At 40.0% G+C, this 72,089-nt stretch overlaps 3 protein-coding genes and 1 non-coding gene across 4 annotated transcripts; 3 read left to right on the top strand and 1 right to left on the bottom strand.

Moving 5' to 3' along the window:
- Positions 1-17,512: 17,512 nt before the first annotated feature.
- Positions 17,513-30,190, top strand: LOC127628084 (DNA-directed RNA polymerase III subunit RPC9-like). The gene is made up of 6 exons (XM_052104764.1): positions 17,513-17,551; positions 18,102-18,138; positions 18,305-18,403; positions 21,785-21,879; positions 22,114-22,171; positions 29,252-30,190. The coding sequence occupies exons 1-6, from the start codon at positions 17,544-17,546 to the stop codon at positions 29,393-29,395; spliced, it is 441 nt and encodes a 146-aa protein (XP_051960724.1). The 5' UTR covers positions 17,513-17,543; the 3' UTR covers positions 29,396-30,190.
- Positions 30,191-30,787: 597 nt separating this feature from the next.
- Positions 30,788-47,450, top strand: LOC127628070 (protein-tyrosine sulfotransferase 1-like). Its single transcript, XM_052104747.1, has 3 exons — positions 30,788-30,997; positions 38,792-39,938; positions 45,307-47,450. The coding sequence occupies exons 2-3, from the start codon at positions 39,103-39,105 to the stop codon at positions 45,524-45,526; spliced, it is 1,056 nt and encodes a 351-aa protein (XP_051960707.1). The 5' UTR covers positions 30,788-30,997; positions 38,792-39,102; the 3' UTR covers positions 45,527-47,450.
- A 1,589-nt stretch (positions 47,451-49,039) lies between these two features.
- On the bottom strand, positions 49,040-49,111 carry trnaw-cca (transfer RNA tryptophan (anticodon CCA)). Its single transcript has one exon. It is a non-coding gene; the product is annotated as a tRNA-Trp (tRNA).
- Positions 49,112-49,730: 619 nt separating this feature from the next.
- On the top strand, positions 49,731-71,842 carry LOC127628059 (hydroperoxide isomerase ALOXE3-like). Its single transcript, XM_052104724.1, has 15 exons — positions 49,731-49,834; positions 58,075-58,261; positions 58,430-58,643; positions 58,748-58,829; positions 58,969-59,058; positions 59,178-59,290; positions 67,175-67,347; positions 67,435-67,578; positions 67,823-68,026; positions 68,788-68,874; positions 69,246-69,415; positions 70,191-70,312; positions 70,726-70,826; positions 71,041-71,211; positions 71,378-71,842. The coding sequence occupies exons 2-15, from the start codon at positions 58,088-58,090 to the stop codon at positions 71,555-71,557; spliced, it is 2,025 nt and encodes a 674-aa protein (XP_051960684.1). The 5' UTR covers positions 49,731-49,834; positions 58,075-58,087; the 3' UTR covers positions 71,558-71,842.
- The last annotated feature ends 247 nt before the right edge of the window (positions 71,843-72,089 follow it).

Below are 72,089 nucleotides of genomic sequence, written 5' to 3'. Positions count from 1 at the left end.
GGAAAACCATTTCCGCGGCTCCGCGGGATCAACAATTGTGTCACCTCCTCCTTTGTTTGAGCCGCCCTGCGCCACTCTATATAACCGATCTTTAATAGCTTAAAAATATGGATATGAAATGGCGACACCCGGCCGGAGTTGTTGACCATCGATTACTCTCACTTGGTCAAAGGCGTGCTTAAGGGTTTCATCCCACGACTGCTCCAAGGGGAAGTCCCCCTCAGGGAACTCCCTGAGAGGAGGGGTGACCCCTCGCCCCTTCCCTCGCCACTCGGAGCAGCCGAGGACGGCCCCTGCCCGCCTCCCTGCCAGAGCATCGCACATCACACACCTCCTCACTTTCATGCAGGACCCATCCGCGACAAACTCCCTCTAACACATTTCTAAAATTCAGCCAATCAGTACCCAAGATTAGCGGATGGGTGAGGCGGGAACTAACCGCTGCCTCCACACTATGTTTTTCTCCCTGGAATTTGATTGTTAACGTCACCATGGGGTACTTGTGAATATCCCCATGCACACACCTCACCCTCACCCGTTTAGCTGTGCCCAAAGCCCCGGGTTGAACCAAGCGTTGGTGGATGGTGGTCTGATTACAGCCGGTATCCATCAATGCTTGGTATGTACCCCCTGGATCCTTACCGGGACCCGGTACGCTCCAGCCCGACCGGGGCAGCCTGCGGGACATCGGAGACCCGCACCACCGCCCCCACCTCCATCAGCGGACACTGATCCCGGAAGTGGTCCGGGTCTCCGCGATCTCCAACAGACCGCCCAGGCGCCACGGCTGCACCCGTGCTGGCGGGCGCCACCACCTGAGGAGGAGAGCGGCTGAAGGACGGGAAGGGTTAGGCGGGTTCTCCCACAGCCGGGAAGTTGGTCTGATGTATCCTCCACGCCTCGCGGGGCAGGAACGGGCCCTGGGGAGAGAGCAGAGCGAGAGGGAACAGGGGGAAACAGGGGAAGACACAGGGAAGGGGAGAGAGAGAGAGGGGAGGGCTCATCTGCCCTCGGCATCGCCGCCAGGTGGTCCTCCGCTGAGCTGAACAGCTGCCTCCAGCGACGCCGGGCGGTGGCACTGGACCCATTCCGCCGCTCTCCTGGGCAGTCTTTGCGTAAATTGCTCCAGTACCACCTGATCGATAACTCCTCGACGTCGTGGTCCCTCACGAGCAGCCACCGCCGACAAGCGCCCCGGAGCCGTTGAACAAACGCAAACGGGCGGTCGGACTTCTCCAGCTTCATGCTTCGGAAGAGCTGGCGATTCTCTTCCGGGCTCCGACCAACCCGCTGCAGAATGGCCCTCTTCAGGTCGGAGTAAGCCAGGAGGTTCGTCGCTGGTAGTTGTTGTGCCGCGAGCTGTGCTTCCCGGACAGGAGAGGAATCAGACGGGCTGCCCACTGTTCGGGCGGCCAGCCCCAGATTTCAGCCGTCCTCTCAAACAGGTCGAGGAAGGCCTCAGGATCATCTGCCACCCCCATCTTCTGTAGCATGGGCGGGGCAGCGCAGCGCGGGTGTCCGGGGTCGCGGCTGGGGCTGACGCAGCCTCCTGGCTGAGGAGGCTCCGGATAGCGAGTCGGTCCTCTGCCTGAGCCCGCATGACCTCGAAGAACCGCCGATCTTGATCCTGCCGGAGCTCAAGCAGGGATTGTTGGTGGCCTTGATGGAGAGTAGCGAGGGACTGGAGGATTTCCGCCAGCTGGGAGGACTCTATGGGACGACCTTGCTCCATAACAACAAAAAAAAATGTCCCGGGTTTCTGCACCAATGTAACGTAGGCAAAGATTGAAGAGACGGAAACAGGTGTCAGCTTAAGGGGTAAGCTTTTGTTTATTTCTCTTTGTAACAACACTATTGTAGGTTTTCCTTTTTCTTGCTCGGGTTCTCTCTCTTCTGCTCTGTCACTGCTGCCCTTTTTATGCCGCTCTCCTCATGTTACTGAAATTAGACACAGGTGTTAGTCATCATTTAGCTCAGGTGTGAGCGCCCTTACCGCTTTTCTCTCCCGGACGGGCGCTTGACCACGCCCCCGCTGCCACAGCGTTGTTATTGTTGCCTCTCTGAGTTTGGATCTGTTCCTTACAAACTGTAACATAACAATCTGGCCAATGCAGGAACCAGCAGAGGCATTTTTCTCGACTCGGCTCACGCCCGGAAGGAATCAGTCTCTCAGGGTACCACCCAGTACAACAATGATGTGGTCAGCTCTCAGAATGGTCGGCCCTGTCACATTTATGCTTTGGAGCTTGCCAGTAAGCCCCACAGTTGGTGCTTTGATGAGACCTGTTTAAAACATTTATTCCTTTCAGGCTTGAACAAACCGTTCAGTGCTGAAGATCTGGGTGAGATTGTTTTTATTTATTTTGGCCATTTATTTTCGCTTTTCCACTGCACGGTACAGCTCAATTCGACTCTGCTCGCTTTTTGGGGGGTTTCCACTGTGGATAGTACCTGGTAATTTTTTTAGTACCACCTCGGTCGAGGTTCCAAGAGAGCCGAGCCGATACTATATGTGATGTCAAAACCCTGCAGATCACTGATTGGTCAGAGAGAATCATCACTACCAGCATCACTGGATTGCGACACGGGACATCAACCTACTAGTTTTAAAGTTAGCAAAAGCGATAGCAGTACCATTTGTTCATGCAACTTTTGAATTGTTAAAAGAAATGGCTTTGCGCAAAACCATGTCGTGGTCAATAAACAAGGTGCAGACGTTCCTCTTGTTAGCGACAAACGAAAGCTAACAGCTAGAGGTTGTGTTATTGTTTATGGTCAGTAATGTTTGTGTCGTGTTTAAGATGATGTCACGGCAGTAGAGGCGGCAAAACTATGACGATCAGCCTATAATCCCATCCATGTTGAGGCAGCACTAAACTGCAAGCACAGTCGAGTTGAGTTGAACCTTAACGTGCAGTGGAAAAGTGCCATTAGTGGGCCATATTAGCTGTCTCAACAAGATGGAGGTTCTACTCTGTGACAGGGCTTACTCACCTGAGCACTCCTCTCTGTCCATGCCCGGTCCATCCCTTGGCTCTTCTCGGGCTTCTCGCTGAAGTAGGAGGAAGCTCGGCGCGGACCACCAGGAGGCCGTGGAGCCCACAGCCAACCACCAGAAGGCAGAGGAGCAAGAGGAGAGAGGTCCTTGTGGAGAGGTCCAAGGCAGCGCCCCAAGAGGGCTCAGAGTCTGCTGCTATCCCCTGGGTGAGCACTAATGTCCTGTCACCTGTGGTCGTAGACAAGTGTGTCCAGTCATCAGCGGTCGTCGCCCACTCTGACCTCTTGCCAGCAGCAGCTGCTCAGTCTGACTGTGGATCTTGACACCCATGTTCTGTGTTTATGTTTTTGTGTTTAGAGCATGGTGTCTAGGTCCTGACTCTTCAGCCTAGTTCGGTTTCTATTCTGAGTCAGGATCCGGACACTCGTACTCCATGTTTCATCTTTGTGAGAGCACAGCTTTGGATTCAGTTACAAACAAAACTTACAAAACATTTCCTGAAACCACACATGCTTAATTACACTCATAGTTATCTGGAGGGAATTAAATTATTTCCTCCATGAATATGTGAAGCTTAATGAACAACTACCATTCATTTTTCCTGGAATGTATACACAGTATGAGCAAGGTTTACAGTGTGCTTAAAGGAATAGTTCACCTAGAAATGAAAATACTTCCATCATTTACTCACCCTTATGTTGTTCAAAACTCATATGACTTTCTTTCTTTCATGGAACACAAAATAGCTTTTTGACAACTATTAGAAACTATAGTTTTATTACTGGACTGAAATTAAATTGTGTAATTATGTTTTAACAGGAATATTATCCACCTGTATGTTGCCTCTAAAGCCGTAATGTTAGTCTAAACTTACAGTTTAAATCATATCTGATTTAGTCCAGTCTGGTTTGCATTGTTCGGTAGACCACTGCTGTCTACAGGCAGTATTATGAACCAGATTCATTTAGGTTGAGTTCAGGGAACATTTTACTGTGAACTGGTCTCTCTTGCTCTAGGTTGTACAATGAGAGTGAAACAACTCATCGTGTTACTCGTAGCCTTAATTTGCCGACTTTAGTTAGCCTACACCTGTCCTTTCAACTCTTACCTGTAAATCTCCCACTCCCCTTCTTTCTCTCTCTTTTTTCTGTCACTTTCTCCTCCCTAACTCCTACTGTATAAAATTGATTCATGTTGCACCAGAGTTTTAGTCACTGTAGCCATGAGGTCCATTCTCTCTCTCTTCTGTTTTGTCAGCTCTGAAACTCTGCTCAGGTTTGACTGTTCAAGAGAATTATATCTATCTATAATTCTATATAGACAGAACTATAAAGAATTAGTTGGTTTGTCCAAAAACCAAAGGTCCATACAATGCAAAATCTATCTACATGGATCTAGAAATGTAACACATTCTACTCTTTGGAAGTCGCTTTGGATAACAGTGTCTGCCAAATGAATAAATGTAAATGTAAATAAATGTAAATGTAAACATATACAGTATTAGATATCATATTTCACAGTTGGTTTTGGGTGAGAACAGACCAAAATGTATCTCCTTTGCACTGTACATCTTTCCATTTCAGTCTGTAGGCACGATCATGATTCCAAGCTTGATTACACATCCTAGTGCCTGACGTATGCTCAGAGCGCTAGATGGCCCTAGGAAATGTAATCAAGCTTGAAATCACGATCGCCAATAAAACTGCTGTCAAGATGTACAGTGAAAAAGCAGTTACATTTTGGTCTGTCCTCACCCAAAACCAACTGGATCGCTTCAGAAGACATGGATTGAACTACTGGAGTCTTATGGATTACTTTTATGCTGACTTTTTGCTTTTTGGAGACTCAAAAGGCCTGATCACCATTTACTTGCATTGTATGGACCTACAGAGCTGAGATATTCTTCTAAAAATGTTTGTTTAGACTGGCTGATATCATCCCTCAAGCCAGTAATCTAAGATACTATCGGTGTACTTGGGCTCCTTGACCACACCATGCTGTGATCAGGTCGTCGTGTGGTCAGTCTTCCAACAGACTCTGACCATTAACCAACAGCAGGTACAGAGGGATTTATTATGGGGCCTTATCTACAAGGCAACATGCAGAGTAATTAAACCAATTAAATGCTCTTAATCACATACATGCACTGAGCACTTTGTTAGGAACATATTAGGTTTGTGTTCAGCAGAAGAAAGATAGTCATGCACATCTGGGATGGCATGACGTTGAGTAAATGATCATTTTAATTTTTGGGTGAACAAAGGTATAGGTCTTTAGACATGAGGTTGCTATGCCATTTTGCATTTATTTGCCATGCTTGCATTTTTAAGTACTGGTAGCCATGCATGCATACATAATATTAAATTAAATTAAATTAAATTAAATTAAAAGAAAATCTTTGTTTATGAGGGATTTAAAGGTTAGTTCACAAATTTAAATTCTGTAATAATTTACTTACCCTCAAGTTGCTCCAGACAGTGTTACTAAAAAAAGTAAAGCAATATAAAGTACACAAAACTTCCCTAAAATTATCAGTTTACTTAACTGATTAATTCATCAAAAAAGTAATCAAATGACCAATTACAGTACATTATCAAAAGAATTAGTAAAGTTACTTTCTAAAACTCTTTTAAGAGAAATGATTTTTTTTCCACTCAAAGAATTCAAAATAATAATAATAATGTCTACAATGTCTTGTTCATTGTCACATTTCTCCCTTACAATGGGTCACATTTTACATTTCGTTTAGATTGTCTGAAGTTCACCATCTCCTTGCATTTAGTTTTATATGTATTGGAATCTAAGACAGCATCAAACGTCTACATACAATAATTGAGTTTTATTTGTAACATTGTTTACTGCAGTACACTAGGAAGACCAAACCAAAGAAAATCATAGTTATAAGGCTAAGCTGAATGTGATGAAGGGTCTTGAGAATGCACAAGTGGATGATGTGAAAATGGGAAACTTAAGGTGCCCTCTCATTCAAGCACATGTTCTGCACTCATTAAAACCTACCAAGCTTGTAGCATCATACTCAAAAATACTTGATGATGTAATTGGTACCAAAGGTGCTTCAACAAAGTATTGGGCAAAGGCTGTGAATATTATATACATGTGATTTGTTTTGTTTTTTTATTTTTAATAGATTTGCTAAGATTGTCATTATGGGGTAATCTTTTTTTTTTTTTTTTTCCAATGTTTCTCATTTGTCTCCATCAGACTTAAGAGAACAGTTTTTTTTTTATAATTAACATTTTTATTGATTCATAAGTTAACACAAAGAAAAAAAACACAACATATATATTGATTAATTATATATATGGATTAGGTTGCATGCAGACAAAGATGGATTCATTGATTATTTTTATTTTTTTCATTACTTTATTTTGTTTCAATTCTTTTTTCATTTTTCTAAGCAACACAAATGCCATGGACTCAATAAAAATGCATCCAAATCCTTGACAAGTCCATTGAGTTCGAACTCGAGTACCCCAATTATAAACATCACTGTCAAATAAAGGGCTGGAGAGAGAGAAAAAAAAATTAATGTTTTAACTCCCAGATCAGATGATTTAGATGCTCTCTTCTAATGTACCTGCTGACCTGGCAGTGTGAAGGTCCTCTACAGTGAGTTCATTCAGAAACCCTGCACACTGCAACACAATAGGACTTAACTTAGGTACAATAACAATGACATAATGTTTTTGTAGTAAAATAAAGCAATATGGGGTGTTCATATTGCTAATTACTGTTTATTATTATCTTGTTTCCTTGTTGGGTTCATTAGTAGTTGTTGTGTCTTACTCTGCCAAAATCTCGCCCTGGTTTACTGCGGATGAGCTCCAGGCTGTCTTTTTCTTCTTCTGAGGCATCAGGCTGCTTCCATATGCTGCTCACCCAAACACAAAAAAAGAGCTCTCACTAGCTACACACACTAGGCAAACATACAAAGCAGACAGAAGTGGATGGAATCCCTCAGTACACGAGACAGCTTGTGGACAGATATTTGTTCAGAGCACTGGGTATCCATGTCCCGAGGCCACCGTGTTGTGTATCATCAACCAATTAAGCTAAAACATTGCATCCATCATCTGTGGCAGGTAAGCTGCTTTTCTAAAACCATTATGGTATAATAGACCTTGTTGTTAAGGTATGTACATGGTAAACTAGTATTTTACATTTTACATTGTAGAAAATGTATTTGGCATCACAATGTTAGGGTATGGTGTTTGGTTAGGTTGCCAGGGTGTTGCTATGTGGTTGCTAGGGTGTTCTGGGTGAGTACTAGGTGGTCAACAGTTGTCAATCATATTTTTTTGTATCTGTTTTATTGTTACTCAAAGAGACATCTCAAGTCAAATAGCTAAAAAGAAATTGCTCCCCTCCCCTCTCTTTAATAACATATCCGTAGCACAAATGTGCATGACGCATACGTGCCCAGGATTAATCCTTAATGTTAGAGGTTTGTTCAAATCCCCAACCTAAGTATGAGCAATAGTTACAGTGATGCTTGCCTTAGCAAGCACCATTAATCAGAAACAAACAGTACATTTCACAGGTCATAAAGATTTAAGCTATGAGAAGAATATATAATTGTGCTGTAACAATGGAAAGTGTGTGATGGCATGAGCTATCACGTAGGACTTCTCTATTGATGTTGAAGGGATTCCCAGCAATGGCTCCACTGCAAGGACAAAACACACACACAAACACATTATGTGCACGTTAAACTCCTCTTCCTCAAACTGTTTTTTTCTTCTGTGGAACACAAAAAGAGATGCAAAGCATAATATTTGCATCAGTCACCATTCACTTAGATGAAAAGATTCACTGAAAGTAAATGGGGACTAACATAATGCTAATGCCTATGATCTACTTTGGAGTTCCAAAGGAGAACGTCATATGGTTTTGGAAAAACATGAGGGTAAGTAAATTATGACAGAAGTTTCCTTTTTAGTGGAACTATCCCTAAACTATCCCTTGGAAATCACTGACAAACAGTATGATGCACTATCTGGCCAAAGGTTTGTGCGCACCTGAACACCAACATTCATATGTGCTTGTTGAACATTTAATTTCAAAACCATAGTAAACAGGGGCCTGCAAGTAAAGACGCTGACTACCACCCCTGGAGTTGCGAGTTCAAATCCAGGTTGTGCTGAGTGACTATACCCAGGTCTCCTAAGCAACCAAATTGGACCGGTTGCTAGGGAGGGTGGAGTCACATAGGGTAACCTCCTCGTGGTTGCTATAATGTGGTTCTCGCTCTCAGTGGGGCGCATGGTGAGTTGTGCACGTATGTCACGCAGAATAGCATGAAGCCTCCACGTGCAGTCAAGATGTCTTAATCCAGACTCAGTACAACATTTCTTTATAGACCTCACCCTGTGCACAGGAGCATTGTCATGCTGAAACAGAAGAGGGACTTCCCCAAACTGTTACAATAAAGTTAGAATCACACAACTCGTTTAAATGCCACTGTATGCTGTAGCAAGACTACTATTTACTGGAAATAATGGAATAGCCAAACATGTTAATTAAAAGGGGGTGTCCACAAACTTTTGACCAGTGTTTATCTCAGAATAGCGTATATACATCTCATTGAATTCCATTCAAAGTGTGAAATGTGTTTACCTTCCAAGAGGCATTACATTAACCCATCTTCCGATTTCCTCTCGACATCCCTGCTTAGATCTGTAGCATGTCTACAAGAAATTACAACAAATCTGAAAATTAACACTAATTAATAGTGTTCAGAGCTACATAGCAACTGGATGGAAGTCAACATGTATCCATTCATGACACTTTACATAAGATCACTGAGTGACACTTTACTGTTGCCTCACATTAGTTCTAAACTTCTTCTAAAATATTCTAAATAGAAGTTAGCATCATTGTATTCAAAGACACCTGAGAATCCAGTGACCTGAGAATCCAGTGACTTCAGATTGGCAATAGCTTCCCGTAGCCAAAGCTGCATATCTGTTACAACCCGTTCAGAAAATTACAACAAACAGTTTAGTCAACAGCAAGGCTTTTGTAAGAAATATTGAATGATATTAAATTCAAGTCCCATTCAGTGCACGACAGACCCACCTGACCGTTTCTGCTCCTGCCTGTGTGAAGCTTTCCAGCTGGATCACCAATAATCTCCTTTAAAAGAGGATATGAACACAGTCATTTAAATTTTTGGTTTCCATTAAACAAAATTAAAAGATGACCAAATAACCTCATAATCCAAATATTTTATCCTGTTAACCTGACTAAAATGTGTAAATTTACATTCCGTTTGTGTTGATCAAATCACTTAAAACAAGTCTTACAATCACTAAGGAGACTGTTTACTTAACCTTCAGCCTGCGGTCATTGGCTGTGTGAATATCCTCGTCTCCACTTGACTTTGGACCATTCATGAAAAACCTGATAAATTACATTTTTAAATAGCTCAGTTATTCATATACAGTGAAAATAAAAGAAATTTGATAATGCACTTAATTTAATTAGTAAATGTCTAAACTCTTTTTATTTGAAGTTTGTGAAAAATACAAATATCATGGTCCAGCACAACTGTATATCTGTCTATCTGCATTTCCATCCACAGAACTGCCGCTCACTGGATGTTTTTTGTTTTTGGCACCATTCTGAATAAATTCTAGAGACTGTAGTGCATGAAATCCCAGGAGATCAGCAGTCAGACTGGTGCCAGACAGGCTGGTTTGAGTAATTCTGTAACTGCTGATCTCCTGGGATTTTAATGCAAAACAGTAATATAAAATAAAACATCTACAGTACATGATCTACCATAGGTTTACATAAGGTGGAAATGTTATGAAGTTCAATGCAGCTGATCAACAATATACTTACATGAATGTGTATAAGTTCAAAGAAGGCATTACTTAGTTAGTCTAATTAATTACTAAAAACAAAAAATGTCCAGCGAGGGGCAGTTCTGCACTTGGAAATGCCTTGTTGATGAGAGAGGTCAACGGAGAATAGCCAGACTGGTTTGAACTGACAAAGTCTACGGTAACTCAGATAACGACTCTGTACAATTGTGGAGAAAACAATATCATCTTAGAATGCTAATCTGAGATGTGGGTTGGTGCTGTTTTTGCACAATATTAGGCAGGTGGTTTTTATGTTGTGGCTGATCGGTGTATGTTGACTGGACAGTTTAATTGGGTCAACTCAAATCACCTTGATACAACTAAAATGTAAAAAAAATTAAAATGTTTAAAATAAAATCAGTGAAGGCATTTGCATCAGCACTCTCACATGGCTATTGTTGTGAATGGAGTCTGTACTCTGTGACTGGGCATACAGTGCATCCAGAAAGTTAATTAAAATTAATTACAAATAGCTAACAGAAATGTAAAGCACATATATGACTTTGAAAATTTAGGAAAATTATGCCCTATAGGCCTACATCCACTAGCTCATAAATCACGTCTTCTTCGTTTGTTTTGGGAACGCCAGAGCTCTGCCCATATTATGCATATTAAGTGCAAGTGAACCAATCAAATGCTTTAGCGACGGTCATTCATTTTAGGAAACGTATTGGTTACCTAACGTAACCTCGGTTCTCTCTAGATGAGGGAACGAGTATTGCGTAAGCTAGCTTACGCTACGGGAAAGATTCATCTTTTCTGAGATATTGAAGCCAAAAAATTATCCTTAATTTTTGTATCCATTGTCAACGCAGTGCGGCAGCTGCAGACCTTGAGCGGGCTAGCTAGCAAGCTCATAGGTTGCTCTGCGGCAACTGCTGCAGCCTATAGACGAGCTTGGGCTGAACTCGCGATCCAATGAGAGGCGTCCGCGGCTCACTGCATCAAAGCCCGCCAAAATGGGCGTGACTTGAGTGCATATAAGCGTAGTTCAGTAGGCTGGAACCCTGGTTTTCATTGACTGAAGCGAAAAGTCACTGCGTGGCACGAGCACGGCCGGCTACGCAATACTCGTTCCTCATCTAAAGAGAACCGAGGTTACGTTAGGTAACCGATACGTTCTCTTACGAGAGGTTCTCTCAGATATGCGTAAGCTAGCTTACGCTACGGGAACCCATTGTCAACGCCGTCGCGCCAAGCATCCACTGTATGAGCCCCAGGGACTTAAGGGGGACCCGGGAGCCCTTATGAATGGGGAAATAATATTTGGCCGGCAAGAATGCGGGTCATTGATTGTGTAATACATAAGCACATAGTGGGAAGGGAACGACAGAGCGGCGGTGCCGGTCTGTGTGGAATGTGTCCCATCAATGCAGCTCACCAGGGGAGCTGTAGCGTATTAAACCGCTAGTAGTTTTGCCTGCAGAGCGGGCACTTCCATATTGTAAAATCTGACAAAGGTGGAGGGGAAGTCCATCCCGCTGCCACACATATGTCGTGAATGGAAATCCCGCTGGACCATGCCCACGAGGATGCCATGCCTCTAGTGGAGTGAGCCCTAATGCCCAACGGGCATGGCAGGTCTTTTGACGCCGTATGCAGCAGCAATAGCGTCCACTATCCATCTAGATAGTGTCTGTTTCGAGGCGGCGAGACCTTTGGTGCGCCCTCGAACTAAACGAAAAGTTGCTCAGAGCGTCTGAAAGCAGCGGAGCGCGCAGTATACAATCTCAGTGCTCTGACCGGGCAAAGGAGATTGGCGTCGCGTCAGCTATCGGATGCTGGCAGCGCCGATAGGGAAATGACCTGTGCTCTGAAAGGAGTACCGATCACCTTGGGAACATAGCCGTGTCTAGGCTTTAAAATGACCTTGGAGTCACTTGGTCCAAACTCAAGACACGCAGCGCTGACAGACAGCGCGTGAAGGTCTCCCACACGCTTGACTGATGACAGGGCAGTCAGAAAACGGTTTTGAGTGAAAGGTATTTCAAATCCACGGATTGAAGTGGTTCGAAAGGGGGGGCTTTCATAGTTTCGAGAACTATAGAAAGATCCCAGATAGGAACCGATGGGGGGCGCGGGGGGTTCATCCTTCTAGCTCCCCTGAGGAAGTGGATGACCACCTCGTTTTTACCCCATGACTGGCCGTGCAGGGGTTCAGCGAAGGCCGCAACGGCCGCCACATACACTTTGAGCGCTTGTAGAAATACGAGCAGCGACGACACCCCACATGTCCGCGGGTCCAGGTCTCTGTCGGTGCACCATTTTGAGAACACAGACCATTTTGACGCATAGAGTCTTCTCGTGGAAGGGGCTCTAGCGTGTATGATGGTGTTTATTACTCCTTCTGGCAGAGCGACGGGTAGTCGCTGATCACCCACGCATGCAGCGCCCAGCTCTGGGTGGGGATGCCAGATTGTGCCGCGAGCTTGAGAGAGGAGATCTGCTCTCACTGGGATGGGCCACGGTGCTGTCAGTGACAGCTGCGTAAGCTCCGGGAACCATGTCTGATTCTCCCAACGTGGGGCTATGAGGAGCACCGAGTGACGCTGCTTCCTGATCCTCTGCATTACCTGTGGCAATAGCGAGACGGGAGGGAAGGCGTAAGCGGGCGCCTGGGCCAGTCCTGGGCCAGCTGCCCTCGCTTTTGAGAAAAATATTGGGCAGTGAGAGTTCTCTTTGGACGCAAAGAGGTCTATCTCTGCTCTGCCGAATAGGTGCCATAACGCCTGGACTGTTTGAGCGCAGGGACCATTCCCCTGGGGAATATTGTCTCTGGACAGTCTGTCCGGGCCGCCGCTCAGGTGGCCTGGCACGCGCGTCAGCCCTCAGCGAGCGCAGGTGGCACTGGGACCAACTCAGTATGCCTTCGCCAGATGGAAGAGGTTCCTGGATCTGACACCGCCCTGACGGTTTACGTAGGATACCACAGATCTGTTGTCCGAACGGACCAGGACGTGGTGACCCTGAATGACCGGGAGAAAGCGCACGAGCGCGCACTCGACAGCTATCATTTCCAGACAATTTATGTGAAGGAGCTTTTCCTGAACTGACCATAGGTCGAAAACCGACAGCCCTCGCGAGACCGCGCTCCAACCCGTGTTGGACGCTGCCTGTCGAGATGACTTTTCGCGAGATACAGCTCCCATTGTCACTCCCCGCTGATACCATTCGCCACTGTCCAGGGCTGCAGAGCTGAAATACAGGTCTGAGTCACCTTGATGGGCTGGCGCCTGTGGCCCAAGCCCGGCGAGACGCGCGGTGTTTAGCCAGTGCTGAAGCGGCGCATGTGCAGTAAACCCAGCTGAAGTACTGCTGCAGCTGAGGCCATTTAACCTAGCACTCTCTGGAATTTCTTCAGAGGCGTGAGGCTGTTCATCTGAAAAGATGCGGCTAGTCGCTGAACACGGCGCCGCTGTGTAGATAAGCGAGCCGCCATTGCCACAGAGTCTAGTTCTATTCCAAGGAAGGAAATTGTCTGACTGGGCTGTAGTGAGCTCTTGGTCCAATTGACTGCAAGACCCAAACTGTTCAGATGGCTGAGGAGAACTGCTCTGTGAGACAGAAGCTCCATATGTGACTGTGCCATAATCAGCCAGTCGTCCAAATAGTTCAAAATTCGCGAAACCCTGACTCCGCAGGGGTGCGAGCGCCGCATCCATGCACTTCGTGAAAGTACGGGTGCTAAGGACAGGCCGAACGGAAGGACGGTGTATTGATAAACCTGGCCGCCGGCTGAATCTCAAGAATGGCCTGTGATGGGATTTATCTGAATCTGAAAGTATGCATCTTTCAGATCGAGAGAAATAAACCAGTCCTCTGGCGCACTATGCGCGAGGAGTTTCCTGATTGTAAGCATTTTGAACGGTCTTTTGCAAGCACCTTGTTCAAAACCCTGAGATCTAATATGGGTCTGAGGCCGCCGTCTTTCTTGGGAACAAGAAAATAACGGCTGTAAAGCCCTGACTCGCTCAGAGAGGGTGGCACTTTCTCTATGGCCCTTTTGCACAGAAGGCTTGCTATTTCTGAACGAAGCATGCACGCTGCTTCCGTGTTCACAGTGGTTCCGAGCCGCGCTCTGAAGCGAGGAGGGCCACGATCGAACTGTAGCAAATAGCCCTGTTGTATTGTACTTAACACCCACTTGGATATCCCTGGAATAGCTTCCCACGCTTTGAAGCGTAACGCTAGAGGGTGAATGGCCAATTCGCTCTGATTGCCGCGACACAGAGCTGAACAAAATGTGTGAGCGCGCTTAGTGTGTTTATGCATGATTGCTGGCAGACAGCATGAACAGGCTGTTTTGTGAGTGACTTCCCAATTGGAATGAATGGGGAAAGAGTCACATCTGTTACGTGATGCGCAAGCATAGTCATGGGCACGGGACTTACACACAGAGGAATGTTTGCTGGCCGTGTAACAGAGCCGGCAGAGAATGGGCGCGCGACGTATTCGTGGGCGCATTTATTGACTCTACGCCGAGCTGTTCAGTAATCGCTTTATGTGAGCGTGCTCTGGTGGGGACACGAGACATGCAGTGCTTGTGTGTAGAGGTGAACACTGGATTGTGGGCACATTTTCTACACATAGGGCTGGTCGTAAGACAGAGCTGCCAGAGAATGGGCGCCACGACGCATTTGTGGGCGCTTTCATTGACTCTGACGCCGAGCGGTTCGTGAATCGCTTTATGAGAGCGTGCTCTGATAGGGGCACGGGATGTGTTATGCTTGTGTTTAGGGGTGAACACTGGGTTGTGGGCACATTTTCTACACATAAGACATGTTTGCTCTTTACAAGATTTATTTGGGTCGCCGTGAAAACGGCGCTTGAGTGCAGGCAAGCGGGCAGTGCCACCGGCTTGTTGGCTGCTAAATTCACCACTGCAGTAGCCTGAGAGAAGGGGACTGACAGGGGCGTAAGCTTTGACGGTGGTCCGCCGCGGCGGACTGAGCCGCCGCTTGTTCAACACAGTTAGGAAGACTTCGGCTGCTCGGGTTTCAGCGCTACCTTAGATCGAGGCCCGCGGGGCGGCGGTCTCGCGGCGGCTGTCTGAGCGCGATCGAGGGCGGCCACCCTGTCGACGCTGAGAAGTCTGAGTTTGTTGAACTGGGCGCTGTGAAGAGGCTCGTGCAGGAGGCTGATCACGTGAGCGGCCTGCAGAGGAGCTAGTGCGACGCGGCAGGAAGAGGTTCATGGCTTGGGTGGCTTTCTGGACTTCTGAGAAGCGGTCAACAATGCCACTCACCGCGGAGCCGAAGAGACCGGTCGGAGAGAGCGGTGCGTGCGGTGCGTTGAGGAACGTGGAGCGCTCTGCTTCTCCCATGTCGGCTAGTGTTAGCCACAAGTGTCTCTCGGTCACAGTCAGCGAGGCCATGCACTTCCCTAGAGCTTGGGCTGCAGCTTTGGTAGCCGAAGGGCGCAGGTCTGTCGCGCCAGAGATCAGTAACAGCCTCTGGGTGCCTGCCTTTCTCATCCCATTCCCGAAGAAGGTCTGCTTGTAGGATCTGTAAAACGGCCATTGAGTGCAGAGCAGATGCGGCTTGGCCGGCGGCGGAATAGGCGCGGCCAACATAGGCGGAAGTAGCTCTTCAGGTCTTAGACGGGAGCACAGGCTTGGAACGCTATCTTGCGGAAGGCGGACAAAGGTGTGCTGCTACCGAGTCCTCGACCGGGGGGATGGAGGAGTAGCCTCTCTCAGTGGCGCCGTCCACCGACGCGAGAGAGGTGGAGACGTGGGAACGGGACCTGGCTGAAAAGGAGCTGCCCACCGACTTTGCAAGCTCCGTGTGTAATTCCGGCAGGAAGGGAGCGGCCCGCGCCGCAGGTGTAGAGCGCCGATGGCTTTGAAGAAAGCAGCCGTCGAGTCTGTTGGGTGCCTGCTCAGGGGGCGGTGGCCACTCGAGCCCGAGGCAGTCGACGGCCTGTGTGAGGAGGCGTGTTAACTCCCTTCGACCCGGCGCTGGTCCTGCTGGATTCCTGGGCCGAGGAGGAGGCTTGGGAGCCTGACCACTCCTCGCTGTCCGAAGCCATGATGGAACAGCGGCCCTTATCCTCCGCCTCATCATCCGAGATGGCAGCAGTGCGGCCGCTCGGCTGAAGGTGGCTGAGACGGCCGGCTTCTTCTAGCGCTGTCCACGCTTGCTTGATGCCCCTCGAACGGCGACGCGGCTTCCAGGTCAGCGATGCGAAGAGCTTCGCTGAAGAGATGAAAATCAGGGTTCCAGCCTACGAACTATGCTTATATGCACTCAAGTCACGCCCATTTTGGCAGGCTTTGATGCAGTGAGCGCGCGGACGCCTCTCATTGGATGCGAGTTCGCCCAAGCTCGTCTATAGGCTGCAGCAGTTGCCGCAGAGCAACCTATGAGCTCGCTAGCTAGCCCGCTCAAGGTCTGCAGCTGCCGCACTGCGTTGACAATGGATACAAAAATTAAGGATAATATTTTGGCTTCAATATCTCAGAAAAGATGAATCTTTCCCATAGCGTAAGCTAGCTTACGCAATACGAAAGAACCTCTCGTAAGAGAACTAATCGCCCAACTGCTTATAAGGCTGAAGAACCGCCTCCAAAAAATAAACATACACTGTGACATTTGCAACTGTAGATGGCGCTATCCGCTGTGTCATAAAACCACCGAGACTATTACATATTTTGGCGAACTGTCCATGATTGGGCTTTCGTACACACTGCAAAAGCTGAAAGACTCTTAATAATATGTAACACAATTAAAATACATATATTGCAATGTATTTATTGTGTAACTAAATATTGTTCTGCAAAATATTCACAAAATTAGGGTTAGGGGTATAGAGTGTAACTACAGATGCAACACGTGTACATCATACGTAGGCCTACATTGTAGCCTACCATACGGTTGGCTTACTGTTCAGAGAAAGTTAAGCTCAATCAACAGCATTTGTGGCATAATGTTGATTACCACAAAAAATTATTTCGTCTTGTCCAGCCTTTTCTTTTAAAAAAGGAAAAAATGAAGATCTGGGTTAAATTGAGGCACTTCCAATGGAAGTGAGTGAGGCCAATTTTTGGAAGGTTTAAAGGCTGAAATGTGAAGTTTATCGTTTTAAAAAAGCACTTACATAAATGTTCCTATCAAAACTTGTGTATTATTTGAACTGTATAGGTGTTTAAAGAGTAATTTTTATGGCCTTTTTTAGATTTTAGTCATTAGGCTACGTCCTGGCAACAAAGATGTAAAATTGGCTTTTACACAGATAACGCTAGTAAGCGATTTTATCACACTAAAATCATGTTAACACGCATAGTGTTTATATCTTGTGGATATACTTTTGAAATAGTTTGTATTTTAACTTTACAGATTTAACGTTCATTTCCATTGTAAGATTTTTGAACTTTTTAAGAAAATATCAAAATTATTAAAAAACTGATCAAATATTGATTAAATAAGCGACCAAAATAGATGGAAAAGTCATAACATGTGGGAGAGAAAGTTTATAGCTTATATACTAAAATTGCGTTAATTCAGAAGTGATTTTTAAGATTATTTTAAGAACAGCAGTTACAGAAAGAAACTCAAATGTTAAATGTCAACGAACTTGAAACTAGGAACGTTTAACATCGAGATCAGTTTTCTCACCGGAGCACTGTAAGAGGTCGAACCATCCAGGCAAGCAGGATGGAAGTGTAAGCCTTCTCATTTATTTCCAAACTCTTACAGAACTTTTATTAACATAAATGACTATATTTTATAGTTAATCTCACTATTAAAAATAATCAATTTAGATAACTCTTGTTTTCGGAAAATGGTTCTTGTTTAGAACTAAACATTCGTGCAACTCCCGTTAATATGCAGGTTTCATAATGTGACTCAAACTGCATATGGATCTTTTTTTTTTGTTCATATTTGTCTAATGAGTTCCATCTGCTTAGGTAAAATCCTGAGGACGAGCTAATTTAATACAACGAAATACACTATTCACCAATATCAACCAACTGACTGGTGCGCAGTTTACATCTGAGCTGAGCTCCTTAAAATAGAAGGCTTAATATAAACTAAATATATTATATAGACAATTGACAATTTGTTCAAATATTTAATGTAGTAAAGATGTTGATTTTTATTGTTTGAACAACACACACTCACAATGATCAAATACGAGCTACTGTCAATATCCGATTTCTTTAGATGATTCAACTTGGAATAATTAAAACATTTTCAATACTCATCTTGTAGGAGAGATGCCAATGCTGCTATGCTAAGCAATTATGAGGTCAGTATTTTCTGTAACCCGTTTATATTTAATTTTGACTCATTTGTGTGTACTACATGGCAATGGCCAGATAACTCATTTCTGTTATTAGAAATGCATGTTGTACATTGATTGTCAAATATTTGTTGTGTCTGTGTGTTTTTATACATGTCCTTTACTGTACTAGGTCTATCAGCTACTGACAGACTTGAAAGAGAAGAGGAAGGAGATTGTTAAAAATAAGCACAGCACTGGGCAGCAGAATCTCAACAACATTATGTATGAGGTGTGTGTCATGAATGAAACCCCCAAAGAATGCATTCATGACGCGTTTGTGCTCAAAACAACAAGAGTATTGCTTCTTTCTTTCAGAGTTGTAACTTGACACCCGCATATTTTAAAAGCGGCAAGATACATGGCAGCAGTCAAAGAGTCTGTGTAGTTTGTTTATATACAAAATAATTCAAAATAGTCCAGATGTTCCCCTTTGCTGTTCATGAATATTTAGCCTAGCCACACAAGGCCTACTCTCTTTAACTGTGCACCAGTGGGTGGGGCCAAGGGTGAGATGATGCATGTTTTGGGATGTGTAAATACAAATATATATTTTAAAAGATATCTAAATATCAATGAAAATGTTATTATCCATTTCATGACCCCTTTAATGATTTTAATTTGGTTCACTTAATTAAAATAAAAAATTGTGAGATGGATTTTTCAACTACAGTGGTTCAGCTGTAGGAATGCTGGGGTGACTAAAACAATTTAACAGCGTGATGGTATAAAACTGTGCATTTACCACCTATTGTCTATTACCACCTTCTGCTACTTATCCCAGTGATGGAAATAAGTGCAATTAGAATAGCTAAATATGTGGGAGAGCATTGTTTAGAATCGTAATATAACCTTAGTAACTTCGTTTCCACTATTGGGCCAAATAGGGCATGCTATTGCGCCCTAGGCCCAGCTGCGTTTAAACTGTCACTTCCAGGGCTTCATCGTGCATCTTCAGGGCTTTCTCTTTGCAAGTGGCCTTTGGCCCAGTGATTAAACTTGGGCCAAACAAGACCAACCGTGGATTAAGGTGGGTTCAGTGTCAAAGGCAGAGTTTCACTGAACTTGTCAGGATATGTATCCAGCGCACAATGGTGCAGGTTCAGGGGAAAAAAATACAATAAAATGCAGGCACAGAACAAATCCTTTAAAATGCACAATGGACAAAGCGGTGCCCAAAGATATCACTTTCCATGGTTCAGTGAACTTTTATAGACTGTGTGCTGGGACATATTCCTGCTGTTAGTAGAGAGACCACTCGGGACACCATGGCAGTTACAGTCAAATAGTTGTTATCGCTAGTTTATCTTTCTAGCGAGCTTATGTTTACATTCAATATAAACTCGATATTCTAGAGATCTAGATTACATGATACCTCAGCTTGAACTTTCCTTTTGCTTGTGAAATGGACGAGGTGTGTGACGTTGGCATCAGGGCAACATATTTAAGGGCAGGTTTTAGAGCAATGATGCAGGCTATTGGCCAGATGGTGGGAACGCAGGTTGATTTTGATCTTGTGGCTCGAGGTCTGTGGCTATTGGGCTTGGCTGGCCAACTGATAGCCCTGGCTCACACTGGCCCTGATTGTGGAAAATGCAATATGTAGCACACATTTTTAATCTTAACATAGAAAAGAGCCCAGAGCATAGGTCACATTCAATTGTTGATAATAAGTATAGAAACATTATAGTTTATGTTTGAGATTTTCAGATTTACACACATACTGTATATAAGTGGTTTGAGAGTGCAGGGAGACCGACTCGTTTGTGTCATTCAGAGTGTGTCATGGGAGTGGGCGGTCGCTTCCGAGCTTAGTTTGTGGGCTTTGTTGGCCGCAGTTCTCTGATTAATGAAACTGTCTCTGTCTTTAAAGGTTTTTAAGCTTGCATTGAAAATGTATTAGTCTATGGAATACTTTCAGAACCAGACTGTTACAATCTATTGGGCCCAGTTTACCTGTTTGATAGCCCTGGCACATGAAAGTGAAAAGCAGCTACAGTAACCCCTGCTGTACTCTAGTTGTTACCATTTGCAGATCCTGTAATATACAAACACCTCAGCCTATTTGTTGATAGATCACTAGCAGCACTCTCTGTATGTCTTGGAATGCAAGAGGTCTGTTTTCACAAAGAAAGGGAGGTTGTAACAGAGAAATTAATACTTTTGCTAATTTTCAACCATACAACATTCTGTTTCTAAAGTATTTTTTACTTAAATATCCTATATATATATATATATATATATATATATATATATATATATATACACTCACCTAAAGGATTATTAGGAACACCATACTAATACTGTGTTTGACCCCTTTTGCCTTCAGAACTGCCTTAATTCTATGTGGCATTGATTCAACAAGGTGCTGAAAGCATTCTTTAGAAATGTTGGCCCATATTGATAGGATAGCATCTTGCAGTTGATGGAGATTTGTGGGATGCACATCCAGGGCACGAAGCTCCCGTTCCACCACATCCCAAAGATGCTCTATTGGGTTGAGATCTGGTGACTGTGGGGGCCATTTTAGTACAGTGAACTCATTGTCATGTTCAAGAAACCAATTTGAAATGATTCGAGCTTTGTGACATGGTGCACTATCCTGCTGGAAGTAGCCATCAGAGGATGGATACATGGTGGCCATAAAGGGATGGACATGGTCAGAAACAATGCTCAGGTAGGCCGTGGCATTTAAACGATGCCCAATTGGCACTAAGGGGCCTAAAGTGTGCCAAGAAAACATCCCCCACACCATTACACCACCACCACCAGCCTGCACAGTGGTAACAAGGCATGATGGATCCATGTTCTCATTCTGTTTACGCCAAATTCTGACTCTACCATCTGAATGTCTCAACAGAAATCAAGACTCATCAGACCAGGCAACATTTTTCCAGTCTTCAACTGTCCAATTTTGGTGAGCTCTTGCAAATTGTAGCCTCTTTTTCCTATTTGTAGTGGAGATGAGTGGTACCGGTGGGGTCTTCTGCTGTTGTAGCCCATCCGCCTCAAGGTTGTGCGTGTTGTGGCTTCACAAATGCTTTGCTGCATACCTCGGTTGTAACGAGTGGTTATTTCAGGCAAAGTTGCTCTTCTATCAGCTTGAGTCAGTCGGCCCATTCTCCTCTGACCTCTAGCATCAACAAGGCATTTTCGCCCACAGGACTGCCGCATACTGGATGTTTTTCCCTTTTCACACCATTCTTTGTAAACCCTAGAAATGGTTGTGCGTGAAAATCCCAGTAACTGAGCAGATGTTGAAATACTCAGACCGGCCCGTCTGGCACCAACAACCATACCACGCTCAAAATTGCTTAAATCACCTTTCTTTCCCATTCTGACATTCAGTTTGGAGTTCAGGAGATTGTCTTGACCAGGACCACACCCCTAAATGCATTGAAGCAACTGCCATGTGATTGGTTGATTAGATAATTGCATTAATGAGAAATTGAACAGGTGTTCCTAATAATCCTTTAGGTGAGTGTATATATATATATATATATCACAACAATATTTACAAGTTTTTGTAAAATTGCAGTTGCACAATTTTATTTGTAATCTTCAGCTTTTTAACTCATTCATGCTCATTAACATCTTATATCTGCCTCAATAGACCCTGAAGTATCTTTCCAAGACACCATGTGTTCATCAGAACCCAGAGACGGTGAAAGAGTTCCTTTCTGCGATGCTGCCTCACAAGCTCACCAAGCAAGTTCTAAAAAAATATACTTTGTGAATCTTTTGGTATTATTTGTCCTTTTATATCCCTTATTTTGCACCGAAAAGCCTCATTTTATTGTGGAAGACAGACACAAGAAAATTGTTTCCACCTGTCAGAAATGTTTGTGACAAGCACCCGCTTTGTAATACTAAGTTTTTTTAGCCATTGATGAAACTAAACAGATTGCTGTTTGTTTTTTTTTTTTCTGTTCCGCTTTATAGAGCCGAGAAGCTGCAGCTTCTAAACCACAGACCTCAGACGGCCGTTGAGATCCAGCTGGTGAGATTCTACTCTTTTGTGCTCTCAGTCCTTATCTACTTACCCACCATTTGCATAACATTATATCCTTTATCCTTTATCCATGTTTACATTTTTGGAGAATGCTACGAATGTGTGAGCAGTATCACATTCAAATAGTTATGGAAATAAGTCTAGTCTATTAAACAATGATTCAAGGTTCAATTCAAACAAATATATAATAAACAAAGCACAGTGAAATTAAAAAAATATTGAAAATATAAACATACCAAAAATACAAATATATTTGTAATTAGTATATATAATACAAATACTCGTGTATGTGTGTGTGTGTATATGTGTATATATATATATATATATATATATATATAAAAATAAAAAATCATCTATGCAATTATCTGATCAGCCAATTGTGTGGATGCAGTGCATAAAATCAGGCAGTTACGGGTCAGGAGCTTCAGTTAATGTTCACATCAGAATGGGGGAAAATATTTGATCTCGGTGATTTAGACAGGGTTCCCACGCGTCCTGGAAAACCTGGAATTTTGCAATGCAGTTTTCCAGTCAGAACCTAAATGTCCTGGAAAATATTAATATAACGATTTGACTGTGTTGCTAGCAAAGTTTCCATTACAAGCACAGAAACATGGTAACAATCTGACTTGGAATAGGAGTCAAATGCACAAATTTGTATAGTTTTTTTCACTGCTGGCGGCTGCGCATTGTGAAACAACATCAGCGTTTAAGGGTGCTTACACCCTCATGATTGCAGCATCAGCCTGAGTTTGGCAATCGTGGTGCAACTGAGGCAGATTTCTTGATTGGTTACAGCTACGACCAATCGCGTGCTTTGCTTCAACAGCGCATGTAAAGTAAGAAGCGTCATTCGTGAAACTTCTCATTCATAATCAAACTGAACAACCTGGTACTTGACCGACCGACTGAATGAGAGGGGCATGTTGTTTGTTTACTTCAGCATCGGCACGTGAGTCTACCTTGTTCATCATGGAGAGAAAACGGCAGAAAAGCTATTAATGTGTAAAAGTGGCTGATGTTTCTGCACGTTGAAGGGATGTCACATGACTTGTGTCAGTGCTGCTGAATACATTGAAGTCTATAAAGTGACACGTCAGCAAAACCTCGTCTCCAACTTCACACCAAAGTGTTTTGCACACATGTTTTGCCTGACAAAAGATGATGAAGGGACATCATTGAAACTCAATTATTGTTATTATGCTATTATTGTTTTCTTTCCTCATAAAAGTCAGGTTCAACAGTTTAAATACTGTAGGAAAATGATACAGTACATCTGTTTTGTTTTTATAATACTTAAACATTCTTCTGAAGTCAGTAGATTTGACATGCAAATTGTAATAATGTAGAAGGTAAGGACGTTATTGATACTCATTATTATTAGACCATTGTTGTCTTTTTGGATGAAAAGTCATGCTCGGCAGTTCACAAACTTGAGTGGAAATTATAGATCTGCTTTGTTCTTATAATGCTTAAACACTATAAAGTCTCTTGGCAGATTTCAATCCTGAACATTTCAAATGATTCAACGACTCACTCATAGCACATTAGACTTTTCATTTGTTGCCACCTAGTGACATCTCCAGAAGGGGTCAGCATACTAATCAATTACACTATGTAACACAATGTTTCTTCCTGGGTAAGGCAAGGCAAGTTTATTTATATAGCACATTTCATACACAATGGTAATTCAAAGTGCTTTACATAGAAGAGATTAAAATAAGAATAAAATTAAAAAAAAATAGGACTAATTGAAACAGTTTAGAATATAAAATAAAATGCAGTACAAACAGTCGGACACACAGTGCCACAGTGCTCATTCAGTAAATGCACAGCTAAACAGATGTGTTTTGAGTCTGGATTTGAATGTGACTACAGTAGGAGCACATCTGATCTCTTCTGGAAGCTGGTTCCAGCTGCGGCTGGCATAATAGCTAAAAGCAGACTCTCCTTGCTTAGAGTGAACCCTTGGTATTTCTAGCTGATGTGATCCTAATGATCTGAGTTATCTGTTGGGTTTATATTCAGTGAGCATATCTGCAATATATTGAGGTCCTAGCCCATTGAGTGATTTATATACCAGTAATAATACTTTAAAATCAATCCTAAATGTAACTGGGAGCCAGTGTAAAGACCTGAGGACTTGTGTGATATGTTCATATTTTCTGGTTCTGCTCAGAATCCTGGCAGCAGCGTTCTGTATGAGCTGCAACTGTCTTATGGTCTTTTTGGGAAAGCCAGTGAGGAGTCCATTACAATAATCCACCCTGCTGGTGATGAAAGCATGCACAAGTTTCTCTAGGCCACATGCGCTCTGCTTTTCTGCATTGTCTTTTCATATTTTGCACTGCTGTTGAGTTTCTCCAAGGTGCTTTTTGTCTGCCACTCTTCTTCCTGACTTTCACAGGAGCAATATCATCAATTACACTTAACTTTTGAGTTAAAAGAATCAAGGAGAAAATCAACAGAGTCAGCAGATATTCTTGGTGTTAAAGATATAGTCTTCATAAATAGTACACTAGTGTTCTCATTTAAGCATCTCTTCTTGACAGACATAGATCTAGCTTCAATGGCAGGAGAGATCAATATATCAAAGATCAGACAGAAATGATCAGACAGTGCTACATCCTTAATAACAATCGATGAAATGTTTAGACCCTTACTGATAAGTAAATCTAGAGTGTGTCCATGATTGTGTGTAGGTCCATGAACATGCTGAGTCAGATCAAAAGTTTTTAAAACAGTTTTGATTTCTTTTGTCATATTGTTTTCTGCATTATCTATGTGAATGTTAAAGTCTCCAGCAATGGCAAAACAGTCAAACTCTGAGGTAATTGTTGATAACAGTTCTGTAAAGTCCTCAGCAAAGGCTGGAGAGTATTTTGGGGGCCTGTAAATAATGATAAGTAAAATGCGTGGAGCACCTTTTAACACACTACCCAGATATTCGAAAGACGGGTAATTCCCAAATGATATTTGCTTACATTGATAGACATCTTTAAAAAGAGCAGCTAAACCCCCACCTCTCCTACCTTCTCTGCAGACACTCAAAAAAGTAAAGTAAGGAGGGGATGTTTCATTAAGGATTGTTGCACTACAGCTTTCTTCTAGCCAAGTTTAATTTAGAAACATAAAATCCAAGTTGTATGTGCTTATGAAGTCGTTGACTAGAAGTGATTTATTTTTAAGTGAGCGGATGTTTAAAAGTGCTAACTTAACAGTTTTTGTCCCCACAGCAATCTTAGTTTGGTGTGTAATAGGCACCAGATTAGATGGGTTTGCTGAACGGCTTTTGAAGGCCTTAGACTTTCTATCATGTAATCGAACAGCAATAGAGAAAGATACAGGCACACTGGGTTCCCACTTGTTTTGTAAACATTTGAGAAAGTTACTGTTATCATAGCGGGGACCCGACACATATCACTGAGAGCTGGTATCAGTTGTTTTTGTTCACCTCGAGCAGATGGAGGAGGGTGTGAGCCCTGGCATTGTGGCAGAGGTCGAAGAGCTCTTACAGGAGGAGGGGAAGGGCGAGCTGGGCCCGCAGGTGGTTGAGGGACCTGCCGTTTTTTGCTTGAGTGGGATAGTTTGGTTCCAGCGTACACCAGTTCTTCCATTTTCTCTGACAAACACAGATGTGGAGATGCTGGAGAGAGGAATAACGTGTCTGGTGAGAGGGGCTGTTGCTCTGGTGTTATAGGAGGCTGTAATATGCTGTCCTGGTTTCCCTGGGTGTTTTCCAGAAAGTCGTCCTTGGGTGCTGAATCTTGGAGCAGTTCTAATATGTCACAGTCTGTCTGTGGTGAACTTTGTGGGCAGGGCTCAGATGAGATTGTGTCTGTGAGCAGAAATTGTTGTGGCTGAGTGGTGTTATCATTGTCCTTGTGTGATTTGTCAACCGCATATTCATTCAGGTGCTGAAGTGAAGTCCTGTGGTCATTCATACTGTGTCCAGGTGTGTGTGTGCCATTCAGATTGAGTGGATTGGCACACACTGCAGAAGGATGATTGAGGGAGAAGTAGATATTGTCCTTTAGCACTCTTGAACCAAGTTTGTTTGGGTGGTGGCCAACCTGTCGAAACAGTTGCCTCTGACTCCAGAAAAGTGAAGTTGTCAATGAAGTTAACTCCTTTTATATTGCAGGTTTTTTGCAGCCATGTATTAAGCCCAAGCAACCATGAAAACCTGTTTGTTCCTCTTGCTAGAAGTGGTCCACTGATGAATGTTTGAACTTTCAGTCTTTTAAGTGTTTCAAAAAGTTCATTGAAATCCTTCTTAAGGAGTTCTGACTGCTCTTTATGAATATCATTCTTCCCCACATGAATGATGAGTCGATTTGCAGTCTTATGTTTCATCAGAATGTTCTGAAGTTCCCTGTTTACATCCAAAGTTGTTGTTTGTGGAAGGCAGCATGTAGTTGTATCCCTGCTGCTAATGTTTCTGATTATGGAGTCACCCACTATCAGAGTCCTGGGCCCGGCTGCGCTCTGAGCTGAATGCCGCTGTCTGCTCGACCTTGAGCGCCTGTTGGCATCAGTGTTAGCTACTGGCTGATTCAGTCTGTGTTCGATCACATTCATCACGTTTGGGGATTTCTCATTCATTAATACTTCAAATCTGTTCTCAAGATGTATAGGCGGTGGTAGGAAACCAGTGTTTGCAATCCTTGTCAGAGCCATATTTGGGGTAGAGGATGCTACTGCGGCAATATGTGATGCTCGTGACAATCTGATGTCTCGAGTGCCTTTTGGTCTCGCTCCGTGTTTTTGCCATCGATTTGTTAGTCGATCGGCTTGTTTCTCTACACTCAGTATGGCCTGTCGAGGAGCACTAGATTCATGGGACTCACCGGCTGTATGCTGAGGGCGTCTATGACGAAGCTCTGTTGTGTGTTCCGTCTGGTTTGGTGGTCCTGTAAGTAACTTTGTTTCAAGAACTGCAATCCTTTTTAAAAGTCTGTGGCAGTTAGTGCAGCAAGTAGATTCCAGAAGAGGCATTTTCTCTTATCCTTTTGAATGTAGGCAGTTGTGTTTTCCCTTCCCTGGAATGAAAACTTTCAGTGGGAGGCTGGTCTGATAAAAGAATTCTGCTTTTTTTTTTTAGTAGTAGTAGTAGTCCAAGCTTTTGAGCACTGTGCTGATTTGCTTAAGTTAAAATTAGTTGATAAAAGCGATAGAGCAAAGCGCGGAGCAGTAAGCAAGAGTGTCCGAACAGTATCTGAGCAGGAAGAGCAGGTAGTAAGTGTTATTTCCTAATTGCTTATGCCTCAATAGTATAGAAAAGGGCTATTATTCTCCACAAACTTTGCTTTTGTAACCAGGACAGTGATATTTTAAAATGTACTTATTTTCCAATGAGAAAACAGGTGAATTTGTGTCTTTTTGTTCACATAAAGTCAGAAAAAAGAACATGTGAATCCAAATTAACATGTATTTATACTAAAGTAATACAAAAATTACTACAAAAAATTTAGAAGCGAGTAGTTTTTCAAGATTTACGATTATACTGTAAATCACTTTCACGAATCAGGCCCCAAATGTAGTCTCCCATGTTCTCTTTATACTGTCCTTGGTAGTGGCTTTCAAAGTCCAGTATATCCTAATGGAAGTGCTCACCTCCGAGTGTGCTCCCAAGTTCTCCTTGAATTTATCAAGATGCAAGGATAAGCCCAGGAATCCCCGAACCACTGCACCAAAGCTGTTCCAAGCCATTTTCTCCTTACTAGTGAGCTTCTTGGGGAATTCATTGCCCTCCAGGATCTTCTATCTGTGGCCGACGAAGACACCGGCTTTGACCTTTTCCTCAGACAGCTTAGGGAAGAAGACTTGAAGGCTGCCATCTCCTTATCAAGAGCACTGACAAATTGTTTCATAAGGCCCAATTTGATGTGCAGTGGTGGCATGGGCACCTTCCGGGGATCCAACAGTGGCTGTTGGACCCAATAGCCATTTTCTATACTTTTGAGGCTTAAGTAATTAGGAAATAACACTTACTACCCTGGAAAAATAAAATGTTACACAGTGTTATTGAATCTAAACATATTTGTGAAACAGAAGCAAGCCACACCAAAATACCCTTTATTTTTTAAGTCAGATTATTCTGCGGTTACAGCGTTGTATGCAGAAAACATGGAATATAGTCATAAAAATGGCATTAGCAATAAACCGCAGAATGTCATGGAATATGCCATACTGTATTTGGATGAAAATTAATGTTTGAATGTGCATTTTAAAATTATGATATGTCCTAGTGTGATAATTATGCTAAAAAAAAAAAAAATGTCTGATTTAATTAAATAAATAAATAATCTGCAAGTGATGCGTGCTTCAAAATGAATGTATAGATCCGGCGACTCATACATAGAAAACACCTCATCATGAGGTTAATTTAAAAAAATAAATAAATAAATAAATTACTGCTTTACGGGGATTAATAACAGAATTGGGTATTAAATGGACGCGTGTTTTTTCTTAAATATTACACTTGTTGGGTGCATAAAATGTCCTGGAGAACTGCCTTGAAAAGAGTAGGAACCCTGTTAGACTGTGGCATGATTGTTGGTGCCAGATGGGCTGGTTTGAGTATTTCTTTAACTGCTGATCTCCTGATCACAACAGTCTATAGAATTTATTCAGAATGGTGCCAAAAACAAAACATCCAGTGAGCGGCAGTTCTGTGAATGGAAATGCCTTGTTGATGAGAGAGGTTAACAGAGAATGGCTAGACTGATTTGAACTGACAACGTCTACGGTAACTCAGATAGCCACTCTGTACAATTGTAGTGAGAAGAATAGCATCTTAGAATACTATTCTGAGATGTGGGTTGGTGCTGTTTTGGCGGCACAAGGGGGACCTACACAATATTAGGCAGGTGGTTTTAATGTTGTGGCTGATCTGTGTATATTTGGAGGCCTTGTGGCTGAGGAGAGATATTGAATTCTGTATGGGGACCAAGTTAATTTAAATGGGGGGGTTCTTTTTTACAAATTTAGCTTTTGTGGCTCTGCCTCATCTCATACATTTCTTTAGAGCAGGATGTTGGATATAATCCTTTCTTCTGCTTACAGATGGTAGAAGAGAGTGAGGAAAGACTGACAGAGGAACAGATAGATGAACTTATACAAAAAGTCACAGACATCCTCCCTGGTGACCCCCAGAAAGAAGGCGATTCATCTGCTGACCCAGAGATGGAGACAGAGGAAAACCAATAGCATCTTTTCTGGAAACTCATCTTTTGGGGTGTTTTCATTCTCGACCACAGAAGAAATGGACTTCAAATTTGTGGACGGTGCTAATACTAAAAAAAAAAAAAAAAAACTACTGTTGATTTTCATTATATTAATGAGAATGCATGTCAGCCACAGGTACATTTATGAACAAACAAGTTAGATCTAAAAAGGTTTAGTGTCACTGTCACATCTAAACACCTGTATTTATTTTCGTGAATGTATACATTTAAAAACGCAAAAAAAAAAAAAGAACAAATGTGATTAATGATTATTGAAACTGACCAGTTTGAATATTTTTCTCTTTTCAAACGTGTGTGTGTGTGTGTGTGTGGGTGTGTGTGGGTGGGTGTGGGTGTGGGTGTGGGTGTGGGTGTGGTGTGGTGTCAGAAAAGATATGCTCACATCCTCTGACATCCTGTTTAGCTTGTGTTTTTAATTTGGCATATAATTATGTTAACTTATCAGTGGTCATTGTAAGTTTTGATTTGATATTTGAGAGTGATTCAGTGAAACAAAAAACATGTTTGTTTTTGAATATAGTGTGTTATGCCTGTTTGCAATTTTCAAAGCTGACTTTACTGTGAATGAGATATGTGTAACAGCAGGATTGTACTGGGCTTTTGTTACAAGTTTACCATGGCTTGCATCCACAGATACTTTATATGGTATTTTATCATTTGAATCATCTTTTCAAGACACCTCATGTACTTAACATTTCAGTGCATCAGGCATCAACAAAATTGACCATTACTATGAAAATAAACGATCACTCAGTAATTTTTTGTTGCATTATTCAATATAGAAGTCAACTTGTACTTAAGCTGATATTTAGCAGCGTGGATGTGGCCTCATTCTAAAGCACAATGTCATTATAGAAATTTAATCCGTTAATTAAAGTGCTCAATAACAGAGATTAAGTGAGTAATATTTGGCTGGTCATGTGATCATAACATGGCAGCCCCTATAAGGGGACCCTCTCTATGTCGTAAACAGCTGTGATACCTTAACTGATATGACTGGAGTCTTCGCCTCATGTTTCAAAAATACCTTTTATTTCTTTGAGTAAAACTTTTTAATGTGTAATAAAAATACTGAGTGCACTTTTAGTTTGTCAATCATTAATTGCTAGTGGTTTTCAAAACGTACTGGTGGTTTTTATTAATTTGATGCTGAATATATTTTACATAATATTTATTGATACATGTTAGCACCCCAACGCATATTCTCATTAACTCTTAAAATAAAAAGTCTTGTTAGATTAAAACTAGAATATTGATTTATGGCGTAAAAATGAGCCAATGGAAGACCAGAAAGACAACAGACGTTTGTTGTAACCAATGAAATTTGAGATGTACTCTTTAGCGCTAACTGGTATGAATCTCGTAATTACGGCGTTTTCTAAGCTTCAGTCATGTTTGACTGTGATTTAAGCATAAACTGTGTTGATAGAAATGTTTTCGGGGTGTGGGGTTTTAAAAGTCATAGCCTCATGGCTCTCCGTTTAGATAATCTACACGTTTGCATTTCATCCGCCAGTCGTGATTCTGGAGAATGTTTCATTGGAGAAGTTGCACTCTCTATACGGTAAGGAACGGCATGCTTGTGTACCAGTTTGCTTGCTGAACTGTTCAAACTAACTGAATTAGGATTTTGTCATTTTTCGTGCTGAACAACGCGTTTCACAAGTCAAGCAGTTTCCTTATTAAAGGCCGCCAGTCGTGTTTGCGAATTACTTTGATCTCAGGTAGAGTCCTCGGGTTCCCTCACGACTATTTTAAACGTGTGTTGTTTATTTATCTTAAGAGAAACCGAGAGGTACCCGGCGTATTACTATTAGGAATGATTCTCAAACATTCGCATATCACAAATGATTAATTTACCTAATGTATCCAGCTTTGTTCCCGTTACGGTTATGGTCGACGGAGAGACAACGTATTTTAGGTTTCAGTATAGGTCTGCCAACTTGTTGCATCATCGCAGTACGTGCACGTCAACACAAATCACACTGTAGCCACCAGATGTTTCAACGAACATTCAATTTGCACGCGTTTCATTTAAGCGTTGCAAATGTGTCTGTTGGGCCACGTGTGTAATTTTAAGGTGTCACAGATCTGTTCTGTTTTATAATCCTAGTGAGCTGCATACCTGGAAAGCTTTCTGGATACGTAAAATGCGTTCGAACGCCTACGATCCCCAAAAATGGTGTCTTTGTAGAAATCTCATTAGATTTAAATTGTGCCGACTTCGGTCTTTAGTGGTCGCTCTGTCCCACGAAAAAATGTAAGAGCGAAGACCACCAGTGAGCAACAAGTATAGAGACCAAGAAAACATAGCGTGTTCTGAACACCTTTTCCCCACTGGACAGCCATTTCTGTTTTACCAAATTTTTCTAAAATGTTTTGCTTATGTTTGAATAACAGTGAGTCAGTTAAATTTCATGTGCATCTGACTACCCTTCTATATTGAACACCTTTTATTTTGACTATTTTCATCTTGCATGATTTTATATTCATTTTTATTTACAGTCTAATTTCAATAGCTCCTTGGTCATGTGACCTACTGGCGTCAATCAAGATTCAAAATGTCCACTGGCTATCCTTCTATATTGCACACCCTTTTGTTTGTCCATTTTCATTTCGCACGATTTTGTATGATTTGCAATGTTTTTTTATTGAATGTGAACTGTAACCCTCAAACTGCTGTCAGAATATCCACTGACAACTATTCTATGTTGCACACCCTTTAGCTTTTCCATTTTCATCTCACTTAATTTCACATAATTTTTTTTTAAATTTAGGATTTCAATAGCTCCTTGGACTTACTGACCTCAAACAAGTGTCAGAATATCCACGTTTAGTCTTTGGACCACTTCCAGTTTCTTTGTCAGAGGCACACATGGAGCAGTTGTTGGCTTTGTTGAACTCTGAACTGAACATATAGGTGTCTCACACAACTAAATAAAAATATATAATTGTAACACTAAAGGGTGTGCAATATAGAAGGGTAGTCAGTGGACACTCTGACCCTTGTTTGAGGTTAGTAAGTCACATGACCAAGGAGCTATTGAATTTAAAAAAAATAATGTGTCATCCATTGGGTCAGCTATAACCAGTGTTGAAAGTTTTTGGAGTTATTGGTTTGAGCTATTCAAATTTGAGGAATTTAGATTTTTATTTATCAATGTTGACTGTCCCTAACTGCTGTTGGTGGACGCAAAGAAAACTACAGACGAATATCTATCCAACCTGATACTGTCTTTAGCTCGGTTACAGGGTCAAGAAACAGTAAGTGAACACTTTGGATTTATATGTACAAATTTGTCTTAAAATCTGGTTTAATTTTCATCTGAGTTTCAATGAACAAACAGTCTGTTTTAACTGTAACACACATTATAGTACTGTCCTTGTACATAATGAATACATCATTCAAACATTCACAGTGTAGATTAGAAAAAGTACATTAAACCCTAAGCTAATAACATCAACATAAGCTAATGAGAGTTAGGAATTGGTGAACCTGACATCCAATTAATGACATGAGATTGTAGGTGTGAGTTAGAGCTACTTTGTCATATAAAAAGCATTCAAAGATTTTGAGTGCACCATTCACAAGAAGCATCTGCTGACATGGACCATGCCCCACAAAAGATATCTCAGAAGACCTATGATCAAGAATTGTTGCTTTGCATAAAGCTGGAAAGCAGTATATGAAATTAACTCTTGCCCACCAGCCACAATGATGGATGATTGCCCAATTTTACCAGCCACTTTGATATATTTTGTAAAATAACTTTAAAATTGTAATGCTATTTTTGAATATAACATAACACCATAGGCTATAATATTATCAATAATAATCATTTTTATTATTTTGAATGTACAGTAGATATATAAAGTCTACACCCTTGTTGTAAAAAATTAAACCAAGATAAATCATATCAGACTTTTTGCACCTTTTAATGTAAAAATTACAACCTATGCAATGCCACTGAAAACCAAATTGACATTTCAGAGAATTTTTTAAAAATAAAATAACTGCATAAATGTGCACACCCTTTTATAACTGGGTATGTGACTGTGTTCAGAATCAACCAATCATCAAACTCATGTGAAATAGTACACACCTTTTTTTCACCTGAAGTGACTCTGTTTAACTCCAAATAAATCTCAGCTGTTCTTGTAGTATTTTTCTGTCATCATATTGGTTGCATGCATAAGAGCCACAGAGCTTACAAAGCATCAACAAGATCTCATTGTTGAAAGATATCCCTCAGGCAAGGGGCTACAAAAAAAATTCTAAGGCATTAGAAATACATTGGAACTCAGTGAAGACGGTTCATCAACAGTTGGAGAAAGTATGGCACAACAGTGACAGGATTTCCCTCAAAATTGATGAGAAGACAATGTGAAAACTGGTCCGGGAGGCTTTCAAGAGGCCTACATCAACATTAAAGGAGCTGCAGCTCTTGCTGGTAAGTACTGGTTGCTCCCTACATGTGACAACTATCTCCTGTGTTCTTCATCTGTTTGGGCTATGGAGGAGGGTGGCAAGACCAAGACCTTCTGATGGAAAAAAACATACATGCCAGCAAAAACCTATATACACTCCCAAAACCATGTGGGAAAATGTGTTCTGGTCTGATGAGACCAAGATTGAACCGTTTTACTCAAAATTGTAAAAGGTATGTTTTGCGCAGAAACAACACAGCACATCAGCAAAAGAACACCATAACCACGGTGAAGCATGGTAGGGGCAGCATTATGCTTTGGGGCTGCTTTTCTTCAGTTGGAACTGGGGTTCTAGTGAAGATGTGGGGAATCCTGAATAGCAGTCAATTTTGGCACAGAACCTTCTGGCATCTGGTACAAAGCTGAAAATGAAGAGCTCTTTCACCTTTCAGCATGACAATGATCCACAGCACCCATCCAAATCAACAGAAGAATGACTTAAGCAAAAAAAGATGAAAGTTTTGGAATGGCCTAGACTGATCCCATACCTGAATCCTATCGAAAATCTTTGGGGGGACCTGAAGAGGGCCGTACACAGGAGATGCCCTTGCAATTTGACAGATCTGGAATGTTTTTGCAAAGAAGAGTGGGAAAATATTCTCTAGTCAAGATGTGCCAAGCTAATAGACTCCTATCCAAACAGACTCAGTGCTGTAATAAAATCAAAGGGTGCTTCAATGAAGTATTAGTTCGGGGATGTGCACACTTATGCAGTTAGGTTATTCTAAGTTTATTTTAAAATTTTCTCTGAAATGTGTCACTTTGGTTTTCAGTGGCATTGCATAGGTTGAAATCTTTACATTTAAAGGTGCAAAAATTCTCAAATGATTTAACTTGTTTAATGTTTTACATCACAAAAACCTGCTGTTTTAACAGGGGTGTGTAGTCTTTTTTTTTTTTTTTTTTCTCCCTCCACTGTACAAATGGAGGCTAAAGAGTAGACAAACATTGAAGAGAAACTTGTTCAAGAACCATTTCTGAGGCTGTACTGAATGAAGATGACAATGACAATTAATCTGTTGTCCCGATTTTGTTGCATGTCATTTGCATATATATCCTGTGATGGTCTTCGATTGTATAAAGTGTTCATAGATGACAATATTCTTGCAAACTGTTCCCAGATGACTAACTGTGAAGAAATGGTGAACTTCTCATATGGGTAGTTGACAAATGGCCAAGAAAAAGTACTTTTTTTGGAAAACATAACTTTTTAAGAAAAAATACATATATTTATGGAGTATGAAAACTGTAGTTTCAGAAAATAGTAGTGGTCACTCATTTTGTCAATGACTTCACATATTTTTTTCACGTTTTCACTCAACAGTACTGTAAATGTGTCCTATGGTGTGACATTTAAAAAGTACTAAGAAATTATATTCAATAACATAAAAAAAAAATACTTGAGAGAATTGTTCACATTATTCAAACATTTTTTTATTAAAGTGCTATTTATTTTACATGAAAGTACTAATTAGAATAATTTTCACCATGAATAGATGAACTTGATAAACTTTTCCCTACAAATGTCAATAAAACTTTTTCGCCAACCTTACAAAACTGTTTGAAATTGTACCCATCTAAGAGGAGATATTATTGTAACTCCCCTAATGCCAAACTTGACTCTTTTTTTAAAAGATATTTTAAAATAAGTATATTTTTCTGTTGTTTTATGTTTGTCACACCATAGGACAAAGATAGTCATTGCATATTGAGTCAGCATATATAGTGTTTATTGTAACAATTATAAAGGAGGACATTTGTTTTTATTTTTCAGCAATATAAACTGTGCAAAACATATCACACCAAAAGTAACTTTGATACTTATAGATCCATCAATAAGAAAGCATTGATGCTTATAATATCTTATTATAGGTAGTGATTTAACATATATCTAATTTATTTCTCCTCTCAGTCTCCGTGCACGAGTGTGTTCGGCTGTTTTGAGTAGTGATTTAACATACACTCACCTAAAGGATTATTAGGAACACCATACTAATACTGTGTTTGACCCCCTTTCGCCTTCAGAACTGCCTTAATTCTACGTGGCATTGATTCAACAAGGTGCTGAAAGCATTCTTTAGAAATGTTGGCCCATATTGATAGGATAGCATCTTGCAGTTGATGGAGATTTGTGGGGTGCGCATCCAGGGCACGAAGCTCCCGTTCCACCACATCCCAAAGATGCTCTATTGGGTTGAGATCTGGTGACTGTGGGGGCCATTTTAGTACAGTGAACTCATTGTCATGTTCAATAAACCAATTTGAAATGATTCGAGCTTTGTGACATGGTGCATTATCCTGCTGGAAGTAGCCATCAGAGGATGGTTACCCGGTGGGGTCTTCTGCTGTTGTAGCCCATACGCCTCAAGGTTGTGCGTGTTGTGGCTTCACAAATGCTTTGCTGCATACCTCGGTTGTAACGAGTGGTTATTTCAGTCAAAGTTGCTCTTCTATCAGCTTGAATCAGTTGGCCCATTCTCCTCTGACCTCTAGCATCAACAAGGCATTTTCGCCCACAGGACTGCCGCATACTGGATGTTTTTTCCTTTTCACACCATTCTTTGTAAACCCTAGAAATGGTTGTGCGTGAAAATCCCAGTAACTGAGCAGATTGTGAAATACTCAGACCAGCCCGTCTGGCACCAACAACCATGCCACACTCAAAATTGCTTAAATCACCTTTCTTTCCCATTCTGACATTCAGTTTGGAGTTCAGGAGATTGTCTTGACCAGGACCACACCCCTAAATGCATTGAAGCAACTGCCATGTGATTGGATGATTAGATAATTGCAGTAATGAGAAATTGAACAGGTGTTCCTAATAATCCTTTAGGTGAGTGCATGTTATCTGTTTGAAATAATGATAGAATATAGATTAATGGATCAACAGAGAAATTAATGTAATGTATACTTAATTATGAACTCATGACCTACAGTGTTTTCCCTACAAATGTAACCACTTATTAATTTCTTATAAAACACAATATAGTTTATTATTCTGTAATAACAAGCTTATTATGTAATATTGTTGAACCTGAACCTCACACAGGTCTATTCTGATACTGAATAATAAGCAGTCATTCAGTCACTCAGCAAGATCCCTGAATTATTTTAAGATGTATATGGCAACATTTCAGTTTGATTTACTTTCTCCATTGTTCTCTTAGGATCGCATCCTTTCTCTGTGGATCCTTTTAATTCAGCTCCCTATACTGTCTGGTCCTCTCTTTTGCACTCATCTCTCCCTCAGTTCTTTCTGTTCTAAAAAAGTTAAGTAGCATTATAAGTAGTAGCACTGTATTTATGTACTTTATATTTGTTTATAGTTGTTACATTATACGTTATAGTTGTTTAGTAACACTTCAGAAAATTTTATGTAGTCTCCAAAAAATGGCAATAAACATTCAAATGTAAGTCATTATTGAATTTAAAATCATCAAAACTGGTCAAAAAAGAATTAAAAGTATGTTAACAAACTTTATCTATTTGTTTTAATAGCTTCTTAAGGAGGTCTTGTCCTATTGTGTGACATCTGTGTCCTATGGTGTGACAGGCCAAAGTGTCACACCAAAGGACATTTCCTGTCACACCAAAGGACATTTCCTGTCACACCAAAGGACATTTGAGCTTTTGTGGCATGTTAATAACCATGCTAATGCTAGCTGAACTGTCATTAGCAATTGGCATGATACATTTGCATAATATTATATAGTCCTGCTTTTAAAAATACAAATTTGAATTAAAAAAATTTATTTAGGGGTGTCACACCAAAGGACAACAAAACGTAACAACTTCAGTGGTCTGAAAACATAGTTAAATATTTGAACAATTCTGAGAGAAATACTTACCATGTGCACTGCTCATGGGCTTCATAGGGGTATTCAGTCACATGACCTTGAATGGTTTCTTTCAAATAAATGTAGTTGTCCATGATATTGCCCAACTTAATATCAGGTTATTGCATAACACCAAAGGACATTTTTTCTGTGACAAACTTTATGAAATTCCTACACTTTAAAAAATTTATGTATAGGAAAAGTGATGACCACTTAGTGAAATAGACACTTGCACAATTATGCCAGGAGTGTCCATTAAGATTTTTAAACATTATTTTCTTTATTTATAAAAGTTAATATTTATGAAATAATTTTGTCTACCGTCACACCATAGGACGATTTTGAGATTTGGCTCAAAGTTATAAAAAAATTTAAAATAATTCTGATATTAAAACAACAAATTCATGTAAAACAAGAAAATGTTTAACCATTTACAGTATTCTAAATGATGAAAATGTGAAATCATTTATTTTTTTTCTTCTGTGACGGTGAAAAAGCCACGTCACGTCAACTACCCATATGTGAGTGTTCTGCAAGACAAGTCTAACCGTCTTTTGTCTGTTCCGCAAAATATCACCAAGTGTGTTTCTTCAAACATGCGTCTTTGTGTCTAACAGCATTTCTTGCTGTCACTCCTAGACATCTTACAGGTCGCCTGTAAGAACAGGCAAAGATATGAAGTGGGATTTAGCTCCTGTGTTTGTAAGTGTCATGTGTCAACATTCAAACGAAGCCTGTGAGACACATCCTTTACACAGCATTGCTGTTTTAGGAAGTTGTCTGTTTCGACATAAGGCTGTATCTTTTCTTGTCACACTGTACAGAAAATATTGCGTTTTAAATTGTTCAGCTTGCCATTAAAGCACTTGGCTCTTAAATTACAGCACTCAAATTGCAGACCTCTAATTTTCTTATAACATTACAGTAATGATGGACAAATGATGTAATATAATATGCACACTAATAGTCAATGTTCAAACTGGCATGACAAAATCGTATGTTTTTGAAAGTGTTTTTCCTTCCTCTTTTTACAGGCACAATGGTGCTGACAAGGAACATAAGGCTTGACTCACCAAGCCCGAATTTATTCCAACCTCAAGCAAGGGACTAGGGGGCTGCTGCCTGGAAACATTTTCATTCATCCCTTCCCCCCAAAATTATTTGTTACATTTTATTCTTTACCTAAGCTGCCTTTTCTGCATTCTTTAACCCTGACCCTCTCTGAGATCAATTCCCCCCCCCCCCCTCCCCAAGCATTTTTTTTTTTTTTTTTTTTAAGCATTCCAGGTGTAACCACAAAAACACATTTTCTTTGTCTACCCTACTCCCATTAACTCTATTAATCATGAGAAAACAAACTTGCAACATTCTCTTGGTCTGTGTGGTCATCAGCTCCATAACAGTGTTCTATTTTGGTCTCAGCACAATAGAATGCCCGAAATCCCCTTCTCGTGTGGCACAGCGTGGGTGGGCAGTTAACTTGCATGCTGGTAGGAACCTCAGTGATCCGTTACAAATCCCAGAGGAGTACAATGAGGAAACCCCTCTTATTTTCATTGGTGGAGTTCCTCGTAGTGGCACCACTCTAATGCGGGCTATGTTGGATGCCCACCCTCTTGTGCGGTGTGGAGAGGAGACTCGTGTCATTCCCCGACTTTTAGCTATGCAAGCCACCTGGAGTCACTCAGCACGCGAGAGAATCCGTCTCGATGAGGCTGGCGTCACAGATGAGGTTTTAGATTCTGCTATACGTGCCTTCCTGTTGGAGATCATAGTTGGGCATGGTGAGCCTGCCCCGAGGCTCTGTAACAAAGACCCATTTGCTCTGAAGTCCCTCTCCTACCTCTCCAAGCTCTTCCCAAGGGCCAAGTTCATCCTTATGCTCCGTGACGGCAGGGCCACTGTACACTCTATGGTCTCGCGCAAGGTGACGATCACTGGATTTGACTTGACAAGTTATCGGGACTGTATTGTGAAGTGGAACCGAGCCGTGGAGGTGATGTATGACCAGTGTCTAGCTGCGGTAAATGGGAACTGTCTGCCTGTGCACTATGAGCAGCTGGTGCTTTACCCCGAGTGGGTGATGCGCAGGCTCCTTCAGTTCTTGGATCTGTCGTGGGACACCGCCGTGCTACACCATGAACAGTTTATAGGGAAAGCTGGTGGAGTTTCACTGTCAAAGTGAGTGAATTTCGTGTGGGCCCATTTATGTTATTTTTTAACATTGAAAAGTATTATAAGTATTATAGTATTTTATATATATATATTATTATTATTATTATTATTATTATTATTTTTTTATTATTTTATTTTTTTTTCTTAAAATTAAGAATTGTTAATGAAACCGGAAAGAGGAACCAAAACTCCTTAGGATTCTAATCCCTGCCAGTATGACTTTATTCTTTGGTGAAGCACAAGAATGTTAGCTGCAGTCACCATTCACTTTCATTAAAGGAAAGAAGAAAAAAAAAAAGATTCAGTGAAAGCAAATTGTAACTGAGGCTTGAAGATGGAGATATTTTGTGTTCCATGGAAATGCGAAAATCCTATAGGTTTGAAAAAAACATAAGGGCAAGTAAATAATGACAAGTTTCTTTTTTTTTTTTTTTTTTGTGTGTGTGAAATATCCATTTAAGAAAAACCTTTTATAATTTTAAGGGAATTATCTCAAAGGGTTTTATTAATTTGGGGGTTAGGTGCAAGCAGCAGCTGGAATATTAGTTATTACAGTTTTAAGATGTTCTTTTTCAAATGCTTGGGAAAAATATAAAACAATATATATAAAATGCTTTTAAACATGTTGACAAAATGTAATAGTTATAGTTCCATCTGACCTTTTATGCAAACAAGGCATACATTTATAGTACACCTAAACATAGGCTCTTTATGAAAGCATGGCTTGGCAGGATTGGGAGTGCTTCATGTATCATATTTACTTCCTTAATTATGTTGATATGAAGAGCAACTGATCTAATATTTCTGTGGTATAAAACTTGTGTAGCACACTCATAAGAGCTGTAATGGAGTCAAGTCCACATTGTCCAACACGGTTTCCTTTTACACCTTTTTCCAGCCTGCTTCTAACAATGGACAGACAAGCAGTTTTAGTTTTCTGGTCAGTTTGATTGGCTTTCTCTGTCTAAACATTAGACATCACAGAAATATGAGCTGTAAAACAAATTAATTAGAGGCTGTTTTAATGCCACAAATATGGTATTTGTTTGATCGTCAAACATCACTTTTCAAAAACGTCTGAGCACTAATTTGGTCATAGTCCTATGATAATTAAACAGGTGGTAGACATATGGGGGGCAATATGCCATGAGAATAAGTTGGTTTTTAATTGTGATGTTGTCAGTTTGCACTGTGGTTTGTGAAGTAATTATTTTTCCAGGTGTCTGTATGGTCAGGTACATTTACCCTTCCGAAAATCAAGAGTTCATGGCTAATTTGCTGTAAATTCGCCACTGATAATTTTCGTTGTTGAAAAATTGGGCAAATTGTACATTGTTGCCCAAGGTTTGCTGGAGGTTCACCACTACCGGCGAAGAGCTGCAAACATTTGCAGTGAGTTAAAAGCTAATTTGCATATGAAAATAACTAGGTCAGGTAGGATCACTATTTTAAGAATGTGAAATGTCAAAATAATAGTAGAGAGAATTATATTTCAGCTTTTATTTCTTCACATTCCTAGTGGGTCAGAAGTTTGCATACGATTTGTAAGTATTTGGTAGCATTGCCTTTTAAATTGTTTAACTCGGGACTAGTGTTGTCAAAAGTACCGACTTCGGTACCAAGTCGGTACTGACGCTTTGAGCGCTGTTGAGTGGAATCGTAAACACCTCTGATTGGCCATTGTGTTCACGCGCTCATCGGATATGTCTGTGATTGGCTACAATGATCAGCGCTTCAAAAACATGTTGTAAATATACATCAATGATGCTCTTCACCGAGCTCTTGCACAGATACACACGGGAGCGTTTGAAAGCAGGACCGGTCCGCTGATAGACGGCTGCTTGTGCTTTCAAAAGCTCCCACTCCCGTTTTAAAAAAAAACTTTCAAACACTTCCGTGTACTCTCAAACGCTCCTGTGCGTTGATCATTGTAGTCAATCACAGACATATCCGATGAGCGCGAGAACACAATGGCCAATCAGAGGTGTTTACGATTCCGCTCAACAGCGCTCAAAGCGTCACATTTTTAAAATTTCAGTACCGACTTGGTACCGAAGTGGGTACTTTTGACAACACTACTCGGGACAAACCTTTTGGGTATCCTTCCACAAGCTTCTCACAATAAGTTGCTGGAATTTTGGCCCATTCTTCCAGACAGAACTGGTGTAACTTGAGTCAGGTTTGTGGGCCTACTTTCCCGCACACGATTTTTCAGTTCTGCCCACAAATTTTCGGATTAAGGTCAGGGCTTTGTGATGTCCACTCCAATAACTTGACTTCATTGTCCTTAAGCCATTTTGCCACAATTTTGGAGGTATGCTTGGGGTCATTGTCCTTTTGGAAGACTAATTTGCGACAGAGCTTTAACTTCATGGCTGATGTCTTTAGAAGTTGCTTCACTATATCCACATAATTTTCCTTCCTCATGATGCCATCTATTTTGTGAATTGCACCAGTCCCTCCTGCAGCAAAGCACCCCCACAACATGATGCTGCCACCCCCATGCTTCACAGTTAGGATTGTGTTCTTCAGTTTGCAAGTTTCACCCTTTTTCGTCCAAACATAACAATGCTCATTATGGCCAAACAGTTCAATTTTTGTTTTATCAGACCAGAGGACATTTCTCCAAAAAGTAAGATCTTTGTCCCCATGTGCACTTGCAAACTGTAGTCTTGTTTTTTTTTGGGGGGGGGGTGGGTTATACTGGTTTTGGAGCAGTGGCTTCTTCCTTGCTGAGCAGCCTTTCAGGTTATGTCGATATGGGACTCGTTTTATTGTGGATATAGATACTTGTCTATCTGTTTCCTCCAGCAAGGTCCTTTGCTGTTGTTCTGGGAGTGATTTGCACTTTTTGCACAAAACTATGTCCATCACTAGGAGACCGAATGAGTCTCCTTAATGAGCGGTATGATGGCTGCGTAGTCCCATGGTGTTTATACTTGCATATTATTGTTTGCACAGATGAACGTGGTACCTTCAGGCGTTTGGAAATTGCTGCCAAGGATGAACCAGACTTGTGGACACATTTTTTTTTAATTCTTTTGAGGTCCTTGCTGATTTCTTTTGATTTTTCCCATGATGTCAAGCAAAGAGGCACTGAGCTTGAAGTTAGGACTTAAAATACATCCACAGATACACCTCCAGTTGACTCCAATTAGCCTATTAGAAGCTAATTGTCTAAAGGCATGACACAATTTTTTTGAAATTGCCAAGCTGCTTAAAGGCACCGTTAACTTTGTATGTAAACTTCTGACCCACTGGAATTGTGATTCAATTATAAGTGAAACGTCTGTAAACAAGTGTTGGAACAATTACTTGTGTCGTGCACAAAGTAGATGTCCTTAACGACGTTTCAAAACTAGAGTTTGCTAATATGAAACCTGTGTAGTGTTTAAATTAGTTTTAATGACTTCAGCTTAAGTGTATGTAAACGTCTGACTTGAACTGTATGTCTAAGTTTCACTTTTGCCATGTTCTTAAAGGGATAGTTCACTTAAAAATGAAAATTCTGTAATTTACTCAAGTCATTCCGAACCCCTATAAGATGATAGGCAAAATTTAAAACCAATACGTAATGACAGTGAATGGTGACTGAGAATGTACAGGTGAAACTCGAAAAATTAGAATATCGTGCAAAAGTTCATTAATTTCAGTAATTCAACTTAAAAGGTGAAACTAATATATTATATAGACTCATTACAAGCAAAGTAAGATATTTCAAGCCTTTATTTGATATAATTTTGATGATTATGGCTTACAACTTATGAAAACCCCAAATTCAGAATCTCAGAAAATTAGAATATTGTGAAAAGGTTCAGTATTGTAGGCTCAAAGTGTCACACTCTAATCAGCTAATTAATCCAAAACACCTGCAAAGGGTTCCTGAGCCTTTAAATGGTCTCTCAGTCTGGTTCAGTTGAATTCACAATCATGGGGAAGACTGCTGACCTGACAGTTGTGCAGAAAACCATCATTGACACCCTCCACAAGGAGGGAAAGCCTCAAAAGGTAATTGCAAAAGAAGTTGGATGTTCTCAAAGTGCTGTATCAAAGCACATTAATAGAAAGTTAAGTGGAAGGGAAAAGTGTGGAAGAAAACGGTGCACAAGCAGCAGGGATGACCGTAGCCTGGAGAGGATTGTCAGGAAAAGGCCATTCAAATGTGTGGGGAGCTTCACAAGGAGTGGACTGAGGCTGGAGTTACTGCATCAAGAGCCACCACACACAGACGGGTCCTGGACATGGGCTTCAAATGTCAAACGTCTTACCTGGGCTAAAGAAAAAAGAACTGGTCTGTTGCTCAGTGGTCCAAAGTCCTCTTTTCTGATGAGAGCAAATTTTGCATCTCATTTGGAAACCAAGGTCCCAGAGTCTGGAGGAAGAATGGAGAGGCACACAATCCAAGATGCTTGAAGTCCAGTGTGAAGTTTCCACAGTCTGTGTTGGTTTGGGGAGCCATGTCATCAGCTGGTGTTGGTCCACTGTGCTTTATTAAGTCCAGAGTCAACGCAGCCGTCTACCGGGACATTTTAGAGCACTTCATGCTTCCTTCAGCAGACAAGCTTTATGGAGATGCTGACTTCATTTTCCAGCAGGACTTGGCACCTGCCCACACTGCCAAAAGTACCAAAACCTGGTTCAATGACCATGGTATTACTGTGCTTGATTGGCCAGCAAACTCGCCTGACCTGAACCCCATAGAGAATCTATGGGGCATTGCCAAGAGAAAGATGAGAGACATGAGACCAAACAATGCAGAAGAGCTGAAGGCCGCTATTGAAGCATCTTGGTCTTCCATAACACCTCAGCAGTGCCACAGGCTGATAGCATCCATGCCACGCCGCATTGAGGCAGTAATTAATGCAAAAGGGGCCCAAACCAAGTACTGAGTACATATGCATGATTATACTTTTCAGAGGGCCGACATTTCTGTATTTTAAAATCCCTTTTTTTTTTATTGATTTCATGTAATATTCTAATTTTCTGAGATTCTGAATTTGGGGTTTTCATAAGCTGTAAGCCATAATCATCAAAATTATATCAAATAAAGGCTTGAAATATCTTACTTTGCTTGTAATGAGTCTATATAATATATTAATTTAACCTTTTAAGCTGAATTACTGAAATTAATGAACTTTTGCACGATATTCTAATTTTTCGAGTTTCACCTGTAGATCTGTATATTATCTCTTTTTGTGTTCCACAGAAGAAAGTAAGTCATATGGGTTTGGAGTGACATGAGGGTGAGAAAATTCACAGAATTTTCGTTTTGGTGGAACTATCCCTTTAACTGCAGTGTTTCTGCTGAAATAAATATTTTTTCCCCCCCGTGTCTATCCTGTTACTTATATATATATCCCTGTATGTCCTTTAGGGTGGAACTGTCAACTGACCAAGTACTGAAGCCAGTAAATACAGATGCTCTGTCTAAATGGGTGGGCAAGATCCCTGCCGATGTAGTGAAGGATATGGCCAACATTGCCCCGATGCTAAGCCGCTTGGGTTATGACCCTCTGGCCAACCCCCCAAACTACAACAAGCCTGATCTTTTATTCTTGAACAACACGAAAATGGTGAGAGTAGACCAAAATTGAAGGCAACAGAAGAAATGAAGTTCCTCTCTGTGGATAACTGTACCTTGAAGCAATAAAAAAAATTAATTTTTAATGAACATGCAAAACCTTTACTTGAAATATAAAATCAATGTAGAACTGAGAAGAAAAAACAGCCACTTTAACCATAGAAATGTGTTTAGCACCAATGGTATGTGTTGAGGGAAAAAAAGAAAATACAGTTTTTATAGTATCATTGGTGCTGGTGTTTGTCAATGTACCACTGCTTATGATGAGCTAGTGCCAACACTTTCAAGCAACACAGGATATAAAATGTTAATCTTTGAAAATGATTTTTTTTTTTTTTTTTGTTCTATTGTAACTTTTCAATGTAATTTTTTGTTACTGAAAAAACAATGCTACGATACTGAGAAGTATCATTTATGACTGCAGTTGTTTTATATTTTTGTACGTGCTAGTGTATGCGTGTCATGGTAAATGTATTCTAATGAGTGTATTTGGTTATCACACAGGAAGAGGAAGTTTTTTTCTTTGTTGAAAGAGGAAGTTAACAGTTGCACAGGAGTATACTTTTTGTTTTTATACTAATGTTAAGAAGTCTGATTTCTCTGTAAGTTTGTTATCTTATGAAGTGCATACTTCATAAATGTTGTCTAAATATGACAGGCTTTAGACAAACTCTCCTCCAGTCCTCCCCCCTCTCATATGTAAAGCCATCCATTTGTTGCCACAAATTTCATTACCTCATTGCCCATTATTAGGGCCCAAGCACTGAAAGTGAGGAGGCCCTATTATTTTTCTAATGAATATTGTTATTATTGGTTCCCAAGCATTGAAAGTGTGGAGGCCCTATTGTTCTTTTAAGGATTCTTCTTTTCAAGGTTTTCGGTACTTTTGGGGTACTAAACATGCGTGAAAACTCTTGAAAATTTGCACAAACATCAGAATCGTCGACTATTAGGGCTGGGGAAAGTTGTGGGGGGGCTCTGTAACACCACCTAGAAGATGGGCATGTTCGGTGGGCTCTGTAGCACATCACTTTTGATTTACAGTCACCAAACTTTGGTGACGCGATCGTAGCGTCAGAAAATGGGAAGAGGGAAGTGTATTATATCTTTTGCTTGCATCGTGTGATTTACATCCAAAATGAGCCAAATGTTTGGCCTTGCAGGCTGATCACATTGATGTGGCTATTGTGGGTAACGGTCGTAGTGCCATGAACTGGCAGAAGGAAGTGTGGCACTTTTAACAGACTTTGAAATATCCATCTTATGAATTACCTGAATTGCTTAAAAAAAATAATAATAATAATGTCAAGACAGTGCAGAATTTAAATTCTGAAGGCATTCTTGATATAATAAATACTGTTACCATGGCAATGCATTAAATGTCATTATTCCTTTTATGTATATTCACATATTTTTGAGTTACTTAGTGTGCTTGAATTTTCACAATATTTTGCACACTCATCAGGGTTGTTGGCTAATAGGCCTAGGCAAAAAGGTAACACATGGTCATGGCTAGAGAGCTCTGTAGCGCCACCTTTTCGTCTATGATCACTTGCTACATATATTGTTCTCATCAAACCGGATAGCTTTCAAAATTAAAGTCATTAGCTCCACCCAACAGGAGGGATTAAATGTACTTTTTTTTTTTATTGAACTTTTGAAAACTCCTTCTAGGGGATTCATTTGACTAGCGGTCTGTAGCGCCTCCTTTAAAATGGGCATGTAACGGGGTTTCTGTTGCAACCCCATTTCATCTAGAGCAGAGGTGGGCAACTATTTTGGTAAAGGGGCCACATCAGGATTTAAGTAGTGCATGGGGGGCCACATTGTATTTCTTTTGAGATACAATGTTCTGCATTGATTTGGTTTTTGTATTTTTTAAGCCCATAAATAGTTGTGTACTCAATTGCTGAAGTGTATCTGTGACTAATGGGACAATTGCAGCAATTGCCCATTAAAGTATTGTATTGCTCTACAAAGGTAGATTTGTTTCTATCAGGCATTAAAAAAACTGAATAAAGGCTGAGCTTATACATTTATTTTACCATCTCTACTTCCCTGTTAATTTATTATTCAATCTCTACATCAGGGGTCTGTTCAATTTTATAAGTTGAAATTTATAGAACTATTAATGTTTGGGCAAAGCGGGCGAGTTTATTTATTTTTTTATTAACCATTACCTGTTTACTTTCATCACACAACTGAATAACACCGGCTGTATGACTATGATAAATGAATACTGCAAGAGTTAGAATAACATACAGGCGCGAAGAGACTTCAACTTTTCTAAATTGCACAAATAAAGAATACATATACATATTTGTCTCTGGCTTGCTTTTGCTCGCATGTCAATGATGCCGAGATGTACTTTTATATTTAATTTAATCACTGAGAAGGTTTACCTGCAAAGTAGCAGCAAACATCACAAGCAGCCTCAAGAATGGACACAGAGTAGCCGTATAACACTTCCTTGAGCACTACAGATCGCTAATTTTGTTTAAAGGGGAAAGCGAGATGGAAAAAGCACACTCGCATACATGGTTGCCAGATTGCACAAAATAAGTATAACATTAGGCAGAATATTTCCAATGTGCACAAGTATAAATCTCAAACTGAGGTGTTTTGTCTCTTATCTGGCAACCCTGAGCATGTTAAACGCTTGTGGAGACGCATTAGGTCCCAATGCAAGTTAACTGAAATATCCAATGACAAATAAAAACGCTTTTAAGATAAATGAGCCGTGAGCCACATTAAACCATGTGGAGGGCCTGATCCGGCCCGTGGGCCGTATGTTGCCCATATCTGATCTAGAGTCACTAAAATTGGTACATATATAGTTCTCATCAAGCTGGACAACGTTCATAATTATAGTTTTATTAGCTCTGCCCAACAGGAAGTCTGCCATTTTTGATCTCTCTGAAATTGTCTCTGATATTTAAAATACTCCTTGGGGATTCATGAGACTTGTCACCACATTTAGATAACATTATTCCAAGATATGGAAGATGCTAAATTGTGAACAGATTCTGATATATCGAACAGTGTTGCCATGATGAGGCAATAAATGAATGGCAGAAAATAGGAAACAAAAAGTGTGTCATATCTTCTGTGTGCAATGTGTGATTTAGATCAAAATTGAGATGTATGTTTAGTCTTAGGGACTTATGACATAGATGCATTTATTTGGGTCATGTAAAATTATTTAGAATAATGCCAAATGCATGTCCACCTTGCATTGTTTTTCGAAGGCCACAGAGTGGAAATGGACCTGTTTTCTTGGGCCTGTCATCTCTGCCTGCAGCTATATTTAACACTTTTGTTACAGAGACTTTTTTAAATACCATATATTTATTAAACTGATGGTTATTTCCAAGACAACCTTTTTCTGTATAATATTATTACCCAGATTATTATAAGCAAAGACAAAAATATTAATTATAGTCTACTTTATAATAAGTAGTTTTCATCTGTAACAGTAAGCTGTCAAATTACCATTTAAAATTTGGGGAGGCAAGAGAACATAGATTGACCCCGACGTGATTTGAACACGCAACCTTCTGATCTGGAGTCAGACGCGCTACCGTTGCGCCACGAGGTCTTCTGACTAAAGGCGACATAATGTGTACAAATGTTTTTATGTTCCTTAAATACTCAATAATTTTATCTACTGTAGTTTTTTTAAGCATACTTACTGAAGCTCAACTAATCATAAATAAATCTGGTCTTTCTACCATCTCAACAGCATTGTAATGAATTTCATACGTTTGTCCGTTTCCAATATTGACCAGTTTATCTTGTGATCACGACCGATTTTTCTCGCCCTCAGTAATTAACCTGTTTATCATCATGTATTTAGCCTTCATCTAGTTTTAATATCCCGAATATTGGGTCAAAAGACAAAAAAATTGTCTATATCAACACAGTAGAGGTCGTACCACGTTTGCAGGGTAACAATTTACTTGTGGTAGTGGTTAAGATTCGGCGTTCACATGCTGTCGTGGTCCCATTCCTGGTCAGAGAACTCATAATTTTTCATGTATAATTAGTGTCATATTTTTTAATAATTGCATGAGGAACATTGCAGTGCAACAACAATCAGGCATACACAGTATATATCTTTAAAAAATGATTATTTGTTGGTTTCCTTAACGGTGTAACGCCGCTCTAAATCTGCAACGTCAAACACCACAAACATGAGAAAAGCAATCAGGAAGAGCGCGCAATAAGCCTGCTCTCACACGCGCAAGTGGAAGTGCATGTCAGAATAAACTGAGAGCTGTCAGTGCGCTTGATTCACATCTTCAAGTGAAATACAGGGAAGGTAAGTCAATGGAACTGCAGGCTACCTGCAATCTGTTTTCTTTGTTACGTTGCTGCTCGTGTCGTGTGCACGAATGGGTTTGACTGCTGCCAGATGATAGTTTTAAAAGACAATAATATACTAATAAGTAACAAAAAGCCCTGGGTTCTTCAACACTATGTAATTGAATAACATCATAGTTTCTGGCGTTTACGTTGTGCGTAGGCCTACATACGATTTAACTTGCGTGGTTGAGGACTTTGATTATTGTTTAAACTTTTGAAAAGACTGGGGAAATGTGATTGAAACTGTTACTGTTTTTTATTTATTTTTTAGATGGAAGGCGGATATTTATTTATTTCATTTTTTGCAAATGCTGTATAGTATTTACAATTCAAATACTGAATGCTGTTTTTGTCAGCTTCATATGCAAACATTTGCAAATAACGGCCACGAGAATTCTAAAGATCACGATGACTCGTAAAAAATAAACAAAGGATGAACTGAATACTAAAACAAATATTTTGTAATTTAATGATAAAAAAAATCTATTAAAAGATGCGAACTTTGTCGTAATGTATTTTATATAGTTAGAAAAGCCTACATTAGAGAGAGAGAGAGAGAGAGAGAGTGTGTGTGTGTGTGTGTGTGTGAGCGTGTATTTATCACTTTGTGGGGACCAAATGTCCCCATAAGAATAGTAAAACCCGAAATTTTTGACCTTGTGGGGACATTTTGTCGGTCCCCATGAGGAAAACAGCTTATAAATCATACTAAATTGTGTTTTTTGAAAATGTAAAAATGCAGAAAGTTTTCTGTGAGGGTTAGGTTTAGGGGTAGGGTTAGGTTTAGGGGATAGAATATAAAGTTTGTACAGTATAAAAACCATTATGTCTATGGAAAGTCCCCATAAAACATGGAAACACTACGTGTGTGTGTGTGTGTGTGTGTGTGTGTGTGTGTGTGTGTGTGTGTGTGTGTGTGTGTGTGTGTGTGAGCGTGTATTTATCACTTTGTGGGGACCAAATGTCCCCATAAGAATAGTAAAACCCGAAATTTTTGACCTTGTGGGGACATTTTGTCGGTCCCCATGAGGAAAACAGCTTATAAATCATACTAAATTGTGTTTTTTGAAAATGTAAAAATGCAGAAAGTTTTCTGTGAGGGTTAGGTTTAGGGGTAGGGTTAGGTTTAGGGGATAGAATATAAAGTTTGTACAGTATAAAAACCATTATGTCTATGGAAAGTCCCCATAAAACATGGAAACACTACGTGTGTGTGTGTGTGTGTGTGTGTGTGTGTGTGTGTGTGTGTGTGTGTGTGTGTGTGTGTGTGTGTGTGTGTGTGTGTGTGTGTTGCTTGTCAGACTGTACGATATGAACGCATTGATATCACCTTGGCACACTGTGCGACATTATGTCTGGACTGCACCGTACACATCATAATGGACTGTGGTCCCAATCAGGGATGGACAGGGGCGTCAGTAGACCCCTTTTACTGGGGCACGTACCCCAGTAAAATCTCAAGTTTGAGTTTTAACAATTGACTTTATTTGTCAGTACATTCATAGATAGATAATCCCAGAAAAAATGTATCTATCTAAATGCAATGCAGTAACCCACCCAGCAGTTTAACCGAAAACACAAATCTGATGCATGCGCGGAGAATGCCTGTGCGCTTGCTATAACCAAAGCCACTGCAGCACGCACAGCCACACACACAAGTCCAGGGGCTGGTTGCACCAGATACGTAAATTACAACTTAGCCTAGCTGTGGCATAAAAGGGCACAAAGTCACAACCATTTAAAAGTCACAAAGTCACAAAGTCCATGTTCTCATTCTGTTTACGCCAAATTCTGACTCTACCATCTGAATGTCTCAACAGAAATCGAGACTCATCAGACCAGGCAACATTTTTCCAGTCTTCAACTGTCCAATTTTGGTGAGCTCTTGCAAATTGTAGCCTCTTTTTCCTATTTGTAGTGGAGATGAGTGGTACCCGGTGGGGTCTTCTGCTGTTGTAGCCCATCCGCCTCAAGGTTGTGTGTGTTGTGGCTTCACAAATGCTTTGCTGCATACCTCGGTTGTAACGAGTGGTTATTTCAGGCAAAGTTGCTCTTCTATCAGCTTGAATCAGTCGGCCCATTCTCCTCTGACCTCTAGCATCAACAAGGCATTTTCAGCCCACAGGACTGCCGTATACTGGATGTTTTTCCTTTTCACACCATTCTTTGTAAACCCTAGAAATGGTTGAGCAGTGAAAATCCCAGTAACTGAGCAGATGTTGAAATACTCAGACCGGCCCGTCTGGCACCAACAACCATGCCACGCTCAAAATTGCTTAAATCACCTTTCTTTCCCATTCTGACATTCAGTTTGGAGTTCAGGAGATTGTCTTGACCAGGACCACACCCCTAAATGCATTGAAGCAACTGCCATGTGATTGGTTGATTAGATAATTGCATTAATGAGAAATTGAACAGGTGTTCCTAATAATCCTTTAGGTGAGTGTATATGATGATGTTGGCATTTACAAGAGAGACAAAAAAACTTACTTTAACTCTTCAGCATGAAACCATTTAAACGGTGCAGTTTTCATCCGGTGTCAAGTGTCAACATATACAAAATGTATAAGATATTAAAATAAATAAATGTCTATTTTTCCAGCCTGTTGAATTAGCATTTATTTATCACCCCTTGAAACATTTCCTATATATTGTTATTTACACAGGGCAAATATACTATTTATTAAATCTACTTTTATTACGTATCATATTTTAATGGGGATATAATTTATTACCGCTGAGAGTTACACGAGCAGACAAGGTTTGAACATCAACCGTAGCAAGATAAAACTGAAATTCAAGGCTTTTTAACACTTCTGTGTACAAATATGAAGGCTGTTTATTGGATCGATACAGGTAAACGTCATTATGCATCTACGCATCACTTTATGGAGAGTTTACGTACTACTAGTAAAGTCTTCCATTTAGAACAGTTGGTGTGACCAAATTAAGCACTGACTTAGGGCTTACTAGTTAGTTTGTAAATTTGTGTGAACTTTACGTCCTAACTTACGTGAGAATTTATGCACAGCTGGTGCAACCCTACCCAGGTATCGGCACGTAAGTCAGAATTGAGGTAGGCTATGAAAACATGATGAAGTAAGTTTCTCAGTTGGTTCGCTGGCCTTTTCTGCATATGCGCCATTTTGTGGTCCGTTCTGCATAATGCAGCGGTTGAGCCAATTATGGCTGCTGTATGCTAATTACCTAGTGACTAAAAAGGACAATATTTTGGCTTGTTTTGAGTTGCAAGTAAACTTAATGAGTTTCAAACGTCAGTTTAAACTTACACCTATATGTTAGCTCGCTAGTTATTAATTTATAGAAATGACACTTCAGCATTTATCACATTTAGAGATAGCTCAGCTAGTTTTGCAAGCTAGCAACTAAACTCAGTCAGTTTAGCTACAAACTCTATGATCATTCTGAGACCTTTTTTATTAAAAAGCCATCTGAGGCCATTTTGTCTGATGTTGGATAATGCAATTCCATAGACTTATACTTGACAGAGGTTTTCCTGATGTGTAATGTGTAATATAGAAGAATGCAAATGCGCAACAAAGTTTTCTCCGGTTTTGTTATTTGCGTATACAGAATGCATTTTATGCCGTAAAACATGTTGAGAATGTTCATGTACAGTATGTTGAAGATACTTAAATATATCTTTAAGTAATCTTCCGGACTGCCCACCGGGAAAAGTCCCGGTTTCCCCAATGGCCAGTCCGGCCCTGGTCCCAATCGTTCCGATCAGTGAACGTGACTCACGTTATGGGAGCGTTGGTGAGATTTGACTGCGTTGGAGGAACATTGTTTTTTTCTTTTTCTGAATGTCAGAATATCAGCAGACATCCCACCTCTCCCGGAAGTTCCGGGAGTCTCCCGCATATTGATAGCGGTTCCATGACGCCCGCAAATTATATTTAATATCCCTGAAATCGAGATTTTTTAGAGCGAGAGAGAGAGAGACCAGATAATTTATAATAATAGATGTGCTTAAGAGATACTGAAAGAGCGAGTGACAAGAAGTAGCGAGATCGTATCCTGATTTGTCTCTCTTCCGCTAACTTGACCTATCAGTTTTATCTGCCAGCGGACTTCTCTCTCTCTCTCTCTCTCTCTCTCTCTCTCTCTCTCTCTCTCTCTCTCTCTCTCTCTCTCTCTCTCTCTCCAGTTCATCCATCAGTTCAGCGTGTAGCCTACCACTGTAGTTCAGTAACACTGTGTACTGCAGAATTGGCAGAGTGTCCAAAAAAAGAAAAAGACCTTACAAGACTCACACCAGACTACTCTAAAGTGACAGTTTTGCTCGCTACACCGTTTGCAACAGCGACTTTTCGATAGTAACAGGGTGGGTTAAATGATTGTAAAATGCTGAGGTGAGTTTAACATGTGTCATTCGATAGCTAACATGATTTAAACAAGCTATCCAGCTGCTAAGGAGCTACTCTATTGAACCAATTGAGTAGGCGTCAACCAACTTGATGATGCCAAACATATTAAGTAGGCTTACATATTTTAATGTCACATTTTCTGTATATAGACACCTTGGTTTACAGATTTGACAAAATCACTAAACAAAGTATTACATAAGACAATATAATAAGGATACACCTTATGCTTTTATTTCTTTTAGGATCCACAGCATATTAGGGAGGCTAAGTGCAGGGAAGACTGCTCAAGTATTTCACAGTTCTTTTCAGCAGAAAACCAAAGTCTGACAGAGAAGGTCACTAGAGCTGAAGTGTACTTTACATCTTTAGTTGTTGAGCGTAACCTGCCATTCCAGGTGTGTAAGCACACAGGCAAATTATTCAGGAAAATTTTTCTATATTCAGAAATAGCAGGAAACTATTCCTGTTCTTTAACCAAGACCGCAGCTATTGTGAACATGGCACTGGAACCTGAATATTCATCCGGACAGAAAAAAGGGTAGATGAAAGCAACGGTATCATGTGTGAGAAGGAATGTGACATTACATCCAGGTACAATAAAAATCATTGCCAGTGTGCAATGATGCCAAAGCTGAAAACATATTCAACTGCATTGAATCATTCATGCATGACAAAGGCCTTGAATGTTCTAATTGTGTTGGATTTAGCAGTGACAACTGCAATGTGATGATTGGCAAAAACAACTCTGTCTTATCAAGAGTGAAAGCACAGGCCCCTCATATTTACAGCGTTGGCTGTCCAAGTCACCTGGTTAACATTTGTGCCAAAACTGCTGCTAAGGAGCTCTCAATGTCACCTGAAATGTTCCAAATGAAGAGAAGACCTAAAACAGTTTCAAGAGTTCTGCAATGTTGCCCAGCAGAGAGAACAAAAGCCTTGTCCTACATGCTGGCTTTCTTTAGGAAAAGGTTTAAACCATCAGCTTCAAGCATGGCCAGCCTTTATTTCATATTTTGAGTCAAAGAGTGAGAATCCGAAGCCAATTTAGAAGAGGCTGAAAGACCCCCAAATGAAAATATACACAATCTTTCTCCATGATGTCACACAAGGTTGCTAAGCGAGGAAGCACAAGAGATCCCCTATAACAAGACAAAGCAGTTCTTCAAAGATGCTAGAGCATTCTGTCAGGAGCTTTCAAAAAATCTTGGAGAAGTTCCCAATGAGAGACCAAAACTTGAAAATTCTGTCAGTGGTCAATACAGAGAGCCAAGATAAGGTGAATCCAGAGCTGATTTTGACTTTGGCAGAGAGATTTCCAAATGGGGTCAAGGCAGATGCCAGAGAACAGCTCCAGTGAGCTTTGAGATGATGTTGCAGGGGCGGTGGAGCTACCACCCTGAAATGAGTTTTTTCAGGATGGGATGTCTGCATTAGCATTTCCGTTGCTCCAATACCACTCAATCACGAGCATAGTAAAACATGTAAAAAGAAAGGTGGATTTTGTCAAATAGGCCTATAATAAGACAGCCTGATCACAAATACAGAAAATTACAGATGTTGAGAATGAACTTGAGTGCGGGAGGTAGCCTATAATGATATTCATTGTGGAAATAAAAAGACTTGTGGCCTGAAAAATGACAAACTTCTCCGTTCACAATGGAGAAAACAAAAAACGTGGGTTATAGTACGTCTTTCTCCTCTTTTTGTTTAGTATAGGCAGGGTTGGGGAGTAACGGAATATAACGTACATGTAATAATACATGTAACGGGAATACGTATTTAAAATATTAGTAACTGTTATTCCACTACAGTTACAATTTAAATCATTGGTAATTATAATACAGTTCAAAATTTATTTTGATTACTGAAGAGATTAATTAGCATTTTATTGTCATATGTTTCATTTAATATTTAGACCTTTCAGAGGGTAAACATTTATACATATAAATGATGTGATCCAAAGTGCATTTGAACAGCAGTGAAACAATTTCTTATGATGTGTTATATTCATACGAGCAGACAGAGAAGTAAGTTTGAAGTAAATTTGGAGCAGAAGAAATATAAATAAATATTGTGTAAATTGTCAGCTTTATGCTAAGCTAAAATACTATTACTAGCCATTTTACACACACGTTACCAGACACGATCATATTTATTTATCAAGAAAATTGACGTTGGATCATAATTTCTTTTTTTCAAGAGCAATTTGATTAATCTTGTTTTAGAAGCAACACTGCATAATATATTTTAGGTTTTTCAGAGAATGTGTTTTTAACATATTTTATAGTCAAAACAAGTGAAAAAATCTACCAGTGCTGAAGAAGTAATCCCATGTATTTAGATTACATTACTGACCTTTAGGAATCTAACGTAATACTTTACATATTACATTTTATAGCATGTATTCTGTAATCTGTAGCTGAATACACTTCAAAAAGTAACCCTCCCAAACCTGCCTATAGGCCACGAAGTTTCATATAGGCTGATTAAAGGCTATCGTGCTTGCAAATTCCCTATGGATAATGCACAAGCACGACATAGATTTCATTGTGTCTGCTGATTTTAATTAACAAGTCCCATAAATACTTACATAAATAATTTAAATTTATATAAATAATTTACAAATAAATAATTTACATATATATATATAAATGGTAGTGGTGTAAACCTGTGTAAAAAATGCATGTTAGATGTAAAGAATGTCTGGTTTTTTTTTTTCTTTTGTAAGCTCTGCCTTTATTTATTTCAGGGAATAATGCTTTAATTTTATATAAAAAAATAAAAAAAAAGAAGAAAACTATTGAAAGAGCTTGAGTAGAGTGATAACTGGGCAAAAATGTTGCTATAGTGGTGCAAACATGAAGCAGGTTTCTTTTTTAAGTGAATTGGGTTGCGAGAGAGGAGTGGAATATCTAATCTGGCCGTCGTAATAGCAGTCACACTATACGGCTGCGATGCAAAATTTCTGGTACTGCCAGAACTTCGTCAGAGGCTAAAGATCATCGCAAAGGCTATTAATCAGCAGTAGTTGAACATGTCACACTAAACGTTGTAAGACTGCCGATTTTGCCCTACAACAAGAGAAATTCTTTATAATTCCCGAAATTACTCTCAGAAACGTACAACGTGCAACAGGCTTTAAAGCAATGCTGTTATTTGCTATTAACATAATATGTTCATATTTTTAGTGTATGCTTATAAACACTCACTTATACACTCACTGTGGTCCTAATAATGTGCCTGATGTGGTTTTCTGCTGTTGTTGCCCATCCACCTCAAGGTTCGACGTGTGCATTCTGAGATGCTATTCTGCTCACTACAATTGTACAGTGAGTGGTTATCTGAGTTACCATAGCCTTTCTGTCAGCTCAAACCAGTCTGGGCATTGTTTTATGTACCTCAGTGCATCTTTATCTTTAGCTGGTTTTAACATGTCTGTTTCTATTGATACGTTTATTTGAATATTACCTACATGCAAAAAAACAAACAAAAAAAAAAAATCCTTTTGTTTTCCATTTGCAGAGACAGCTGCCCCCGTATCTGGTTTCTAATTATTTTGTATTCCCTTACTAATTTTATTTATTTATTGCTTTGTTCTCTTTGTGTTTGCAGTGTTTATTTTTAATGGACCACAAACATTAACTTGAGTACCGTTTTCATCCAACTCTTATAAGTCATTAATTCATTTAATTAGTAGTCTTGACTCTCTGGAACACTGTTCATATGCTGTGAATGTAATAGTGTGACTTTTCAGGTTTATTCTGGGCTTGGTGCTTCTGGCTAACAAAAATATTTTCATTCATAGGTCTGTCATTTTAATGCTTGGGAACTCCACGCTGAGCCAAATGGATGAGTTTCATGTGACTATTCGAACGACAGCATCTCCTTCCTCAGGGACATATGGCACCGTTTGGATATCTTTGATAGGTACTCTGTGCGAGAGCCCTTCAGTCAGAGTAGATCCAGATCAACATCGTCTCCTGCCAGGCTCGGTGAATCATTCACTTTATTAGAAAATAATAATTATTACATCTCTGAACATAGATGAAAAACCGTTTTTTTAAAGTGATTGTTCACACTAAAACGAAAAATCTATCTCAGTTATAGTGCAGTAATCCAGCATGGATGCATGCAATTGTTGTGCTTTTTTTATGAGACAGGCCTGTACCATTGTGGTCAAGCCTAAAGAGCAAGTTGGCAAAGTGGTTCTGCTAAAACTGCGTCTTGAGGCTCGTCCTGGTTTTCCAGACCTGGATTGGCACTGTCAGAATGTGCAGTTGAGACGTAGTTCAGAGGATCCTGAGGTGGAGGTTTTTCCTTGCCATAAATGGATCCGAACTGCAGATGGTAATGTTGAGCTTCGCAATGAGAAAGGTGACTTGACAAAGAGACAGTAATGCCATATGAATTAATAAGAACATATTACTAGTTTGTGTTATTTGAAATAAGTTTATTAATCTCTCTGACTACTCTTTTAGTGTGTCTGAAGAAGGGGGAGACATTGGCAATCTTAAAAGATCACAGGGAGAAGGAACTCCACAATAAACAGCAGTTCATCAGGTATACCATTTTATCAGGGTGTTTATCAGGTTGTTCAACACTCACAATTACTTCCTAGTCCTCCCCTCTTTTTTAAATGTTTTGTGAAAGCAAATTTTTAACAGCTAACAAAGATTTTATTAAATTGTTTTGTTTGTAGGTGGGGCACATTTACTGAAGGTGGCCCTCATTGTGTAGACATGTCCAGTGTGGAAGCTCTAAGCCCTAACTTGAGTTCCGTCCGTCAGCGGTAGGTTTAACTTTTTTAACTATCTAAATATAAGGTTGTTATTTATTAGTTCTTATCTTTGACATTCTAATCTGAATTGAATTTGACAATGAGATATTTTCACTCTGCTTTTATGTCAGCCCAAGCACCACCACACACTATCTGATGGGTTTTATTGAAAGAAGATCTTGGAGTAATCTGCAGGAACTTGATACATTCTTCTTTTTCAATGCAAGGGAGAACACCACTGCCAGTATGCCAAATAAAACATGTATCACAAATACATAGCCGCAATATGCACTATATGGCCAAAAGTTTGTGTTTAACCAAATGCCACAACCATATGTGCTTGTTTTTGTTTTTTTTTTTTTTTTGTAATTAATGTTTTTTATTGGTTCAAAGAAAAAACACAACAGATAGAAACACAACGCATACACACCGAATCAACATTTAACTTTTAAGCCCCACTAATATCATTCCCCAAACACCAACCCCACCCTAACCCCCAATGAACTCCCCCATGGTCACATAAAATAATACGCACACAAACAAACAAACCAAATATGTAAATAAAATATATAATAAAAATACACTCACCTAAAGGATTATTAGGAACACCATACTAATACTGTGTTTGACCCCCTTTCGCCTTCAGAACTGCCTTAATTCTACGTGGCCTTGATTCAACAAGGTGCTGAAAGCATTCTTTAGAAATGTTGGCCCATATTGATAGGATAGCATCTTGCAGTTGATGGAGATTTGTGGGATGCACATCCAGGGCACGAAGCTCCCGTTCCACCACATCCCAAAGATGCTCTATTGGGTTGAGATCTGGTGACTGTGGGGGCCATTTTAGTACAGTGAACTCATTGTCATGTTCAAGAAACCAATTTGAAATGATTCGAGCTTTGTGACATGGTGCATTATCCTGCTGGAAGTAGCCATCAGAGGATGGGTACATGGTGGCCATAAAGGGATGGACATGGTCAGAAACAATGCTCAGGTAGGCCGTGGCATTTAAACGATGCCCAATTGGCACTAAGGGGCCTAAAGTGTGCCAAGAAAACATCCCTCACACCATTACACCACCACCACCACCAGCCTGCACAGTGGTAACAAGGCATGATGGATCCATGTTCTCATTCTGTTTACGCCAAATTCTGACTCTACCATCTGAATGTCTCAACAGAAATCGAGACTCATCAGACCAGGCAACATTTTTCCAGTCTTCAACTGTCCAATTTTGGTGAGCTCTTGCAAATTGTAGCCTCTTTTTCCTATTTGTAGTGGAGATGAGTGGTACCCGGTGGGGTCTTCTGCTGTTGTAGCCCATCCGCCTCAATTTTGTGTGTGTTGTGGCTTCACAAATGCTTTGCTGCATACCTCGGTTGTAACGAGTGGTTATTTCAGGCAAAGTTGCTCTTCTATCAGCTTGAATCAGTTGGCCCATTCTCCTCTGACCTCTAGCATCAACAAGGCATTTTCAGCCCACAGGACTGCCGCATACTGGATGTTTTTCCTTTTCACACCATTCTTTGTAAACCCTAGAAATGGTTGTGCGTGAAAATCCCAGTAACTGAGCAGATTGTGAAATACTCAGACCGGCCCGTCTGGCACCAACAACCATGCCACGCTCAAAATTGCTTAAATCACCTTTCTTTCCCATTCTGACATTCAGTTTGGAGTTCAGGAGATTGTCTTGACCAGGACCACACCCCTAAATGCATTGAAGCAACTGCCATGTGATTGGTTGATTAGATAATTGCATTAATGAGAAATTGAACAGGTGTTCCTAATAATCCTTTAGGTGAGTGTACATAATTAAACTAAACTTCTCTCTCCCCATTGCTTCCCTGAGAGTCCCCCAAAACTGCCAACTACCTAACCCACTTTCTGAAAAGCAAGTCCCCAAACCCCAGCATTCTACCTACCACCTCCTCAAAAGCTGCCACCCTCCCCATCTCCGCACACCACTCCAGAAATTATGGCACTCCGTCCGACTTTCAACCCCTTAAAATAATTTGTCTGCCAATCATACTACTGAGAACCCAATTTCTTATATATTTGTCCCCCAAATTTATGACTGCCCCATCGCCCAAAAAAACTAAGTCTGGGGCAAAGTAAAATTTGAGTGCCCAAAACGTCACACAAATAACTCTAAACCTGCAACTAAAAATCTTAGATTTTAACACACCCCCAAAAGACATGGGTTGTGTCTCCAACTTCTGACTGGCATCACCAGCAGGTGGGAGTGTCTTTAAGATCAAGCCTATATAGTCTAGAGGGGGTCCAATAAAATATATGTAAAATCTTAAATTGCATAAGGCGAACCCTTGCATCTCTAGATGCAGACTTGACATTTTTTTGTATCCTAGCCCACACTCCTTCCTCCAATACCAAGTTTAAATATTTAAATATTGTTTAAATATATACCGAATGCATAATAATAAAACAAAATCTTGGGTAGGCCTAGGCCACCTTTGTCAATTGGCCTATGTAACTTGTTGAAATCTGATCTGGGATGTTTACCATTCCAAATAAAGGACTTCGCTATGCTATCAAATTGCTTGAAATAAGAGAGGGGGACATCTGCAGGGATAGATTGTAGCAGGTAGTTTAATTTTGTAATGCAATTAATTTTAATAACATTAACCTTGCCAATCATAAATGTAATGAAGCCCACCTGCCCACATCGCTCTAAAACCTTTTTAGTAAGGGAACAAAATTAACTCTTAGCTAAATCACACAAATTAGCTGGGAATAAAATCCCCAAATACTTAATGCCCTGTTTGGGCCTCTGGAATATTCCTAGCTGGAATATTACTGGGCAGTACACTGTCAGAGCCAAAGCTTTGGATGTAGACCAATTGACTCTGAGAAGTAACCTGAGAACTTTTATATACTAAACTAATAATTCTGTGGAGGCAAGGCATAGATCTAATGGGGTCAGAGACGAATAATAAAATATAATCTGCATAAAGCAAAAGCTTATGCACCACACCTCCTGCCATCACCCCAGGAAAATCATCCTCCTTTCTTATCTCAGCTGCTAATGGTTCCAGGACAAGACAGAACAATAATGGGGAGAGAGGGCAACCCTGCCGGGTGCTATCTCAAGTAAAATAAATCTGAAATTAATCCATTTGTTTGCACCGCAGCTACCATGTTTCTATAAACTAACTTAATCCATCCAATAAAAATCCCTTACATTTCCAAAATCTTTAAAAGATAATCCCATTGAACCATATAAAACGCCTTTTTGGCATCAAGTGAGATTGATCAGACTCCGGTCGCTGCTTTCTCCACTGACCACATGATATTGATGAAACACCTAATGTTATCAGAATAGCTGAGGCCCCGAATAAACCCCACCTGATCGATATATATATATATAAGAGATTTACTTGAGCAGTTAGCCAGAATTTTTGACAAAATTTAAATGTCTAGCTGGATCAGGGAAATTGGACAATAACACTTACAATCGCTTGGATCTTTGTCCTTTTTAAGAATCAGACTGATCTGGTCTTGTGTCATTGTTGGTGGAAGCTTTCCATTCTGTAATGATTCTGTATAAACTTCTAGCAAAAGTGGAGCCAGTTCTGTAGCATAAGATCTAAAAAATTCAGCAGCAAAGCCATCTGGCCCCGGAGCCTTAAGGCAAGGCCTTAATTACCTCGTCAAGTTCCTCGAAGTTTATCTCAGAATCAAGATAATTTTTTTTGCTCAGTCATCAGTTTAGGGAGTTCTAATGGTTCCACAAAGTTTCTAATATCTTCATCAGTAGACGAAGATGTGAAACTATAAAAATCAAGATATAATTCTTTAAAAGCATTATTAATATCAATGGCAGAGTTAAAAATAAAATTCACCACCAGCAGATTTCACTGAGGGAATGGTAGAAAAAGACTCTCTCTGCTTTATATATCTAGCTAAAAGCTTCCCTGCTTTGTCCCCTGACTTAAATATGACTGTCTTGCCCTAAATAAACAAAACTCCACATTCTGTGACAAAACAGTACTATATCTGTATTTCATTTGGGTGAATCAAGGCCATCAGATAACATTTGGTGCTTCAGTTCTGTCTCTGTAATATTTTCTTCCAACTCCACGAGTTACTTGTGCTTTGGATTTTTGGATGAATCAGGCATACAGTATGATCCGGCCCCTAAGAACCACCTTAAGTGCCTCCCAAGCCACGCCCACAGAGGATACTGAGAACCAGCTGGTCTCAGTATAAACATTGATTTCAACCTTTAACATTTGTTCAAAATCAGGATTTTGCAAAAGAGATATATTAAAGCACCAACTATATGAGTTATTTTTCTCCAAATGTGGCAACACTTTTAAATTCACCACTGCGTGATCTGAGACCAAGATTTTTGCACATCCTGTGAAGTGTCAATGTTGCTCTGGGAGGCGTGCATACTTTTGCATCACTATGATCAAGGACTGAGTCCATCAATAGATTAAAGTCTCCTCTCAATATTATATCATGAGGGTGCCAGCAGCTTGCAGCATCCCTTCAAGATCTATAAAAAAGCCCTGATCATCAGCGTTAGGTGTGTAAATATTAGCCAAAATCAACCTTTGCCACTGAATTTCTGCTAAAACAATAATGACTCTTCCTAATTTCTCTTTAATCTGTTTGAGACATTTGAATTGTAGATTCTTATTTATCAGTGTACTAACTCCCCTGCTCTTACTTGAGCCAGCACTAAAGAAGATATGTCCACCCCGTATTTTCCCAAATTGTTCAGCTTCCTGTGGGGAAAAATGTGTTTCTGGAAGGAACAGTATATCATATTTCTTACATTTAAGAAAATAATTAACCTTCCTTCTTTTTATGGGGTCCCCCAACCCATTTACTTTCCACGTGGAGAGACACAATCTACTCATATTTACATTTGACATTATTACATATTAGAAAATATAGATTGTGTGTTAAAATAAAATTATAAAGACCACATTCCAACATTAGTGCCACAGTCAGAACCCAAACTTCCCCCAGAACCAAACAAAATGAAAAAAGTGTGCAATAACCCGCAGACGACAGTGCCAACCGTCGTCCATCCCTCTAAACTCAAACAGTCCATGTACACCTATGAGAGCCCCCACAACAATTTAGCCGTGTGATTGCACAAGTCCGGTTCTTCTGTACAGATTTGAATACAGACTGAATTACATAACAGAAAATAATCTATAAAACAAACTCCAGCCAATAGGCAGGATAAACACAAAGAATGTGTAGATTAATTCACAAAACTGTCTCGAACAAAACAGATTCCAATAGCAGAACCAGCTCCTAAAAAATAAATAAAAAATAAAGCTGTTCAGTTTCCTTGGACAGTCAAATGAATGTTCGGTGAGCCAACTGTTTCATAAATGCAGCAGATGACCTAATCTTTCCAATGTCCTGCAAAACAAACTCAAGCCAATAGCATGCAAAAGCACAAAGAACGAGCAGATTCATGGTTTACAAATGGTTTACTCACCCCTTTGTCTCAATGAAAGACAATGCTTGGTGTGGGCATGTCAATATTTAGCGGCTATCCTTAGTATCTATTCTTAGTTTGGCCGGAAACATCAGTGCAAAAGCGATCTTCCGAAGAGTAAGGGTTTCTTGTATTCCTTGAATTGATCACATTTCTCTCTCGTTGAATTTGCTATGTCTGGGTACAAGAAAATGCTGTGATTCTTCTAAGAAAGCTTTCCTTTGCTCCTCACGCAACACAAGATCTTTATCGGATGATCTCAGGAATTTGGCCAGAATTGATCGGGCCTGTCTTCCTCAGTGGATCTGCGAGCCAGGACCCTGTGAGCTCGCTCGATTTCCAGTTTATGGCCTGTTATGTCAAGCAGACTCGGGAAGAGCACATCTAGGAATTTCACCATATCTCTGCCTTCTTCATGCTCAGGAATTCCAACAATTTGGATGTTGTTATGCTCTAAATTCTCCAGTTTTTCCCAAACGCATTCCAAATCTATCTTGGTTGCTAGCGGATTAGCAGCTAATTCCCTCTCCGATGACTCCAGATTATCGTTCTGTCTCTCGACATCCCTGATTCTTGTAACAAACTCAGAGAATTTTGTTTCCATCACAGTAATCGATCGATGTATTACAGCAAGATCCAGCAACAACTTTCATCAGCATTACAGACATGTTGGACAATTGATGTTAGAATTTGTCCCACCGCACCGTCCAAATTGAGTCTCTGGTCTGTGTGCCTGTCTGAGGTATTAGCTTGAGCACATAAGTGTCTTTTAATATCTCCAGAGCCCGAGGATTTAGAATTCTTTGCCATGTTGACTTCAAAGAACAGATATGTAGCCGGATGTACTGAATCTCACAGGTTTATGACATATAAATAATAAAAAACTAGCAAAGTGCGCAGAGCTCGCCATTTACACATCCGCTCCTCACATGGCGTCACGTGACTCCTCAACCATATGTGCTTGTTAAACATTTTATTTCCAAATCATTGGCATTATGAGGGGCTCTTTTGTAAAGGCTTTTCACTAGATGTTGGAACGTGGCTGTTGGGATTTGCTCCGATTCAGACACATTATCATCAGAGGCTCTCAGTTGAACTTCACATCAAAGCTGTTCAGTGGGGTTCAGGTCTGGGCAAGTCACGCTCTTCAACAAAGACACATCAGACTAATTAATTTCTTTATGGACCTTGCTTTGTGCACAGAGGCATTGTCATGCTGGAACAGAAAACAGAACATTTCTATAGAATGTCATTGTTTACTATAACAATAAGAATTGTTTTCACTGGAATAAAGGGACTTAGCCAAACCAGTTAATCAGAGGGGGGCATCCACATACTTCAGACTGATCACATTGTGATTTCAGTGACGGAAGTTCCTCAGTTTTGGAGCTGAAATTGGTCTGTGCATACCAAAAATTTAACCACTGCCCCCGGGGGCTGAATTTTGAAGTGCTGTTACCAGTTTGCATGTGAAATGTCCACAATATAATGTAGTTGATTTTTTGGTTGTAAATGATGTAATACAGTCAACAAGAATGAATATTGAATGAACTCTGCTTCCTAACCCAAACCCCAATCTTAAACCTAATTGTAAGTGGAGTAAAAATACAATTTTAGGGCAAAAATGCAGCCTCTGAATTAAGGTTGCACGATATATCGAATTTATTGAAATATTGCAAATGTACATATTGTAATATGCTATCACAGGGGCTTGCAATAACAGAAGGATTTGAATACAGTAACGTTCAAGGCTACGCAGAAAGCAGAGAATAGACTGGGCGTGTGATTGTCACTTGGTGTGTATGTGTGCATCCAGTGTACATAGGCGCTGAAATGGAGCGTGTCACAATTTGAGCATATGTAGCTGTAACGACAAGCGCTTTTGGACATAATTTTTCCAAATAAAAGTCCCACATTAAATTAACAAATTTTTAAATTAAGACGAACCTGATTTACAGTGTAAAAATAAACAGATTATTTTAGGATATCCCACAATATGGTGAAATCAATTTTATATTCATATGCTTTTTACCAAAAAAAAGAAGAATTGGTAAAACTGTACATATTATACATAGTCTATATGTAATTTGGAACAAAAGACAACTGATCTCTGGAATAGATTGTCCTTTTTTATTCCAATAAACTTTAGATTATTTGGGCGTTGGGGTTTCTGATTTTACACGCACAATGATGACGTCATCATAGGGTTATTGTATCACATATCTAATTTTCCAACAACTTATCGCATATCGCATTTTACCTCCATGTCATGCAGCCCTACTCTGAATAATGCTCATCATTGTTTTTGTAAATGCAATTTACTTTCTGGTTTCCATGGGACCAGAAACCATGTCTTAGAGGTTGCTTGCTGACAATAATTCTACAGGGTCTTCAAGGTTGAATTGATGCAACAATGTCAAATATGGGAAATGGCACTTGTCAGTATTTTGGCAGAATGGGGTTGATTTCAAGGTACAAGAACATTCGGAAGCAGCATGTCGATTTTCTGTGTGATCATGTTGCATACTTCTGGCCAGATAGTGTATAATACATGATGTGAAAACCACCTTTTTTACTGCCATGTCTTCACTAGTCAGTTGTATCTTTATTATTTTTAAGTTTTCTTTTCCTTCATTTCTCTTTTAGAATATATTCAGGCCAACTGGAAAGATGATGCGTTCTTTGGATATCAGTGCCTCAATGGCTGCAATCCTCTGTGTATCAGACAGATCAACAACCTACCACCTAACTTGTCTGTCACTTCAGAGATGCTCAGAACTTTTCTGCCAAAGGGGTTATCCCTGGAGCAGGAGTTGGAGGTGGGTGTGCATGTGCAATTTGAAAGACATTTGGGTTTGTCAGGTTGCAACACAATTGTAATTTTTTGTAACTTATATATACCACAGAGAGGACATATATATCTTCTGGATTATGAGGTGCTGGATAAGTTGCCATCTAATACTGTCAATGGAAAACAGACTTACTTGGCTGCTCCCTTATGTCTGTTGCATTACAATCAACATGGAGAGCTAAAGCCCATTGCCATTCAAGTATGGTTTTATAATTCCTCTCTATTGCATTTAGAATGGCTATGTAAGCACCAGTTACATTTTACAGTTTACAGTTAATTTTAGTTACATGCTGCTGATTTTAGGAGAGTTTTCTGTGTAGAAGTTTGTTGTAACTGTTATATTACACTCTTTATGCGTGTGTTATTACAGATTTAGTGAGTATGGCCTCACAATAAATCAGTCCATGAGCTGAAACCAATGACCTGAAATCTGCTTATTTCAGCTTCAACAGGTTCCTGGTCCACAGAATCCTGTGTTCTTGCCCTCTGATCCTACACCTGATTGGTTGTTAGCGAAGATGTGGGTGCGTAATTCAGACTTCCAGATCCATCAGCTACTTTCTCACTTTCTGCGCACTCATCTTTTTGGAGAGGTGTGCTGCACTGCAACACTCAGACAACTTCCAGAGATTCATCCTCTGCACCAGGTACAAACAGAAAAACATCAAGCCATGTTGCAAACAAAGAACAAATTGCCAACATTCTTCTTCTCTAGAAAGTTCACTGAGTTGAGATTTGAGGCTTGAACAGAATATGGGAGACTAGGGCTAGCTGAAAGTTGTCTCAAGTGCTTTTTATCAGTAATTATAAAGTCCACAATAGTCCAATTACAGAAATGTGTGTTTTCTTAATAGCAGTGGTTTTGTATGTTGGTTTCAAACTTCTGCTTCAGAACTGTCTGTTAGAATAATTTAGCATTCTATCATCATATCTTTGCTATAACTTTAGTGTAAATAAGTGAACACAATAAAAATTACTGTACCATACATTTAGGAAAGAGGTTATAATGAAGGTTGAAATGTCTTCTACAATCTACTGTATTTGTCATAAAGGTTAGGTCAGTGATTGTCGTTCAATTTTGGGGGGGAATTACATATATACATTGCAGATGTGTTTTAAATGTTATATATATATAAATTACATTTAAAACACGTGTTTAAGATAAAGAAAAACTTTTTAAAACTGTGTTTAAAAATATAGCTGAAAACCTGGACAATAATATTAAAACAAATCAAAGCTTTTTTTGTAGCCAAAACTTTAAGGTAAATGCCTAAACACAAATTGTACAAAGTACAAAAGTGTGACAACAAGACCTAGTCTCCCCTTTATGAGTAATTTACATTTGCCACTAGACTTGAAGTTTTGTATTCACTGGCTGAATGAATTAATTTGGCCTTTGTTTTTTCAGCTCCTGATGCCCCACATCCGAAGCACACTTCAGATTAACATTCAGGCTAGAGCTACTCTTCTGGCCAAAAATGGTGTTTTTGACAAGGTTGGTAAATTAACTGCCTTAATGGCTGTAAAGGAAGTAAAAGGTCTGCGCTTATATAGCACCTTTTTATTAACCTTAGTGTCCCATTCACCCATTCACACACACTTTCACACTCACACTCATACACCAATGGTGGCAGAGATACCATGCAAGGTGCTAGCCTGCCATTGAGAGCAACTTGGGGTTCAGTGTCTTGCCCAAGGACACTTCGGCATGTGGACTCGTGTGTGCTGGGAATCAAACCGCTAACCCTGCAATTAGTAGCCGACCCGCTCAACCACCTTAGCCACAGCTACCCCAAGTAGGGTTATAGAGCTTCTTTTTTTAAATGCAAGCAAAATTATATTAACTTTATTCTGGTTTGTCTGTAGTCTATAGCCTGTGGTCTGGAGGCAATACCGCTGCTGTTTGCACGAGCAACACAACGTCTACGTTACAGCTCAATGTGTGTGCCAGACGACCTTAGAGAGCGAGGACTTGATACACTGCCCATCTGCTATTACGCACAAGATGCTCTGAGGGTGTGGGATGTACTACACAGGTATATTGAGAAGGTTGATAATGGGATTGAATCAGTATCTGTGTTTCCCATCATTAAATGGATGATGAAATGAAAATTCTCTCATTATTTATTCACCCTCATGTCATCCCAAATGTGTTTGACTTTCTTTCTTCTGAAGAACACAAACAAAATAATATCTCAGCTCTATTGGTTCATACAATGCAAGTGAATGGGTACCAACATTTTAAAGCTCCAGAAAGCACATAAATGTAGCATAAAATGAATCCATAAGACTCCAGTTGTTAAATCCATATCTTCAGAAGTGATATTATTGGTGTGTGTGTGTGAGAAACAAATCAATATTGAAGTCCTTTTAATAAATTCACCTCCCTGCCCAGTAGGTGGCAGTATGCACAAAGAATGTGAATCGCAAAAAACTAAAGAAGAAGAATGTGCAAGTAAATGTGGAGATTGATAGTAAAAAGGGACTTAAATAAGTATCTGTTTCTCACACACACACATATCATGTCATTTATGAAGACATGGATTTAACCACTGGAGTCATATGGATTACTTTTATGCTGCCTTTAGATACTTTTTGGACCTTTATAATGTTGGTACCCATTCACTTGCATTATAACAACCTGCAGAGCTGAGATATTCTTATAAAAATATGTTTTTTTTTTTCAGCAGAAGAAAGAAAGCCATACACAACTCTGATGGCATGAGGATAAGTAACTGATGAGAGAATTTTCATTTTTGGTTGATCTACCCCTTTAATGTGGTAATGAAGTGGTTTGTGTTTGCCATACAGGTTTGTTGCTGGCTGGATTAGATTGTATTACCGTAATGATGAGGACGTCCAACAGGACTGTGAGCTGCAGAATTGGATTAGAGAAATCTTCATGGAGGGATTCCTCGGCCTCACTCACATAGGTTCAACACCCCACCCTAAAACCCACTAATCAGAGAGCTCTACCATACTCTGCATATTTTGTCCATACTATACATAAAAATTCTTGGAGTATGCATTCAGATGTACTATAACAGTCCACGAACAGTCCATGAGGGGCCACGATATCAGTCCTGGCTCACTTGATGCTATGAAAAGAGTACTTTTTATACGAATAGTTCACCCAAAAATTACAAGTATCTCATCATACATATATGCCATCCCAGATGTGTATGAATTTCTTCTTACTACGATTTTTAGAAGAATATTTAAACTCTGCATTCAAAATCCGCTTGTCTTAAAAAGTTCATGACATTTTTGATAACAGTACATCAGAATCCATCTATACAGATATGTCAAATAAAATTATTAAAAAAAACTTCCTTATATTTTCCAGGAATTCCACAGTCTTTTCAGACCACATCTGAAATGTGCAAGTTTATCACCATGATGATCTTCTCCTGCTCAGCACTTCATGCAGCTGTGAACTTCTCTCAGGCATGTGAGGTTTTTAATAAATGGACTGAGCCCTTTATTAAAACAAGGTGTGCTGAGCACTCAGGGATGTCATATAATGCCCATATAGCTAATTCACAGACTGTCAAATCCGCATCATTATGACAAAAGCAATATTCCATCTCATTCAAATTCACTAAACATATGAAGTAACATGTTCCCACTTTCCCCCTCTTTAACTTGCCTCCATATTTAGCTTGATTACAACCTCTGGATACCAAACAGTCCAGCAGCCATGCTACGCCCCCCTCCTCAGACAAAAGGCTCAGTGTCTGAGCAAGAGCTTCTCTCCTTTCTTCCAGAGGTGAACACCTCTTGCCATGTCATTAGTGTCTTGTCCCTGCTGTCAAAGCCTGCCACAGACTATGTGAGTATTAACTGACAGTACACTGTAGATCTACTGATGTCTAGTTTGACATTGTCATTAATTTTATAGCACATCATGCAATTAACTCTATTTGGATTTGTCATCTTGATGGATGGTACTGTAGAATGCTCTTGTAATTCTCATTTAGATATTATTTTATCTTTAGGTCCCCTTGTGCCAATATGGTGAATGGTACTTCCACTGCGATGCAACTCTCAGGCTTGTGGAGGGGGTACAGAAAGAGCTGAGGATGATAACAAAAGATATTACAGAAAGGAACAGCAAGTTGGTGTTGCCTTACACTTACCTGGCCCCAGATTGCATTGAGAACAGTGTTGCTATCTGAGTTCAATTATTAAAACACCGTTCTTTCTTCTTTAAAGGCAGTTTAACTTAAGAAATGTTTTTCTGCATTTCATGGCAATTGTAACCTTGGCTTAATCATTCATCTCATTTTCAGCTATACTTAAATTTAGAGCTTGAAGCTTTGTGTTTCTTAAATGATTGAAGATTGAAACTGGTTTTATATTTCTGTACTCTGTAACTACAATTACATTCCTATCATGCTACAAATAAATGCATAATTTAGTTTCCAAAGAAAACACATATAACACAAAATGTAAGAATAAAATACTGCATAAATGAAGTTTGGTCTGGTCTATCATTTTTTAACCTCTTTGGAAAATGTAAGAAAATATGCCTTTATTGTCACTACCTAATGATAACTTTTTCGGATATTTCTAGACTATGAAGACAAGTGTCAGAAATTAACTTGATCATTTCAGGGCACTATTTGGACTTGATTCTTGGGGATTTTTTTTACAGTGATAACATGTTTTTGTAACTATAGAAAAATACAAAAAAATACTTAATTTAAA

This window comes from Xyrauchen texanus, chromosome 34 (genome assembly GCF_025860055.1).
Source record: "Xyrauchen texanus isolate HMW12.3.18 chromosome 34, RBS_HiC_50CHRs, whole genome shotgun sequence".
Taxonomy (NCBI): domain Eukaryota; kingdom Metazoa; phylum Chordata; class Actinopteri; order Cypriniformes; family Catostomidae; genus Xyrauchen; species Xyrauchen texanus.
This window is presented reverse-complemented; position numbering and strand designations above follow the sequence as displayed.

Bases quoted from the DNA above. Each gene is read 5' to 3' on its own strand.
- LOC127628084 (XM_052104764.1), top strand. The intron at 18,139-18,304 runs GTCAGTATTTTC...TTACTGTACTAG, and splicing joins CTATGCTAAGCAATTATGAG to GTCTATCAGCTACTGACAGA. The intron at 21,880-22,113 runs GCAAGTTCTAAA...TCCGCTTTATAG, and splicing joins CTGCCTCACAAGCTCACCAA to AGCCGAGAAGCTGCAGCTTC.
- LOC127628059 (XM_052104724.1), top strand. From the start codon at position 58,088: ATGCTTGGGAACTCCACGCTGAGCCAAATGGATGAGTTTCATGTGACT. The intron at 58,262-58,429 runs GTGAATCATTCA...TTTATGAGACAG, and splicing joins ATCGTCTCCTGCCAGGCTCG to GCCTGTACCATTGTGGTCAA. The intron at 68,027-68,787 runs GTACAAACAGAA...TTGTTTTTTCAG, and splicing joins AGATTCATCCTCTGCACCAG to CTCCTGATGCCCCACATCCG.
- LOC127628070 (XM_052104747.1), top strand. From the start codon at position 39,103: ATGAGAAAACAAACTTGCAACATTCTCTTGGTCTGTGTGGTCATCAGC. The intron at 39,939-45,306 runs GTGAGTGAATTT...TATGTCCTTTAG, and splicing joins GGTGGAGTTTCACTGTCAAA to GGTGGAACTGTCAACTGACC.